Source organism: Octopus sinensis, linkage group LG12 (genome assembly GCF_006345805.1).
Source record: "Octopus sinensis linkage group LG12, ASM634580v1, whole genome shotgun sequence".
Lineage (NCBI taxonomy): Eukaryota > Metazoa > Mollusca > Cephalopoda > Octopoda > Octopodidae > Octopus > Octopus sinensis.
This window is the reverse complement of record NC_043008.1, coordinates 79,705,978-79,778,066: the sequence shown is the minus strand read 5'-3', so window position 1 is coordinate 79,778,066 and position 72,089 is coordinate 79,705,978. Positions and strand designations below refer to the sequence as shown.

The following is a 72,089-nucleotide window of genomic DNA, read 5'->3' as shown; positions in this document are numbered from 1 at the left end:
TTATGTTGTCTTATGTATACAATTAAAGTGTCACATACCGAATTTGAGTATGTCATTAAGACCTGAGGTGTGAGGTCATCTCGGATGTATACAGCAACTCCACCATGGCTCCTTTCCCTTCTGTCTGTTCGCAGTATGGCATAGTTTGGTATGTGTACTTCTGCGTCGTCTATATCAGGGCTGAGGTGAGTTTCCACGAGTGCTATGCATAGGGCTTGATTGCATCTTATTGATGAGAATTTTATAACTGAATTTTAAATGTAATAATGTAGGTCTTAGCATTCATAATTATATATTTGTTAAGATATTTCATATTTTACAAGATTATATACGTATATTTATTTATTTTATTGTTTTTATCTTTAACCTGAAGAGTGGCTATATTTAAATTGAATTGATTTTGGTGTTATCAGTTCTTAAATATAGCCACAAAACACGTGTTGTCATTTTACCAATTATATATGTTTTATTTATTATTTTATACGTTACTTAATAATTGGTATATGTTTATATCTTATATTTAATTTCTTTTCTATAGGATGTAATTTTTTTCTATATGGTATATTTAGTTTTTTCATTGTTGAATTGATAAGAGGTGGTTTTCTTCTAATTTTCACACTTATATATATATATATATATATATATATATATATATATATATATATATATATATATATATATATATATATATATATATATATATACATATATGTATATATATATATATACATATATATATATATATATATATATACATATATGTATATATATATATATACATATATGTATATTATATATATATATACATATTGTATATATATATATAATATATATATATATACTATATGTATATATATGTATATATATATATACATATATGTATATATATGTATATATATACATATATATATGTATATAAATGTATATATATATACATATATGTATATATATATACATATATGTATATATATGTATATATATATATAATAATAATAATAATATAAATAATATATAAGTATATGCATATGATGGCCGTCCACTCGTGACCAAGGAAGACCATTGCCGACCTTCAGGAACATTGTGCGCTCTAGGACTAACTTATATTTTGCATTTGCGGCTCCGTTGGTGGCTAATGAGCCCTGCTCTTGACAAGCATATACGACTGCAAACATTGCAGACCAAGCTTTCCCCATTCACTATACAAGCCATGCGCTTTCGCGCAGCTCGCTTAAGTTGTTCATGCTGGATACGTGCTCTCTCAAAAGTGTCGATCCCCTCCTTAACCTGCTTCCTCCATCTGTGGCGATGACAGGCATTGTCCTCCCAGTCAGTGTCCTGTATATCAAAAGCCTTTAATGAGGACTTGACACAGTCCTTAAATCGTAGCCTTGGTTTCTGCCGGAGTCTCCTTCCATTCACAAGTTCTCCATAGGGCATCTGCTTAGGAATCCTTCTATCCTCCATTCTAATAAGGTGTCCAGTCCAACGCAACCGGTGCTTGTGTACCATTGCCTCAATACTCAAGATATCAGCTGTCCTCAGGATCTGTGTGTCTGGAATTTTTGAGGTCCAGCCAACATTGAGAATGTGTCTGAGACATCTCTGATGAAAACGTTCAAGGACCCTTACCTGACGTTTGTACAGAGTCCATGTCTCACATGAGTAGAGAAGCGATGTCAGTACACAAGCACGGTACACAGCAACTTTTGTTCTCCTTGTGATGCCATGTTGGGACCAGACACGAGACTGAAGAGACCGGAAGGAATTAGTTGCTCTCTGTAACCTGAAAGATATTTTCTCATCCAGGGAGCAAGAACGGCTGAGTGTGCTGCCCAGGTAGACAAACTTGTCTTCTACCTTCAGAATTGTTCCTTCAACCAAGATAGCTGGTTCTATATATGGATTTCCTGGTGCAGGCTGGAACATTACAACAGTCTTGTCCAGGCTAATGCTGAGTCCAAATGCCCTGCAAGAAGCAGAAATGCAATTCATGAGTATTTGCATGTCATCCACTGTATGAGTGACTAAGTCACAGTCATCTGCATAAAGGAGGTCACGAATAATAGACTGGGAAACCTTTGAATTGGCAGCAAATCGGCGAAGATTAAAGAGGCGGCCAGAAGATCGATATCGACATATATTCCCAGAGAGCTAACCTTAGCAAAAGCATGAGTAAAAGCAGCAGCAAAGTACAAAGAAAAGAGAGTTGGGTCAAGGATGTCACCCTGCTTGACACCATTCTCTACAGGAATGGGTCCCGCCATGGCACCCCCAACATTGACCCAAGCCTCGATCCCATCATGAAATGATTTAATTATAGATACAAAATGATCCGGACATCCGAGTTTACCAAGTATTTTCCATAGAAAGGCCCTATTTACAGTATCAAAGGCCTTAGTTAAATCAGTATATATATCATCATCATCATCATCATCATCATCATCGTTTAACGTCCGTTTTCCGCGCTAGCACGGGTTGGACGGTTCGACCGGGGTCTGGGAAGCCAGGGGCCGCTCCAGTCTGATCTGGCAGAGTTTCTACGGCTGGATGCCCTTCCTAACGCCAACCACTCCGTGAGTGGAGTGGGTGCTTTTTACGTGCCACCTGCACAGGGGCCAGGGGGTCCGGCATCGGTCGCGATCGGTTCGAGCTTTTAACGTGCCAGCGGCACGGGGGGCAACGGGATCCGGGGTACTTTGGGGGGTGGGGAAGGTTGGGGGGTAAGGAGGAACGATGGCAGGAAGGGTTGGTGCAGGTTCATAAGAAATAAAAACGTAGGATATTACGAGGCGTGGAGAGGACTGGAAGGAGATAGTAGGATTGAGGCAGTGTCAGATTCAAAACAGGAGGAAGCGTAAGATCAGTGGGCGGTTGATGAGCTGTGATGCTAGCAGCTTGACTTTTCACAGTGAAAGCATATGAGGAGAAGGGGTAGGAAGGGGTGGTGGGGGAGGAGGAGGGAGTATCCGGTGTAGATGGTGAGAACAGTGTTCACCGGTATTGGTATTGGTATTGGTATTGGTGGTGGGGGTGGGAGGGCGGACGCACGGCGCACTGGGAGAAGATGAGATTTTGGCGGCAGAAAGAAAGACAGGATTTGAGATGGAATGCTTTGCGATCGTGTGCATAAGTTTCTATGAGTGGAAGTTGGGAAAAGATGGGTTAGAGAATTAAGCGACAGAAAGAAAGACCAGATTTGAGACGAGATGTTTTTGCGGCCGTGTGAATAAGTTTTTGTGAGTGAAAGTTTATATGCTTCAGCTAGCATTTGAGACGAAAGACAACGATAACGCTAATATATGGGGAAACAATAATAATAAGAAGGCTTGATGGTGATGATGATACTTGCAAAAACAATGAAAAGAGGAACAGGACTTAGCTGATATTTTTCATCCTGCGTATTGGCTAAGCCTGTGGAAGCGAGTGAAGGTGAGATATATACAGAGAGAGAGAGAGACAGTGATAACAGAGGGAGAAACCGACACCACATAGCGAGAGAGAGAGAGAGACATAGTGATAACAGAGGGACAAAACGACACGGCGCACTGGGAGAAGATGAGATTTTGGCGGCAGAAAGAAAGACAGGATTTGAGATGGAATGCTTTGCGATCGTGTGCATAAGTTTCTATGAGTGGAAGTTGGGAAAAGATGGGTTAGAGAATTAAGCGACAGAAAGAAAGACCAGATTTGAGACGAGATGTTTTTGCGGCCGTGTGAATAAGTTTTTGTGAGTGAAAGTTTATATGCTTCAGCTAGCATTTGAGACGAAAGACAACGATAACGCTAATATATGGGGAAACAATAATAATAAGAAGGCTTGATGGTGATGATGATACTTGCAAAAACAATGAAAAGAGGAACAGGACTTAGCTGATATTTTTCATCCTGCGTATTGGCTAAGCCTGTGGAACATATATATATATATATATATATATATATATATATATATATATAATAATAATAATAATAATGATAATATAAATAATATATAAGTATATGCATATATACATATATGTACATACCTACAATATATGTATATATACATGCATATATGGGTGCAGGACATCAAAAAAATATGCACAAAAAGAGAAATGAGAACATATATAAAAACAGAGAAGATGAAAAATTTTCGAACAATGAAAGAAACAAATAGAGAAATGAGACAGGCAACATAAAGAACATTCCCTTCATCAGTTGTCCCCTGTTTTTTCTACTCTGTGTTTTGAAGGTAGGGACAAGATGCAACTTTGTTAAAACAGTCCTTCCCGCAAAGCAAATTAAATAAAATTTGGGATTTTTTGTGGTACCCCAGCATGACTACAGTCTAGTGACTGAATCTAGTAAAATATATGTATGTATATATGTATGTATGTATGCTTGCATGTACACACAAGTATATATGTGTAGACAAATGTATGTGGGTGTGTGTGCACATATATGTGTGTGTGTGTTACAAAGCACTAAGAGCTGTAAGGAAGCACATGTCCATATACTGATGAGAGAGTTAACCACAGTGAGTGAGATCACTATACCAGTTTAATTTTGATTGAAATTAAAGCTCATCAATAGTGACTACATCCCTACTGTCAATATATAGTATTTACCGTATGAATCAACAGCTGATTCAGCAAAATGATAATGTGAAAATTATAAAATAACAAAGAAGACTATACGCAATATAAAACCAAAAAGGAAAAATTTAATTGTCACTGATTGTGACTGACAGTGCAGGATAGCACCTGCATTGCTTGAAATAAGAGTTAAAAATCCCTTAGAGCTGCAAACGAAACTTGATTTGTATAGTAATCTTGCTCATTGTGAAGCAGTTATCTCTCTGTCAGTGCATAGACATGTGTTTTCTTGCGACTCTAATGGGTTTTTTTAAAACTCCTATTTCTAGCAATGTAGATGCTACCCTGCACCATCAGTCAGAGTTAGTGTCAACTGAATTTTTCATTTTTTGCTTTATATTACATATAACCGCCTTCCTTATTTTATGATTTACGCATTACCATTTTCTTGAATCATCCATTGATTCATTCATTAAACACTATATATTGACAGTTAGGATTTATCCAACCCATTCAGCAATGGAGTCAGTCACAGTTAGTGACAATTGAATTTTATATTTTCAGTTTTATATTGTGTACAGCTGCCTTTATTATTATATAAAGATAAATGTATGTGTGTGTACATATATATATATATATATATAAAATATATAACATCATCATAAAATATATATCATCATTGTCCTAGGCTGATAAGCTGAGAGACTGCACCAGACTACAGTCTGATTTGATATGGTTATTACAGCTAGATGCCCTTCCTAACACCAATCACTCTAAGAGTGTAATGGGTGCTTTTACATGTCACTGGCACAGATGCCAGTTGTATGACGCCAGTATCTGCTATTGCTATGATTTAACTTGGCTTGATAGGTCTTCTTCTCAAGCACAGCATATTGCCAACAGTCTTGGTCATTTGTCATTGTCTCCATGAGGCCTGGCACTCGAAATGTGCTTTTGACGTGCTACCGGCATGAGTGCTAGTTACACAACACTGGCATTGGCCACATTGCCTCTGTGATGCCCAGTGTTTGAAAGCTTTTTATGTGCCACCAGCATGAGTGCCAGTCACATGACACCAAACAACAGCCACAACTATGATTTCACTTGGTTTAACAGATCTTCTCAAACACGGCATATCTCCAAAGGTTTCAGTCACTTATCATTGCCTCTGTAAGGCCGAATGTTCAAAGATCATGCTTCAGCACCTTGTCTCATGTCTTCCTAGGTCTCCCTCTTCAACAGCTGTCCGCATCCATATGCATCACATGATCATACCAATGCAGAGGTCTCTCTTACACTCCACATCTGATGTCTTTTATGCCCCAACTTCTCTCTCAAGATGTTTACACTTTGTTGTACATGCATACTGACATTGTACATCCAGCAAAGCACACTAGCTTCATTTCTTTCAAGCCTACGCATGTCCTCAGCTGTCACAGCCCATGTTTCACTGCCATGTAGCATAGCTGTTTGCACACAGGCATCATACAGTCTGCTTTTCACTCTGAGGGAGAGGCCCTTTGTTACCAACAGAGGTAGGAGCTCTCTGAATTTTGCCCTACCTATTCTTATTCTTGCAGCTATGCTTTCAGAGCAACTACTCCTACCACTAACTTGGTCACCTAGATAACAGAAGCTATCAACTAATTCTAGTTTTCCCACCAGCATTTGATGGAGTCTATTTTCTGTACATTTTTAGTGTTAATTGTACCTGTGCATCTTCCACATAGGAAAACTATTTTCCCTGTTAACCTTCCTCTGATATTGCTGCCCCTATCCGTAACTTACACCAGGTACATCTTATGGAATTTGTACCTATGCCTTTCCTACAGATTGAGCAGGGCCATCTGCCTGAAGGGATTTGTGATTTGTCTGCCTTCCAAATTACTAGGACTGATCCTTGGTGAACCCCTACTTGTACTCTAAATTCTTTGCTATACTTGTTGCCAACCTTCATCTTACTGCTATCATCTCTCTACATGGCTTGTACAGCTCTCACCAACCACTCATCTATCCTTAGTCTGCATTGACCACCAGATAAGGGATCAGAGAACCCTGACAAAGGCTTTCTCCATGTCAACAAAAGCCAAGTACACAGGTTTATCTTTGGCTAGATATTTCTCCTACAGCTGCCTTACCAGAAATATAGCATCAGTGGTGCTTCTCTCTGATGCAAAACCAAACTGTATCTCATCTAGACTCTGTCCTTAATTAGTTGGGCTACAAACCTCTCTGTGACTTTCATCACCTGATCCAACAATTTGATACCTCTGTAATTCTTTCTGCCTAAGGCATCACCAATTATAGCTGGCCCAGCATGCCCTACCCACTGTCTAAGCAATTTCATCGCCATTATTTTAAAACCACTATGTACCTACATACCCAGCTTCATTCGGGATGACATCAATTTTCTATCCCATCTTCCTAAAACCACTGAAACAAATTCAATCCTACTAAGCTTTGATGTAGTAAGCCTTTACACCAATATCCCACATGATTTAGGAATAAAGGCAATCAAATACTGGGCATAAATATAGAGAAGCAATTCCCAAAAGATTCACAGTGACATTTATATTAGACTCAGTCAGATTTATTCTGGAAAACAACACTTTCTTCTTCAATGGAAAGGGAAAACAACACTTTCTTCTTCAATGGAAAGAACTACATCCAAATAAAAGGTACAGCAATGGGAATGAGGTTTGCTCCCGTTTATGCAAACTTGGTGATGGGATACTTAGAGCAAAAGCTCTACCAGGAAACAGAGGAGAGATACAGCACTGAATTTAGGAAGTATATTGAAAAAGCATGGAGGAGATACCTCAACGATTGCTTCATAATCTGGACAAGATCTCAAAACACTGTGGAAGAATTCAACATCCTCCTGAACAACCTACACCCATCAATCCAATTTACAAAGAAGATGAGCAGTACCAAATTACCATTTCTAGATATAATGATGATTAAAAAGAACACCGCCATTACCACATATATTATAAACACACAGATACACACCAATACCTGAATTTTAAATCGTGCCATCCACCGCATACAAAACGTAACATCCCATACTGCTTAGCCAGAAGAATCTGTACTATTGTAGAGAATCAAAAGACCAGAAATCAGCACCTGATGGAACTGAAAGAATTTCTGCTGAAACAAAAATACCCATCCCTACTTATAGAAAATGGTATTCAGCGGGCTATGAAAATATCCAATCACTGAGGACACCACAAAGAAGAGAAAAACAAGAACAAATCATACCATTTATAGTGACACACAATCCATGACACCAGAACATCTTCAATATCGCTAAAGTAAGCCTACTAATCATTGCACAAAGTAGGGAATTGAGAAATATCATTACAGATCAAACTATAACTTTCAGTAAGAGACAGCCTAAAAGCTTGAAAAAGTTATTAACAAAGGCAAGATCAACCATTCACTGTGTCTAAATGAAATGATAGCCAATGCGGTACATGCCAATTAATTCATACCGGCCCATATATGAACACAAAAACTGGGAAAATATTCACAAACTCGAACATGAACTGCAAAAGCAGAAATTTAATCTACTGCATCAAATGCCCAAATTGTGAAGAACTGTATGTTGGCCAGACAGGTAATGCACTATCAGAACGCTCGACAACAAATTAAAAACCCAGAAGTCTGCCAAATACCACTGAGTAACCATCTGGCAACGTGGTCGGAAAACTTTTATGATATTCCCATTTCATAAACTTTACAACCTGAATGAAATTCAGAGAAAAGGACTTTATTAAGAAATTCAAACCCAAGCTTAACAAACAATGGTTAAATTAATCTTATTTTGGGGTTTAAAAATCTTATCCCTATAACTAAAACACAAAAACTCTCTAAAAAGTACTGCTGTCATCATTTCTAAAAATAGACATTGAAAAATGGTTTGGCATCATCTCTAAAAATAGCCAAACAACTACTACTGCTGTCCTCAGGAACGTATATAAAGGACAAAAGACAGCCAGTCAATTACAGTTGAAACATTCTTGTCACAACCTGGGACCTTGAAGACTGCTTAAATGCAAGAAAGTATACTAGTCCCTAAATATTTGATATTCAATATTTCATATATTCAATAAGACAATCAATACTTCATTTCATTTTACTAGATATACTATTTATACTATATTTTCTATATTCTACATTAATATTATAAAGAATATAAATAAAACAAAAAAACAGACAGAGTTGGAATTCCTTTGAATTATATATATATATATATATATTATCAGTATCACCTAGTGTTGCTTGGGTTTGTTTCGACCCTTTAGAATTGGAATTTTTGAAAAGTAAAAATTTTGCATTATGCAACTTGTTATTCTCTTCAAGTGAACATTTTTCCAGTTGAAATACACCAAAAAATGGTGACACAACAGTCAAAACTTGTAAAAATTAGGGATTTTCATAGAAAAAAAGCACCTTTTTGATGTAAATAATTTTTGGTGTTAACATGGTCCGATTTGAATTTTATCTTCTACAGAATTTTATCTTCTATCATACTCTCAATTTTGGTCAACTTGCGCTGCAGGGTCTTGAAGGAGATAGTGTTAATTGAAAGCTACCAAACCTGCCACACACAGACAACTTAGAGAGATTTGCTACACACTACTTTTCATCCTTAATAATGAAACTTGGTAGATCCAAAAGTTAAACACACAGACACACAAGTTGAGTTTTACATATATAGATTTCTCAACGGGGATTTCAGGGGAGTGTTTCAGGGAGTCGTTGGCTGTGTATTGTGATGATCAAAAATCCGGCCTGCTAAAATTTGGTTAAAGTGATTCAAACTGCAGACTCAACGCAAAATGGTCACATTTAATTCAAAGCGTTAAAAATGTTATGAAAACAATTGGTATGTGTTCACAAAGTCCACGAACTTGTCATTTGGAGAGAACAGTGGCTGCAGGTTCATTTTAGAGATGAATCAAAGTTTAATGTGATTGGTTCCAATGACAGTATGTACATCCAACGAAGTGGCAAAATATTATCTCATGCATGTGTGAAGAAGACAGTGAAATATAGAGGAAGCAGTGTAATGCTATGGAGAGTGATCTCTGGTCCTGGTCCACTTATTTGCCTACAAGGGACTGTCAATGATGAAATCTACAAGCAGATTCTAAGACAATATGCCCTTCCACATCTCCGACCTTATCAGTTCAACCTCTTATTTTTGTGCAGGACAATGCTCCCTGTCACACTGCGAAGAGAGTCAAAAAATTTTTGAGTGATGAAGGGATTGATCTCATGGACTGGCCACCTCAAAGTCCTGATCTCAACCTTATTGAAAATGTTTGGAAGATTATTGGAGATGGGGCATGAAGGAGAAATCCAAAGAACTAAGATGAACTCTGTGAATTATTGAAAAATGAATGGAACAATATTACTCCGTCATTTTGTAAGGAATTAATTCAGTCCTGTGATAATAGATGTCAGGAGATTATTGATAGTAAAGGGATGTTCACAAAATATTAATAGTAAGGGTTTCTTTTTTTGTCCTTGTTCCATTTTTCATTTTTTTCCTAAGTGACCCTTAACTTTTGACCATTGCAGTTTGGAAGATTATTTGTTTATTTCGTCATAACTTATGAAAGATTTATTCCATTCACTTGGAATTTTCACGAAAGATAGATATTAGATATATTTAAATTACATGGGAAAATGCGAGCAAGAGAAATAATATTCTTAAGATTATAGACTTGGAAAAGTTCAGGAAAAGTTATTACATCTACTTAAAATATTGCAGCTAGGGATAAAATTTCAAATAAAATATTTAAATTTAGAAAATATTAGCTTTCATTAAAACTAAAAATTTTATTACAAGTTATTACTTCTATTTGTTATTGTTACTTCTATTAAAAATAAAAGATAACTCAAAATATTTTTTGCACTTTAAATAATTCATTTTTTTAATTATTAATTATTAGAAATTTGAAAATAGGTTATAAAAAATAATAGTACTACATTAAATAGAATACAAAAATTAGCTATATATTACAGTAAAATCTACCTATGACAAATTCAGAGTAAAATTTGCTTGAGTTAATTGCCTCAGTCATTGCCAAGTTTTCACATTTTAGTCTTGACCCATTACCTGTTTTTTACATAATGAATTTGCCTACTGTATATACTGTTCTACTTTGCATAAAACTTCAGCTATATTGGTACTTCTGGCTCTCCTTTTTTAAGTATTCTAGTGTGTCCATATTTTAACAAAATGATGGTACCCTTTTTTAATCACAATGTTACTGTGTAAATTAGAATCAAATAATTTTTCATATTCAGATTTTATCCTTAGCTGCAATATTTTAAGTGAAAATTTTCTTGTTCTGTACTTTACCAGATGTAATAACTTGTCCTGTACTTTTCCAAGTTTGTAATCTTAAAAATATTATTTCTCTTGCTCACATTTTTCCATGTAATCCATATTTTTTCCAGGCTATGTTATTATGTCAATTAATAATCTGCCAAATGTGTCAATTAGCGGTGTCGTTGATAAATTTTTTTCCATACCTCAATGATGCCAGTGACATATATTAAAAGTCCCTTATAGAATTATATTCATAAAAAAGTATACCACCTTCAAATTTGAGAAACAAACACTAATAACTTTTTCTTTTAAAACTTCATTGCATGAGATTGATACCATGAAATTCCTCAAATTGAACTCTATCTTAAGCTTAATTAAAATATAATTTGTTTTTAAAATAGAAAAGTTAATTATACTTAAATCCAATTTTTTGCCTTTTTAAATTTTTTTTTTAATATTTTACCTTACAACTCTTTTGATAGAAATTTTTGTTGCATGGGATCAAAACTATGAAATTATTCATGCTTTCCTCTAACATTGAAGCTAAGATAAAAATATTTTTCTTTTAAAATAAAAGTTATTCAGATCTATAACATTGCTATAAATTTTGATGTAAACTTTTCTCTACTGGACCAAATCTCAATTTTTTAATGCCAAAATGTAGCTAGGGACCAGTCCTCTTCAAAAATGTTAAACGTTTTCAATTTTGTTAAAAACTGAATTAGCGACAAGCTCTGAAAGATGCAGCATGTAAGTAAATTGCTGCCTTAAAAATATTATTCAACTACTACCGTAGTTGAATGACTGAATATGTAAAAGTGCCTGTCCAACAGTGATTTCATCAGCCATACTCTCAACAATATGCTCTTAAATATGGTTTCTGATTACAAATATCTTGGGTCATACATATCATCATCTGAAAAAGATTTTCTAACTAGAAAGGGTATGGCCTGGTCAGCCTGTAATGATATGCATAAGATCTGGTCATCAAATCTAAGTAGAGATTTCAAACTTAAAATCTTCAAAGCCACAGTCGAACCAATTCTACTATATGGCTTTATAACAATGCTTGCCCACACGTTTCCCTTATGATGCTCCAGAAGTTGAGGGAACTTGGCTGTGAAATTCTTCCCCACCCAGCTTATTCCCCAGACCTTTCTACTACTGACTACCACTTTTTCAAGCACTTTGATGGTTTTCTGTGAGGAAGGAGTTCAAAAATCAAATTGATGCTGAAAGTGCATTCAAAGAATTCATCAGCTTCAGAACTCCAGATTTTTATGTTACTGGAATAAACAAACTTGTAACTCGTTGGCAGAAATGTGTTGATTGTAATAGTACTTACTTTGATGAATAAAATTGCTGCATTGTTGAAATATACTGTGATGAATTTCACATTTCAAAACATTGCTTACTTTTTACTCAACCTGATAGATATATACACACTCACTCACACATGTGAAATTTGATTTGGATTGTTGGTACTGCTTTCAGAGAAAGAGAGTTTGCTAAGAAAAAGAAGGGAGGGAGAAATTTCCCTTTAGGAGAGAGAACTGCTCAGGGCTTTTTTTTTTTGTCTTATTATGGGATGTCTTTTTCTTATGAAGGTATGAAAGAAGGGTGTGCTGAAAGTGTAACTGCTAGAGTAAGAATAGCTTGGGCAAAGTTCAGAGAGCTCTTACCTCTGCTGGTGACAAAAGGCCTCTTGCTCAGAGTAAAAGGCAGACTGTATGACACATGTGTATGAACAGCCATGCTACATGGCAGTGAAACATGGGCCGTGACCGCTTAGGATATGCGTAAGCTCGCAAGAAATGAAGCCAGTATGCTCCGATAGATGTGTAATGTCAGTGTTCATACTCGACAGAGTGTAAGTACCTTGAGAGAAAAGTTGCACCTAAGAAGCATCAGTTGTTGTGTGCAAGAGAGACGTTTGCACCGGTATGGTCATGTGGCGAGAATGGATGAAGATAGTTGTGTGAAAAAGTGCCACACCCTAGCAGTTAAGGGAACCTGTGGAAGAGGCAGACCCAGGAAAACCTGGGACAAGGTGGTGAAGCACGACCTTCGAACTTTAGGTCTCACCGAGGAAATGACTAGAGACCAAGACCTTTGGAAGTATGATGTGCATGAGAAGACCCGGCAGGACAAGTGAGACCATAACCCGTGGCCTTTTACATGGGATGTAGCCATTCCACTTATGCATACCTTTCCTTCTTGGGACACAAAACTCTACTTGTGAAGACCTGTTGAGGCAAGTGAAAATCCAAAATCAAAATCAAAATCGATCAACATCAATGGAAATTGCAACTGTGATACCAGTGCCCGTGGTACGTAAGAGAACCATCTGAACGTGGCCGTTGCCAGCACCGCCCTGACTGGCCTCGTGCCGGTGGCACATAAAAAGCACCATCCAATCGTGGCCATTTGCCAGCCTCGTCTGGCACGTAAAAAGCACCCACTACACTCACGGAGTGGTTGGCGTTAGGAAGGGCATCCAGCCATAGAAACATTGCCAGATCAGACTGGGCCTGGTGCAGCCTTCTAGCTTCCCAGACCCCAGTTGAACCGTCCAACCCATGCTAGCATGGAAAGCGGACGCTAAACAATGATGATGAAGAAGTGAAGAGATAGAGGAAGGGTAATGAAAGCCTCAGAGTCATTTAAAATCAAAATTAACACTATACACAATATTATAGATATTTTCTATTTTCTTTAATTCTAACAGTAGGGGAAAGACAAAGAAGGAAAAAGATTGAGTGATAAAAAGAGGGAAAGTCTCTTATTTTATTTCTCCCATTTTTTTTTTCCTCTAGTACCTATTCACCTTGTTTGATAGTTCTTCATGTAGACTTGATTACCATTTTCTCTACAAACTATATGCACATCCCTCTGTGAATATCATATTTCCATGCTGCTTATCATGTTACAGGTGTGAAATTTGACTGGCAGCTGTTGGTGCTGCCACCTATGTTTGCTTTCATAGAGGTAGAGAGAAAGAGAGTTTGCTAAGAAATAGAGGGGTGGGAGAAATTTCCTTTAAGGGGAGAGAACTGCCCAGAGTTTTTTTTTTCTTTTCCAATGTTTTTGACAATCTTTTCAAACTTATAATTTAGAAACTCTTATCATTATGAATTTTTAAAAAAGATGGCATATAATTTTACAATTGTTGGATTTTTATTTTAGCTCTTTACATAAATCAGAATTTCTTGGTTTTTACGGCATTTTCCCACATTTCAAATTATTCACGAGCAGAGCTTCTTTAAAATAAAACTTTTTAATCTATATTTTTTTCAAATGTCTACCCACAATCTCATCGTCACCACTATTTACTCTTTACTCTTTTACTTGTTTCAGTCATTTGACTGCGGCCATGCTGGAGCACCGCCTTTAGTCGATCAAATCGACCCCGGAACTTATTCTTTGTAAGCCCAGTACTTATGCTATCGGTCTCTTTTGCCGAACCACTAAGTGGCGGGGACGTAGACACACCAGCATTGGTTGTCAAGCAATGCTAGGGGGACAAACACAGACACACAAACACACACACATATATATATACATATATACGACAGGCTTCTTTCAGTTTCCGTCTACCAAATCCACTCACAAGGCATTGGTCGGCCCGGGACTATAGCAGAAGACACTTGCCCAAGATGCCACACAGCCACTCCTGCACCTTGTTTATTTGTTTTTTGTTACTTTTTGTCATGTAGTGCTCCACATTTTGAAACGCTTATAATTTGAATTTGTACTGAATAAAATTTGGAAAAGTTATGCATAAATCAGAATTTCTCATTTTTTTTCCTTCATTTCCTTGAATGAAGAGGTGAATGTACAATTTTTTTTTATAAAATTGTGTATTACATGTGTTTCAAAATGTAGAATGCTATAACATTTAAGATATATTGTGCAACATACACAGAACAATCAAATGTAGCAGTTAGATGAGTCCCTTTTGCTAGTCAATAAAAGTTTGTTTCTTGCTTATGTTTGCTTCATCAAAAATTAACGTTTGGTTCAAGAGTTGTTATTTGTAAGACAACTAGAAACAGATACAAAAAAGTTGTCAGTATTTCGTTTTTGAGCAGTAAATTGAACACCATTGATGGTAGGTTGTCATTGCATCTTCATCGGTTTATTGAAAATGTTATACCTAGTGTGCTTGCATGTGTTGCAAATAACTTAAGTGGTAGACTTAAATTGTTCAGCACACTGTTATCACAACAGTAAATAAAATCAAGGTACATGCTCTCAATTCCTCACTATTTCCACAGCTCTGCATTAAAAATGATAACAATTTTGAACTATTGTTATTACATACAAAAATTAAATGGATGCTAATGGGGAACTGCCTGAAAATTTCTAAGCCCTTTTTAAAACAGTTGTTGAAATGTCTAATTCTGTTCTTCGTGATGAACTAAATAACATCAAACAGGACTCACATAGTTCAATGAAATTAATTTGCAACTGCAAGGAAATAAAGTTAAACCTTATCAAGGTAAAATCAGCTCTCTCCACATTTCTGCCCAAGTTATTTAAATGTAACAAAAGCCGTTGTAATTTCTTCCAGTTTCAGAACCTCTCTGAATTTGAAAAGGAAAAGTGCATACCAGAAGATGACATTCAAGTTCACTCCTGGATGAGCTGCACAGAGATATCTGACAAACTTCAGGATATTTATTTTTGCTTAAAATACCAGTCTGAGCAATTCCTAGATATTGGTAATAAGGAAACAAGAATATTAGTAGAGGAAGAACTGATTTCACTTTAAAATGATACTGAGTTGAGGCCAAAGATCATATCAGGAATTTTCATTGCAAAAGGATATTTCTGACTGCTACAGAACAAAGTGAAGATGTACTTTACTGCCTTCCCAATGTCATATTCAATAGAGCAGGTCTTCAGTACAGCTGCCCAGCTTTTTTCTAAGCCAGGTAAAACCAGAATGAAAATTATTCAAAACAGAAATTTAAGACTACATTGGGAAGCTGATATCCCTGCACAATGTACATCCATTGCAATAAAAATATGAAGACATAGTTACAAGTGAAATGTAAATTTGCCGTTTTGTATTGTTAAAACAACAAAAGAATGGGTTAATTAGGTTATGATTTATTTGTGTAATACACTTATTTTAAATTTGAAAGAGGTCTATGCTTATGGTGATGTTGTGGGGAAGTGCTAGGAATGTGGTGTGGGAACCAAGGGGTCAGCAGTCTGAAAAAGTTTGGGAACCATTGAGTTAGAGTATGAATAAAGGGAGAGAAATAGGTATCTTGCATAAAGGAGTTACATGGTGACATCAGTTGTAGACAGAGAGATTGTGAAAATGTGATGAAGAGTACACTTAAGTGACAGGAAGGTGTATATAAGTGAAACCAAAGATTGGATAGTGTGAGTGGATGGGTAAGTTCACATGCTTGCTAAGGGGAGTGGGAGATGGAGGAAGGGAATAGAGTGGACATAAGTGGAGGGAAGGGGTGTTATGTTGTGGAGAGATTTAACAGGGACCCGTTATGTACAGGTACATTTATGAGGGTACAATAGGAGAGCAGGAGATAGAGAAGAGGGGAATAATGCAAACTGTGAACACTAGTGGAGGAAGGAAGAATTGTTAGAAATATGGGTTGTTGGGGAGAGGTTTGTCAAGAGCAGATTGTGTGCATAAAGGACACGCCTATATGGCCTTGATTTTCCTTAGCTGGACAGGTCTTCTGTAGCACAACAAAGCACCAATCATCTCAGTCCTCTGTCACCATCTCTGTGAGGATCGTTTTTCACCACTTTGTACACACCTTCTTATGTCTTCTTTTTCTACAGGTTAACACTTGATGCCTCTTATACCCAAATGCTTTCTCTCAACACATTTACAACTTGCCATACATGCACACTACATTGCACATCCAATGGAACATGCCAACGTAATTTCTCACCATTTTAGAGCAATGTGTACAAGACATTGGGCAGAATAGGTTATAGAAAATTAATCTAGAGAAGGATTTCTTTTTGTGTTGAGTTGAGATGAGGAATGATGACGAGTTAATGTAATTGATCAAAGAGTTTATTGGACATTTGATTTAAAGTTAAATGAGGTTTTTGATTAAGTAGAAAATTAGTTTGTGGAAAAAGAGATAAATCAGAAATTAACGTAAAAGGTTAATGAGACAGCTGCTCAGACTGACAAAAGATTCAAATTCTGTAACTGAATGGAGTGGAAAATCCAAGAGAGTTGTGGGTGTTGAAATTGACAAAAGCAATAAATCCAGACCAAGGAAAGTTGTAGTGAATTTTTCTTGAGAACATATTCAGTTATTGAGAGGTAATATTTATCCCTACTTAAACATGGATGTTCTATTAGAACTTTACTATGGTAAATACCATGAGAGAAACTCCCATATGGGCTTTTGGTACAAAATGCACATTTGTTTATATCACTAGCAGGGAGATACATCTTCACCATCTCCAGTGCCAAAACCACTAGTTCATGTGATTTCAACCTTCCTTGGTTTTGTTAATGACGAACGCTCAGCTGCTTGAGATAGCAGCAACCCATCTCTCCACTAGTGATATATAGAAAATCAGTGCCAGGAGAGGCGCTGGTGTTGCAATTAGCCAGTGAACTTGTTGAAAAATATATATATTAGTGGCTGAAGCAGTATTAATACTGAGAGGTAATATTTATCCCCCCCACATCACCAATACCTATCCTGGCACTGATTTTCTATATGTCGCTGGCCACAGTATAGTTTGTTCTAACAGAACATCCACATTTAAGTGGGGAATAAATATTACCTCTCAGTATTAATACTGCATCTGTCACTAATGTATACTTTTTAAGCTCACTGGCTAATTGCAACACCAGTGCCTGTGCTGGCACTGATTTTCTATATATTGCTGGCAAGGAGATGAGTTGCTGCTATCTCTGGCAGTCAAGCATCCATCATTGATGAGATCAAGGGAGGTTGAAATCATGTGATCTTGTGGTCTTGGTGCTGGTGATGGCAAAGATTTATCTCCCTGCTATCAATATAAACAAGTGTGCATTTTGCACCAAAAGCCTATATGTGAGTTTCTCTCATGGTACTTACTGCAGCAAAGTTTGTTCCAACAGAATATCCATGTTTAAGTGGAGATAGGTATTACCTCTCAGTATTAATACTAATATATATATTCAGTTATATGTATATTGTTTGATACTATTGACTTTTATTATTATTTCTTTTATCAGACAAGGGAAATCTATTAACACCCAACCAACGGAGAAAATATGCAGAAAAGGTCAGTAAGTATTTAAAATTATATTCATATAGTTTAAAATTAATGCACTCATGTACAGTGCCAAATGACAAAATGCCTTGTAATATTTTGCTACAGCCCTTGATGTTCTTAGTTCAAATTCCGTTGTGGTCAACTTTACTTTTCATTATTCTTGGTTCAATAAAGTAAACTACCAGTTAATACTGGATTCAATTTAATCTGCTCTACCTTCCCCCAAATTGTGTGATTTTGTATTAATGTTAAGAATTAGTATTTAGTTATATCCTTCTGTGTTTTAAGTTCAGATCCCACCAGATTCAACTTTACTCTTCATTATGAATCAATTTAGTACAAATATGAATCAGTTAAGTACTGGTATCAACTGTTATTCACTAATATTTATGTCTAAGTTAAAAATTATATGTTGCACACTAGAGTATTTTTTTAGATGGTACAGCCAGCATGCATACAGTTAAACGACTTCAAAGAAAAAGTTGTCTACCCAGTTAAATTCACCTTGCATTGGTCCACCATCAAGTTGTAACACTTCATTTTCTCCATCACAACTAGATGTGTTAACCCTTTAATGTTCAGATTAATCTGTCAAATGTAATGCTTATTTGTTTACATTATTTTGAATTATTCAAGCTCAAAAGGAGTGACCACAATATTTGCTTGTAACATTGTTAATTTTTTACATACAGATTTGAAATTTTACCAGTGGTTTGTAGTTATGTCATTTTAGCTGATCTTTCTGATTAAATTTGACTTTTATGGGCAGGTAAATTTAATTAACAGGTGTAAAAGCAATAATATTAGGGATATACACTAAAACTGAAATTCTTAATGCATCTTACCTGTTTGATTTGTTACCAAAAGTGTCCCAGATGTCAATTGCCAACAATTTTGCCACTTTTCAAGATGAGGTACATTTGAATTAATTAAAATAAAGGTATAATTAGTACAAGATTTTATTCTTTCTCTGTATTTCATCCAAACATTTTCATTGAAAATAAAGTAAAAAAACTCTTTTACTAGTCAATATACCATTGCCTATGTACTCTTATACAATTTAATGAATACATTTACATAACAGAATGCATCTAATAAAAAAAAGCTCATTAACAGGTGAGACAAAAGTGAATACATGTGTGTAACATACTGAAAATTTATATGTAATTCTCACTTTTACATATTATTTGTAATAAAATGAAAGGAATATATGATAGTATTACTATCAAGCAACAAAATATAGTTATGCCATATTTCTATCATGAAACTGTCCAGAGTATCCTTTACACAAGGGCACTTTGCAAAATGAACACATATATGAGGTCTTGACCTGATATCCTTTCACAGTTTTTTTTTGCAGTGAACACAAATTAGAAACTTTTTTCCCTTCCATTTATTTTTTTCCACTTTATGGAAGTCAATATTTTCTCTTTTGACACCCATCTCAATTAATTTTGCTTTTCTCCCAGTTCTGTGCTTTCTGGAAGACAAGCCCTCACATAACTGAGATGCTATGTCAACCCAAAATTTCAAATGGGCATAGTCACTTGGTGGTGGAGGTACCTTGTGGCTTTTTACATAAACAATATATGAATTAACTATAGTTAAACATAATGCTGGAGATACATGGATCACCATACCTTATATCAAAACTCCAGTAGTTCCATAGCTGAAGAAGCTGCTTGATACTGTAGGGATATATACGACCATACGTAAGGAGTTGGTGACAAATGTCTCCTTTTGTATGCCGCACGGTCGTCCCTAGCAAAATAAGAGAGCTATTTACATGACATAAAATACAGTGCCAAAAGGAATAAATGAGGACAACAAACTGTTCTACTGTTTGGGAGAGAAGACTTTATTTGCAATGGGTACAAAGAGAAAGTGTGTGAGTGCTAGCGAAGTGTTGTGTCTGAATGAGTGCGACAAGTATTTGTTTGTGTGTGTTCGTGTGTGCAGTAGAAAGTACAGACAAAAGTGAATGTGTATAACAGAAATACAGAATACAAAGCATAAGATACGTCTCAGCATATTGAGTAAGATAGAGTTAGTTTACCAGTTCTTGAGGTACACAATAGTAAGAGTTCTATAACAAGAGCCAGTTACTACCCGTGTAGAAGTTGTGGCTATCATGCCGTGCCGAGTCTCTTGATATAGATAGGTAGACTGCAACTGTTTTCCTCTCAGTGAAAGATTCACACAAACAGCGTAGAGTTAAACTGGTCAATGTTGATGTGTACATGTTGAAGTCGACGGAGATAGAGACGACAATGGTGATGACAGCAGCAGAGAGGGAGAACGTCCTGTCTGTTGCGGGTGTACAATAGCGTTTTCATAGCTGGAGCAGTAACATGGCTGGCAGGCTGGTCGTCTGTCGCTGGAACTGGAACATGGCTGAGTAGCTCTGTGGTCAGTGACTAGACCTTAAAAGGTCTAAAGCCGAAAGACGAAGAATAGTGAAAACAAGCTTATTTATTGCCCGTGGTAGGCTCAACTGAAGCAGGCCTTATTCGAAGGCCGTGATTGGTTAGCTTTACATATTGGCGCGAAATAAGTAGGGAGACAGACCGAGCTAGATGCTAACCAATCAGATCAGTGCACACAACAGGGTCAAACTAGCCAAAGATGGTTGTAATCTCAAACGAGATCATTCTTATTATATCTCTCAAAGAGTGAGGATATCAATATCGCTACAATACCAAACATGTTTATAGTAAAAGAAGCTCACATTTCTGCAATATCAGTTGGCTGTTATAGTGGATCGGGTCTTCCACAAATAGAAATTATGCATTGAACGTATTTATTTGTTTCTTCTGTGACAGTTTCAAAAGAACTTTTTGGTAAAAATAAAAATAAATAGTCCAATGGTTGAGCATCAGCAGGTAGACTCTGTTGTGGATTAGTCTTTTCTGTAAAATCAGGAATTGTGGTTGATGCTGTAATCTTCAACCATGTTGCCATAATGTTTCCAATATCATTTATCACTTTCATTATCAAAATCTTCCTCATCCGACAAAGATTCATGAATATCAATATCAGATTCATCCAAAGACAAAACACTATTGTTTTCATTTATATTTTGTACATCAAGAGTAAAACCTTCGAAGTCAGAATCACTACTTGCTGATGCCATATCGTTAAAAATTAAAATAAACACTTCTCTTCAAATGTTGAAAAAATCAAGAAGTCTCAAAAATTTCTTTGTATTTTTACTTGAATAAATGCAGGAAAGGCTTTATCTCACATTATCTCCACGCTATGAGAATTCAATAATGTGATTTGTTTATTTTTTTAGCAATTTCATAGAGTTAATCAGATATGACCGGATTTCGCCAATTCAAACAAATAAAGGGGAATAATTTTTGGATGGTTTTGGCCAGTCAGAATATTAAAGGGTTAAACAATATACTGCTTACAGAGTATAGTCCAGTAATATTTGGTTGGAGCTAGAGATTTTTATGTTTGTCTGTCAACAGCCATTCAATAGGGAAGTAAGAATGTAACTATTTATCTTTAAGAGAGACTGAGCTAGGCAAATTATACAGGCCAAAATAAATTTTAAGATGGTGGATCCATAGAATTTCATTGTTTGGGGTTTTTTTTTTCAATAAAACAGCTTGAATCCATAGAATTTCATTGTTTTGAGTTGTTTTTTTTTTTTTCAATAAAACAGTTTATGAGGAATATGTCATAGCATACATAGAAATTGGTTTTCCTCCAAAACCAGAATATTTTCTTAAAATTCTACTGTAAAACTAGTAAAAATCTTTAAATTTCTACGGACAAATTACATCGTTGTTTATGCCTAATTTCCCATGAATTTGTACTTGGATGATTTTCTTGAGTGCTGAAATTCAGGAAGATCATGAGCCTAATTCTCCTGTCGTGTGCAAGTCCCATTTGCCTTGATACCTTTGTTCCATTGATTTTATGTCCTGAAGTGTTCTGGATTACTAGACAGTGAGAATCAAGATATTGTAGGAGAGAAGTGTGTGCAGATGGATAATGGTATGCTTCCAAGAAAACAAACAGGACCCTGCCCCCTTCAGGTAGGTGGCCCTGTTCAGTTTGTAGGAAAGATGTAGGCAGGAACTCCATATGGTGTACCCACTGTAAGCTATAGATACACAAGAGGTGCAGTAGATTAATAGGACGATTATCAGAGAAGGTAGTGTTCATATATGGAAGATGCACAGGATCCATAAAAACTATAGAGGCTAGGGAAATTGATTCTCTCAAATGCCCTGGTGGTTCATTAGAGGTAGTAAATAATTTCTGCTATGTAGGGGACCAAATTAGTAGTGGGGGACAATGCACATAGAATATGATAACTAGAATAAGAATAGGCTGAACAAAATTCAGTGAGCTGTTATCTCTGTTGGTTACAAAATGTTCCTCTCTCTGAGTGAAAGGAAGACTGTATGATGCAATTCTACATGGTAGTGAGATGTGGGCCCTGAATGCAGAGAACATGCAAAGGTTGGAGAGGAATGAGGCTGGTATGGTCCACTGGATGTGTAATGTAAGTGTACATGTTTGACAAGAGTGCTAGTGTATTGAGAGAGAAGTTAGGCATAAGAGGAATTAGAGGCAGTGTATAAGAGAGAAGACTGCACTGGTTTGGTCATGTGATGCAGATAGATACTAACAATTCCATAAAGAAGTGCTGATCTCTCAAAATAAATGGAACATGTAGAAGTGGGTGAGCCAGGAAGACATGGGATGAAGTACTGAAGAATGACCTCAGGACACTGAACCTTTCAGGCAAGATGACGAAGGACTGAGATACCTTCTCAAGAAAACCCGTACTCCACAGCAGAAGACTGTCTGCTCCCCTAGTGAAGAGGATTGATCTGGAAGAATCCTGTGCCAGTGCTACTTAAAAAGTACTTTTTGTGGTGCCACATAAAATCACCATGGGTGCAGTGCCATGTAGAAGCACCTAGCACACTCTGTAAAGTGGTTGGTGTTAGGAAGGGCATCCAGCTGTAGAAACCATGCCAAATCAGACTGGAGCCTAGTGCAGCTCTCCAGCTTGCCAGCTCTGGGCAAACCATTATCTATGCCAGCATGAACAACAGATGTTAAATGATGATGATGATGATTATGATGGTGGTGGTGGTGGTGGTGGCGGTGGAAACATTCTGCCTATTCATCACTTGTGTCACCAAGATTTTAAAGAAATTTATCAATGTGACTGTGGAGATAGTGCATCTTTATGCTCACATTTGGTCCCGACATTTGAAAGCTCTCCAGCATGTTGTGGACTATTTTGACATAGTTGGCTGCTTTCTTGTTGCTCAGAAAGTCATTTACAAAGTTTCCATCTTTCATCAGTTTTCTGATTTGAAGCCCATCAAATACTTCAGCTTCTGTCATTTCACTGCTCATACCAGGAAACATGCTGTAAATAATATGAAAGCATGGGCTGTCTTTATCCAGAGCTTTAACAAATTGCTTCATAATGCCAAGTTTGATATGGAGTGGAGGTGTTTTTTCCTGTTTTAACTCTTCAACCATATTAAAAAAACTCTGGAACTCATTTTTGCTGCATCCAGTCTTTGCTCACTCAATGTTTTTTCATGAATATGCTGTCCAACATACATAAAAAGCATGTATATTTGGTGTATCTGCTTTGTTGCCCCAGGAGAAAATTGACCATCTTAGAATTCACACATATCACACATAGATAATTGGGGTTTGGTTATCTTGAAATCTAGACTCAATGGTAAAAAATGGATTCGGTTTTTGAATTCAGCATATCAAAAACCTTTCAAATAAGGTGAAAACATCCTAACAAAATACCCTTCTTAGGGACATAACACAATTATTTTTCTTGGCCTACAAAATATATTGTACCTTATGATGTTTTTTTTTATGACTTTGTCTAGAGGAAGGCATGACCATTGCAGGTCTTTGATAACTGGTAAGATAATACAGTTAATGCTCAATTTGAACATCTTTGTGTCAACATTTTCATGCTGAATAAATATGGGCAGGAAGAATTTAATGTGGGGCTTGCAGGGAAACAAGTGGGTCAGTGATATACTACTAACTAGTTCAGATGATGATATACCTTTCTGATAGTCATAGAATTATTTCTTGGCAATATGCAGTGCTTGAGAAGACCAGTCAAGCCAAATAAAATCGTAGTCATGGCAGATGTTTGTGTTACACAATTGGCACCTGTGCCAATGGCACATAAAAAGCACCATTTGAGTGTTAGTGGTCGGCCTCGCTTGTGTCACGTAACTAGCACCTGTGCCAGTGGGACATAAAAGACAATAACAAATGACCAAAACCCTTGGTGATATGCCATACTTCAGAAGACCCATCAAGCCAAGTGAAATCATAGTCATGGCAGATACTGGTGTCATGCAACTGGCACCCGTGCTGGTGGCATGTAAAAGCACCCATTACACTCTCAGAGTGGTTGGTGTTAGGAAGGACATCCAGCCATAGGAACCATGCCAAATCAGACTGGAGTCTGGCACAGCCCTTCAGCTTGCCAGCCCTGTTCAAACTGTCCAACCCATGCTAGCATGGACAACAGACATTAAATGATTTCAGGAGAATGAGAATTAGAGGCAGGGAGATGTAACAAGTGAGCACTATTAGAGGAAGGGGGTATTAGTAGGATGTGTTGTGGAGAAGGGATTTAAGAGACATTGTGTGAAGGTAGGTAGGTACCTGAGGGAAAATGGAGGGAGGAGGTAACAGCAGTGTTGAGTATAGGTGGGTTGTAGGGGAGGAGTGCATGGACAGGGATTTTACTTAGCTGGGCAAGCACTGCAAATTGCCAGTTGTCTTAGTCTTTTGTCACCTCCTCTGTGAGGCTCAACATCTGAAGATCATTTTTCATGACTCCATCCCACACCTTCCTGGGTGTTCCTCTTTTACAGGTCCTTTCTACATTTAGAGATCAGTACTTCTTTATGCAGCTGTCTTCATCTATATGCATCATATTGCACATCCACTGGAGTTTGCTAATTTCATTTCTTTTGCATGTCCTCAGCAGTCCCAGCCCATGTTTCACTGCCATGTAGTATGTCCATACACAGGCATCATAGTCTGCCTTTCATTCTCAGGGAGAGGCCTTTTGTTACCAAGAAAGATAATAGCTCTCTGAACTTTGCTCAACTGATTCTTATTCTAGCAACTACACTTTCAGAGCAACTTCTACTGCCTAAGAAGGGGCTGAGAACTGATCCTTGGTGAACTCCTACCTGCACACTAAATGTCACTGCTCATTGCCAGCTTTCACCTTACTGACAGCATCCCTGTACATGGTTTGGACAGCTCTCACCAACCACTCATCTAACCTTCTGTATTGACTACCATATGAAAAAATGAGGGACATTGTCAAATGAGGGACCATGTTGACAAATGCAATTTATTTTTTGCTAAGTGCTTCTCCTACAATTGCCTCACTACCTCATCAGTAGTGCTTCTTCCTGGCACAAAACCAAAATGCATCTCCTCTAGTTTCACTCTTTCCCTAATTAGTTGAGCTTTGACCTTTTCTGTAACTTTCATGACATAGTCCAACATTTTGATACCTCTGTAATTACTACAATGGACAGATAGGTGTCCTCATCTTTGTTGTAGTTTCAATTGATGTACTCTCCATCCTTCATCAGGTGTTCTGGTGGAATTTTGAACCCAACCCTTTATTTGACTAATGGGGTACACTGTTCTCATTTCCACCAGAACACCTGATGAAGGTTGGAGAGTACATCAGCCAAAATGTTGTGATAAAATCAAACAAGATGAGGACACCTATCTATCCATTGTAAATAATGTATATAATTCCTCATCTCAAAAATATAGAATAGCATCACCTTTCCCAGTCTTCATATCCTCTCACCTTACAAGTAAATTGAAATTACAGGTAAATTAAATAAAAGATCATGGAAACTTGTAAAGCATTCCAGTCTACATAATGCAACTTTACAGAATACACATTCGAAAGTCTGTTCACTAGGAACCTTATCTTTTTCTGATGTTGGTATTTGTGGCACATTTTTTTCTGTTTTATGAAGACTAGCTGAATTCAGAGGTATAACAGTTATTTTTTATGGATAGCCTGCCCTCAATTGTGTTGTTGCATCTGCTTGGAACTGCAGATGGTCACATTGTTTTTGAGCCCCTCCACATTTGGTATGTGGTATAATTGCATTCACATTTACTATAAATTCACCTCACTTATTACTCATTCCATTGACAATCCCCATGCAACAGCTGTAATTGAGATTCACAAACTGTGCCATTTTCATCCAGATGTAGTTGAGCATAAGTGAATAAAAATTTTATTTGCCTCTTATCTCTGTAGGCAGTCACTTGCAAATTTTCTTTCTGCTGTAGGATTATTTTAACTTTCTTTTTTACTTTTGCTTTTTTTATATTCAATGGCTGCCCTTTTCTATTTGAAGTCACTGTAAAACATGTTTATGATTCCTCAGCTTCTAAATTTAGTGCAAGCTTGACCAAAAATAATACATGGCCCTAGTTATGAAATGGAAGCAATAATTTCCAGACCACACTGTACCTTAGGTAATGCTAACTTACATTATTGTCTCTTTTACCCTGTATAAAAATTAAATTCACAGCAGTATCTTTTCTCTCTTTCTATTTATATTCTGCATAACAGTTTGTTTCTACAGTTATTATCTGAAGCAACTGGTGAAGAAAAAATGAGAAAAAAATGGTCAATTGCACTTGACTCATTGAAAAGACAATGCCTGTGTCCTGTCTCTTTTAAAAAACAATTCTTAAATCACTGTTCATTATGTTTTTGATAGAAACTCCTCACTTTCATATTCATTACCAGAGCTGTTATCATAGTCACTGCTTTTGCTATCAGATATCAAAATATCTAATTCTCTTTCATACACATGGTAGTACTGGTTGCATATTTTGCCTGAATTTTCTGTCTTCTTTTGAAAACCCTTCAAGTTCTAAATCACTATCTGTGAATATAAATTTTTTTTTTTCAGTTGTAAAATAATATGATAGTTAGGATGTAGAAAAGAAATATCCAAAAAGTCAAAAAGTACAAATATTGCACCAAAAGCATGTTGCTCACTTTTGAGCAATTGCTTGTTTAGTGTAACCATGTTTTCACAGAACATAGTGATGAGATTTGTATTGAAATTCTTATTTAAGTCTGTGTTATTACAAGAATCATGACACCCCTGTGAGAGTGGACTAGCTGAACTCATATAAGTCGTAATGTGTTTGACTGAGAGCGATAGATGAGAAATCGCAGGAAATTGAAAGGTATTGTTCCTGAGTTCATGATGTCACAGGAAATTGTTGAGAAGTTGTTATAGTCGTTGAGAGTTGTTTGGGATTGGTTACAGTTGTTGGTAGAGTATTTGGGAGACAGTTGGTGTCTACCCCATTTGTTCTGTGGTACTATTATCACACTGTATTAGTGCACGACACCAAGGTGACATATACAGAAATCATGTTATAAAAGTGACGACGAGTAATTCAAGGCTTATGTTGGTCAAAAACAATTTTTTATGATACAAAAAATTTGTTAATTATGGACATATTACAGTTGCACCAACTACAACACAACAACACAATCAGTTACTGGAATTGATGTTGAAGTCGGGAAACACTGCAAGTTCATTTTTGCCAGACAGTGTTGTGAATGCTATAACTGAATTTAGTTATAACCCAGAAGAGGGTATAACTTTTTCAGTGTACTTCAGAAGATACAGAACATGAAAAATACTGCAATTTTATCTTGCCTGAAAAAACAAGTGAAATTTGTTTTGAGGAAACAATTGAATTGCTATCCAAAATGTTCAGCAATTAGGGTTCCCTGTTTAACAGTCACTGTGAGTGTTTGAACTTAGCTAAAGAAGAGGACAAAGATTTTGTCAGCTATGCCGGAATCATAAGAAAATGTGCAAAAAATTTAAACTGAAGGAATTATCTCCAGACATGTTTAAATGCCTCATTTTTATGGAAAGATTCACAGCAAGCAAAGATGCGCAGATTCTTACGAAACTAGAACAGGAGGACCAGAATTTAACCCTGCAGGCAATTGCAGAGGAATGTTAAAGATTTATTATCAACTTGTGACAGGACATAAAGAAAATTGAAGAAACAAATTTCTCTCAAGTACAAACATTTCGACTGGGAATAAATAAAAAAAAAATGCTACAACCATATCCATGATATGGGTGTAGAGGTCTGCATTCTAATAAAGACTGTCCATTTAAAACTCAGAAATGTTTTAGTTGTCAAAAAATAGGACATAAAAGCTCACACTGCATAGTGAAGCAAAAAGGGTCGGAAAAAAATTCCTCTAAAAAGGTTTACTCCACAGAATGTCATGACAACACCCCAAAAAGAAAGTATGTGTATATAAAAATAAATGCTGCAAACATGAATCTACAACTAGACAGAGATAGCAACATTACAATTATTGATGTGGAAGAAAATTGGAAAACCTACATTAAAGAAAATATCTAAAGGTGCATGAGGCATCACAGGTGAAAGATTATACTTCTTAGGCAAAATGATAAGCAACATTACATTTCATGGCAAAATTTGTAAAGCAGAAGTGTTTGTGTTAAAAAGTGCAACAAACTTGTTCAGTACTGACTAGATGGAGTTGTTTGATTTATGGGACCTCCCCATAAATCTATTCTATAAAAACATAAATGATTGTTCCTCCAGTAAGAATAAGGCATCATATGAATTGAAGAAAAAATTTCAAAATGCTTTTCCTGAAGTTTTGTCGAATAAATTAGGTTTGTCTACTAAGACTGAGGCATGTTTCCAAATTAAGGAAAATGCAATACCAGTGTTCAAACCAAAACGAATTGTACCTTTGCTGTGATAAAACATGTCGATGAAGAATTAAACAGATTAGAGAAAACTGGAGTCATCAAAAAGTGGAATATGCAAAATGGGTAGCGCCAACAATTTATCAAAAAAAAAAAAGAATAACAAAATCAGGGTGTGTGTCAATTTTTCCACTGGTTTGAATGAATGTCTAAAAATGTGTTACTATCCACTACCTGCTCTGGAAGAAATTTTTGCAAAGTTAAACGGGGGCGTAATATTTTCAAAACTGGATCTCTCTAATGTGTACCTACAGATTAGAGTAGACAAGGAATGCTCAAAATACCTATCAGTGAATATGCATAAAGGACTATATAAATATAACAGATTACCATTTGGTCTAAAGATTGTACTTGCAATTTTTCAACAGGTTATGGATGCAATGTTAGTGGACTGTGAATTCACCTGGATGATATATTAATTAAAAGTGAATCTCATGATCAGCATATCAACCATGTAAAATGTGTTTTTAATAAAATAAGAGATTACAGTTTCACACTGAGAAAAACTGTGAATTTTTCTTACTTAAAATTTAGGACAAATTATCGACGGGAATGGATGACAATTGGACCCGCCAAGGGCAGACGCAATTAAAAATACGTCTCCTTTGACTAATATAATGACCTTACAAGCTTTTCTAGGTTTAGTGAATTATTATCAAAATTATATACCAAATATGCATGAATTAAGAGCTCCACTAAATCTATATTAATTTGCTAAAAATGGATGTGAAGTGGAATTATTCAAATAATTGTCTAAAGGCATTTGATGATATTAAAAAAACATTAATATTGGATTTGTCGCTGGCTCATTTCAGTCCTGCAGCAGAGATTGTTGTAGCTTCTGACGCTTCTGAATATGGCATAGGAGCAGTAATCCTACACAAATATAAAGACAGTAATATGAAGGCAGTAGTTTATGCCTCACTTTCTCTGATAGCAGCAAAGAAAAATTATAGTCAAATAGAGAAAGAAGTTCTAGTGATCATTTCTGCCATGAAGAAATTTCACAGACTTTTGCACAGTAGAAGTTTTCAGCTACAAACTGATCACCAACCATTATTATCAATTTTGGGGTCTAAGAAAGGAATTCCTACCCATACTGCAATTAGGTTACACTGCTGTGGTACGTTATTGTTGAATTATGTTTTTAAGATGGAGTATACACCATCCAAGAGGTTAGGCCATGCGGATTGATTATCAAGGCTAATTCCAAAAAATACAGAACTATTCGAAGACACTATGATTGCTGTGTTGCAAGTGAAAAATAAAATAAAAAACATTTTCTGTAGCTTCATTTGGGAGCTGCCAGCAACTGTTCAAGATATAAAAATTTAAATCTGAGAATGACAAATTCATTGCAAAGATGAAAGAAACATTGAAGGTAAAAAAAAAAAAGAAAAATATACGTAACAAAAATACAAACCATTTTTCTCTATGTAATAATGTGTTGATGTACACGCAAAGAGTTGTAGTACCAGCCACACTACAAGAGCGTGTATTAAGTGAATTTCATATGGGACACCTGGGGATTTCAAGAATGAAATCAGTAATAAGGTGTTACATGTATTAGACTCCTATGGACCGTGATATTGAATGATGATGCTCTCACAGCAAAGTCACCACTGGTGAAATTCCAATCATGGCCTGAGTCCGTGGTCCAGGCTGCTTGTAGATTTTGCTAAACCAGTAAAATTTGATCACATGTCCATATGTCTTTAACTTTATGGCTACTAAGCTTTACTCTAAAACACATAGCACATAGTAAATTATTACATATGTCCCTCTAAACCATTCAGGGTCCATATAAGATTTTGCTGTTAAAATTTATCTCCAATAAATTGGTTATACTTCTACAATACACAAAATATTTCAATAACTTTTTCATTAATTCCAAATGATATTTAATTATAAGTATGTACCATATTTTGCAGTTTATTAGATGCATTTTTTTTCTACAAAATATCTCCAAAAACCACCCTACATCCTATAAACTGAAGGTCAGTGACAGGAGCTATAAGCCATTGAAACTAAAACAAGTCCAGTGTTTCAAAATTACAGTTAATTGATAACATTTTGAGACTAGCTATTTATGAAATACAGATATAGTACTGGGATATTGACAGAAAACAAAATTCCTCCTTCTTTTTTCTTAACAATTGAAGCCACAAAGCAGCATCATTTATGGTAGGCACTTAAAAATAATGCTACTGTATACTACACTATTGTTAGAACATGCTGGATATTTTCACTTTATTAGGTACGAGTAATCATATTTACCATATGCCATAGTTACAGTGTCAAATATTGCCAAGCAAATATGATGGCCCAACAACAGCTGTAGCAACCATTTTTGTTTATACTGATAATCACTGACAAAGACATGTCAGTATTAACTCTGAGACCCTCACTATATAGAGCTGCGTACACAACAGCATCAGCAACTGTTTCATCAGTTCAAATTGGGAGATCATCATAACTTAGGATCAATGGGAAATGAATAGTAATAAGATTATCTCCACCATATTGAAGTACCATAAATTTTTACATTTCCAGATACGATACCCATTTTATGTATGATGGCTGGGAAAAAGAGACATGCATGCACCATACATTTTAAATTAATGGTAGTTGATTATGCCAAAATACATAGCAACAGACCTGCAGAGAGGGAGTTTGGGCTATTGATAAGATGATAAAAGTGTGGCATCAACAAGAAGACAGATTGAGGACAGCACAGAAGAAAAAGCATAATCTTCATCGCAAACCAGCAAGATGGCCAGGACTGGAAGATGAAATTAAGAACAAGATAATAAATGAAAGGAATTATGGTCGTGCAGTGTCTACATCAACTATAATAAATGAGGTCAGAGCTTGGGCAAAACAAAATGGGATCGAAGATTTTCGTGGCACTGCAAGCCTGTGTTACCAGTTTATGAAATGCAGTGGATTATCAATGAGGACCCACTCTAGGATTGCCCAGAGAATGCCTGATGAATACAAAGACAAAATCATAGAATTTCACAGGTTTGTAATTAATGCCAGAAAATAAACCATGTACAAGCTCAGCCAAATTGGAAACATGGACTGGGTCCCCTTCAATTTTGATGTTCCTTCTAACAGGACTGTTGATTTACTTACTAATAAAAATGTGACTATTAAAACTTCAGGTAATGCAAGAGAGAAAGTGAAAACAGACTATTGTGAAGTCTTTTTAAAAATATGATGGAACAGAAGATGACCTTGTTTATGAGGCTAGTGACACTTCAGAGTTTGATATTGATGACCCCGATGGTGTGAATGCAGAGAACAACTCTGAAAGTGATTGTTGGAATGATGAAAATAGTGATTTTTCTGGTTTTGTAGACAGCAGTGAATTTTCTGGGTATGAAGATGAATAAAATTATAGTTTTTCCTTTTTCTTTCCTCAATAATCTGATGACAGTGTTTTAAAAATAAAAGTGAAGAACTCCAATAGATTTAACATAACATTTAATGTTCTGAAGTCACAGCTGAAAGAACAAGTTGAGACAGGCTTTTGCTGATGTTCACTAACAGAGTAAATATTACTTGGTATTAAGCACTCTTGACTTTTTTTTCTGATTATTACCTTCTAAATTGGGATGCGTCTTATAAGCTGAGAAATATGGTAATAGGATATTTTAACATCGAATGGCTAGAAGGTTCCACCTGAGTAAAATTGGAATCAAAGGGGTTCATAAGCAACAAATGGTTGAGAAACAATGCAATTGTCAATGTCACCTCGTTTTTAACAACAAAATATATGTATTGATTTGAGGAAGTCATCCACCATCACTAACTTGCAAGATTACTGATTAAAAAGCAAAGGTTTTTGCGTATTATATGGCAGGCAAGCTCTCTTACCTTTCAAACTAGAGCTAGATCTTTTCTTATTTAAAGGTTTCCTTTCTTCTAACTTTGCAGATTAATTCATGGTGCACAGCACTGCTTTTGGTTAATTTTAAATATAATATAATGGAAATATACTGTTTTTTATAACTAAAATGGCTATGTAAGTAGAACTATAAATAAAGTCATTGCCACATCTTCTGACTATTTTGCTTCTGGCTCCAAACTGAATTTACAATAAAGGGAGGGGTTTTTTTCTTTCTTTTTCTGTACTGCTACAGTGCAACTGCTAGTGAACTAATTGAAAGACTTGGAATCATGAGGGGAATATAGACAGACATATCTAAACATATCTTCAAAGGTGGTGTGAGTCACCTACTTTGTTGTCTTGGATAGGTCAGAGATAAAGCACATTTACTATTAAGAGTAGTGAGAATAAAATTAGCAGATTTGAAGTACCAGAGGGTTCAGGAGATGGCTGCGTATAGGGTAAGGTGATATGAACCTAGTTACTTTGATTAGGTAGGAATCAAACAATCCAATGGACGAATCAAAACTTAAGCCATATAATCAGCTCTCAAATAGGGCACCTTATAATCAACTGTGCTCACCTGAATTAGCAGTTGAACAATATTCTAAATGCCTGCAAAGAACTGGTTAAGTTCTTTATATCTGTATTTTAAAATTGATTTATAATTTTTTATTTCTAAAGATTGCTTTGCATTTCATATACACACAATTCTTTCTCTTTTTCTTTTAGGCAACTCTGTCATTTTGGAGGGCTATTGGTGGAAATTCTGATGAAATAGATGACTCATCAGACACTGATGTTGAAACATGAAATATTACTACCTATCAACATAGATTTATATATGAAATTGCATTTTCATGCATTTTACTGTTGTATATAAACTAAAACGTATCTATATATATAGAAAAGTAACAAACATTTCCATGTCTAAGAAGTAAAATTTAAAGCTGTTTTTACCTAATATTTCAGAGAAATGCTTACCATTTAAATCAATTACTACTTTAACACATCTTACCCATAAATAACAAAACTTTTTATTCTTCTGTTAGTTATCCTCATATTCTTGTGTCATAGTATGTTTCTTATTCATAGGGTAGTGCTTATTTTTCAGGAAATACACAGCCATGAATATGTTCAAATGCCACTGAATTATCTTTTCCTTCTATTGCATATCTGCAAAAGTAAACAGAATACCATGTATATCTTGAATATAAAATACAATACAGGAAGGCTAACATTTTCCTCCAATCTTAAAATTCAGTCCAAGATTTTGTAAGGATTTGAATATATAGTAATCTATATTACCTGTAGTAGATTAGCTATATTTGAGTCAATTGATTATTTCCTCTAGACTTCACAGAAAAAAAAGAAAATAGAAAAATAAGGAGAAAAAAAAAAACAAGATAAAAGAAGCCATTATTCATTATATCAAGAAATATTTTCTTTTATAACTTTTATTATTTTTGCAACACCAAAAACTACCAAGAGTCTTAGATATCTCAGAAACTGGGGGGAAAAATCATTCTAGGTCATGGGCCAGAAAGGTTGCCGGATGGTTTAGCAAGAGCAATTGCTCACATATATTAAATGTTAAAAGATTATCTGATATACTGTTGATTCATTGAACTGTGTTTTTATTGACTTGAGCCAGATGATTGTTTTACTACTTTTACTTTTAACAGACTTTTTCTCTTTATAGCTGTTTATTTCATTTATCAATAAACAGATTAGCATCCATAAACTAAAGATAGTCTGAATGACTCTGTCAAAATAATATAGTAATTTTGACACTTGTGTAACATTATTAATATAAGAAGCAGAATGAGTGGTAGCATAATGACTAGGATTGGAGGAAGCTGTAAAGCTCAAGGAACTGTTATTTTTTAGATAAATCTTACAAAAAACTAAGAAGTGAGGTACAGTGTAAGAATGAATTATGATTATTGAAATCAAAGCATTGCAGTAAAAGACAAATACACTTAATATGAAGGGTGTTGAATATTAACTTACAAGAAAATTTTGGTGTAAAATATGGAGATTAAAAATATTGGCCAGTGTGAGCAAAAAAAATGAGAAAACAAGCATATGAATAGAAATGGTCAATACTAGTTGAAAAGACACTGTATATTGGTGGTGGAAGGTACTTTCGACAGAAATAATCCAAAATTTATTAAATTGTGTCAGACCTGCTGAGATTACACAACTACACTCACCAACTGCAACTACTTGAACCAAGTGAAATAGCATCAAAAATTCTAGAAAGACCAATCCTTCATATCACTAACCCAGATATCCCTAACACAAAAAAAATCCATGATGGATTTAAATCATTTAAAAACACTCCTACATGTACAATTCTATCATCAGCATTAGCAAAGTTTTCAAATCCATTCCTTGCTAGTAACTCATATGGAAAATACCACCACTTTAAGAAACAATGCAGACCACTGGTTAGCAATCTACCTCCTCTCTATCCCTACACATTTCCACACCTCCATACCACATATCCAAATAACATTACACTCACACCATTTTGAGGACTCAGCTCCACAATAACAAAAACCACTTAGCAGCTACCAAATTCACTATCTTCTTTCTTCACACCCAATAACACAAATGCAGAAAATGTGCTGTTTTGTCTCTTAGTAAACATTCTGTTGATTGCAATCTCTCAAAGTGAAATTTTCTCTTTGAGTTGTTTCTTCTAATTCTTTTTAGCCACCAACTTTATCAGTCACTTTTTAAAATATATATGACCATTTTTACTTAATATTCATAAATTATTGTTTCAAGATGAATTATGCATACAAATCTAGTCTATCTTCCTCTCTCACTGTGTTCCTCTCTTTCTCTTTCATTTTCTGCTTTGATTTGCCTACTTATCAAAACTGCCATAAGACATATTTCTCACTCTTAAGCAAAAACCAGTTTTATTAAGTAGGAATGCAGACAAATTACAAATCCCTCCAGCTAGATAGCCCTGCTCGATCTCTAGAAAGGTCATAGGCAGAAACTCCATAAGATGTACCCAGTGTAAGCTACAGACACATAAGAGGTGCAGCAATATCAGAGGAAGGGTAACAGGGAAAATAGTTTTTGTGTTTGGAAGGTGCACAGGTACAATAAACACTAAAAATGTACAGAAAATAGACTCCATTACATGCAAGAGGGGAAAACTAGAAGTAGTCAATAGCTTCCGTTACCTAGGTGACCAAATCAGTAGCTGGGGGTGGATGCTCTGAGAGCTTGGCTGCTAGAATAAGAATAGCCTGGGTTATTCAGAGAACTCCTACCTCTGCTGATAATAAAGGACCTCTATCTCAGAGTGAAAGGCAGACTGTATGATGCCTGTGTGCAAACAGCCATGTTACAGAGCAGTGAAACATGGGCTGTGACATTGGAGGACATGTGTAAGCTTGAAAGAAACGAAGCTAGTATGCTTCGCTGGATATATAATGTACAACAGAGTGTAAGCATCCTGAGAGAAAATGTTGAGCTTAAGAAGCATCAGTTATGGTGTGCAAGGGAGACAAGTGTGCTGGCATGGTCATGATTCATATGGACGAGGACTGCTCTGTGAAGATGTGCCACACTTTAAAAGTGGAGAGAACCTGTGGTAAACCCAGGAAGACATGGGATGAGGTGTTGAAGCATGATTTTTGAATGTTGGGCCTCATGGAGGCAATGACAAGTGACCAAGACCTTTGGAGATATGGCCGTGCTTGAGAAGACCCATCAAACCAAGTGAGATCATAGTCATGACCAATGCTAATGTTGCATGACTGGCATGTAAAAAGCAACCTTCAAACATTGGGAAATATTCTGTGCTAAGAAGACCTTTCAAGCTAAGTGAAATCATAGTTGTGGCCAAAGCCAGTACCAGATGGTACTGGCTTTGCCCAAATGATGCCAAAGCCACCCATGCTGGTGGCACATAAAAAACACCATTTGAGCATTGGGCTTCACAGAGGCAGTGACAAGTAACTGAGATCTTTGGCAATATACCATGCTATCAAGCCAAGTGATATGATAGTCATGGCTGATGCAAGTGTCACATCTATGACACCTGTGCCAGTGGAACATAAAAAGCACCCACTACTCTTGAATTGGTTGATGTTAGGAAGGGCATCCAGATGTAGAAATCTTTCCAAATCATATTGGAACTTGGTGCAGCTCCCTGGCTTACCAGTTTTCAGTCAAACCATCCATGCTGTGCCACCATGGAATGATGATGATAATCTCCCAGCCTTCATAGCTCTATATTTGTATGTGTGTGTGTGTATAAAGTAGAATTAGAGATAGAAAGTACAGTGTTATATATTTGAAGAAAATAGGAATGGCTTTTCTGATCATTTTTCCACTCTAATAATTAGATGTTTATAAATCATTAGTTATTTAATCATTTATAAACATGTAATTATCAGAAAAGCCATTCCTATTCATTTTTTCAAATATGTGTGCGTTTGTATATAATGTTTTTTATACATATTTTACTTTGTACATATGCATGAATGTGCATATATATATGTATATTTTCACAGGCCTTCTACACATGTACCTCCTTACAACCATACATTCAGATCAGTAAGCGAGATTCTATGTAGTTTATATACATGCCTTTCGGACAATGGCTGGCACCCATTGTGTTGATTATATGTGGTGGCTTATCAATGAATGGTGGAATAAACAGCAAATCAAACATTTAGAGAAATATCTTTGACTATGTACAGAAAGGGTGTGAATTCATGCAAAACTTTAATACAGGCACGCAAAAGATGGTAAGTTTACTGGAATCCTGTTGCCAACACTTCATTTTAGATCCAAAACTTTAGGGCAGCCACCCTCCGAGTCTGCATAATGAGAGGGAGATCAGGTAAGCTTGCAGAAATAGGTGCACAAATTCTGCTGAATTGATAAGAATGACATGGTGGGTTAATTTGGCATTCTGTTAGAAGAAACAGAGATAGATAATCGAGATGATCAGGTAGTATGATAGAATTATTTGACTAACCATTGACAAAATAATTGACATTACCTCCACAGGACTAGTACATAAACAGACAAGCTTTTTATGATGACTTTCTGCAGATTACTTTGATAACAGACTTCATTATCATAGCTGGCAATTTTAATGGCCATATTGAACAACACCATGGTGCCTTTTCTGGACTAAATGAGGAGGGGTTACGACTTCAAGAGTTCTGTGATGCAAATGATCTCACTCTCTATATATGAACTTCAGTAAATCAATCAGTCAGGTGAACAAACAAGCTAGATAGATTTTACTTTCACCAGAAAGCAGGGCTGGCAAATGACTAAATGGAAAGTCTTAAGTAAAGAATGTACCTCCCAGCAGATACTATTGATTACTGAATTCAAAGTAAAGACTTACTGACTCAGAGACAAAAGATGATTTGGAGAAGAAAAACCTGGAACTTGAAGGATCATAGATTTAGAGTTATTAAATGATGCTCTTAGCAGGAGGAAATAGAAACTTATAACAGAACAAAATTGGCAGTATTCAAGGAACAATCTGCCGGGAGCTATAGACTGGTGCTAGGTCCCAACCAAATATAGAGTGATTTGGTGGTAGAGCAATATTGTTGACAATGCCATAACAGCAAAGAGACAAGCTAGGGAAAATTGAAAGAGAAAGGGGGGGGGGCAACAGAAAACATCTCTTCAGTTTGGCTTTCACTTTCCAACACCTTTAATTTTGTTCGAATTAATTTCAAATTTGGTGTACTGATGTAGTTTTGTATGCTAATTATGAAAATGAAATTCATTTTTGCTTTAGCTTAATAAATAAAAACTTAATAGCTTTTAAAATTTAGGGTAATTTTAGCCAATTGTAAACCATTGGTGCTTGTTTTAATAGTAACAAGCCAAACTGTTACTTAAAGATTGAATTTACACTATGAATAATGCATTAATTGTTTTTCTCAAATTTGGTATACTGATGTAATTTTTCACACTGAATCTGATTTTGTTATTCATTTGCTGTAGAAAAATGTTACTAATTGATTAACCCCAGGTCGGACTGAATCCTAAACCCTAACTCAAACCATAAACCCCAACCCTAAGCCTTAGTTCTAACCCTAGTGTAGCTGAAACTTTCATTGTTGAATTTTCACTGAACTACAGTAGTAATATACCATTTTTTTTTATTTTTGCAAAAAAATTTTATTGATAATTTCATTAATGATTTTTCCTTTTTATATTGCCTATTCCAATGTTTCACTTCATTCATTTAAATTTACTAAAACATCAAAATGTATAAGAACTTTCGTCATAATATATTGCTTTCATTTTGTTAGCATGCAGAGAATGCCAGCTTCCAAATCATGTTTTCTGATTGGGTAAAAATCGTCAAACTTTAAGCCTCTGTAACATTTTCCTAAAATGTTTCTGGAACAAGTGAATAACATCAGCTTCAGTGTAAGAAATTACATCAATATACCAAAATTCCAAAAATGTGAAAGCCAAGCAGAAAAGATCAAAAAGAAACTATAAGGTACACTTAGCAAAGAGAGAGGCAAAGAAGTATGTTCTATGACATGAGAATCTGTGGTTTGGGGTGTTTTGCTTTGTTAGAGTACTAAAAAAATTGAGATGGGGAAAAGTGTGTATAGAGTGAAATGAGTAACACTAGCTCTCATTGACATAGATAAGAAAGAATGCATGGTGAAGAGAGAATCTATTTCATGTAAACCCAACAGGGAATCTAGCTATCTAAGTATGGTACTGTAGCAAGTCATAAAAGGCAGCAATATGACGTAATGGTCATTTAGCCAAACAAGGATAATTAAAATTACTGCCCATATATGAATTCTAAACTTTCTTCAAAGAAATCTTTCACAAAATGCAGGTCTTAGAATTCGGACATGAGCAGTTATAAAAACCCTGATTTTTGGGAAATTACTGTGATTGTAGGATGTTACTAAACTCCACGACACTCACTCCTTGAGATATTGGCTATTTTTTATGCCATGTCTATGACTTAAATCCAACAAGACTTATTTGAATTGTTATGAACTCTAGTAGTTAGTATGAAGGATTAGCTAGTGTGAATTTTAAGTCGTAACTCTCTACGACAAAATGACTTTACTGTAAATGCTAAATATACATAAATAAACTAATGTAGTAATTATTTTCTCTTTCTGCAATTATGAAACTGTATTTTTTTTATAGCGGTTAACACAAATTTATTTATCTTCAACATACATACATGTCCGTTAGCGTTTCAGAGTATATATTTCTCGCTAAGGATTTATATATAATGATAACACTTATAAGTAAGTTATAAGTGACGTGTTTATCAATATAGATTCCTACTTCAAAAGTTAAAAATATTTATTATCTATTTCCAAATGGGAAACCATTACAAAAGTAGTGGTAGACAAACGGTAACTAAACTGGCTATAGTACATAGATTAACAAAGGGCATGAATGCAGCTGGGCCATCAGGAATATTTACTGTGTCATACTCAATGACTAGTGCTGTAGTATCGTAAACTGCTACAAAGATAAAAATGTACTGTTGGAATCAGGTTATGAAGGTTAAAGAAATGGTTATTGCAAAATTGATTAGAGAAAGATTAGCTTGAATGAAATGCGGTTGGGCTCTGTCACAGGAAGAGGCACCATTAATACCATATTCTTTGTGAGACAACTGCAAGAGAAGTATATGGCTAGGAGTAAAGCCCTATATCAAGCATTTATCACTCTCGAAAAAGCCTTCAGTGCTCAATACTTAATCTTTTCCCATTTATCATAGTCCTTCAAACCATAACAGGAATTTAATACTGGTTATTCATAGGAACTGTATACTGATAACAGTAATCCTTATAGCAGAATCAGTAGAAGAATTGAAACAGTAGTTTCAGATATGGAAACACAGCCTAAAATTGAAGGACCTTAAAGTAAACTTAGTGAAAATAAAAGTTTTAGTAAATAGCAAGGAAGATAGCACCAGGGGCATAGCCCTGCTTTGTTTGCAGAAGGTAGATTTTACGTGCAGCAGGTGCACTAAGAGCTCTTGGGGAACATTATCTTTTAAATGTATGGATGTTGAAGAGCTGATTGTATCATGCTTATGTGTGAAGTGTGTTGCTGCACAGCCTTAAAATATGAAGGATCTGCTACAACTAGAAAGAACCCCTATCAGTTTGGAACCCCTATCTTGCACAGAACATTGACCTCCTGGAATCTGTCCAGAGACGTGCAACCAAACGCATACTCTCCATCAGACACCTACCATATTCTGAGCGCCTTGTTTCCCTAGGCATGGATTCACTGAAGCTCCGGCGTTTGGCGACGGACTTGGTAAACACCCACAAAGTTATCAACCACCTCACCAACAACAACACTGAACACCTTTTTGATCTCCATGTGTCTAACACACGTGGACATGCCTACAAAGTCAGAAAACAATACAGCTCCCATGACTTTCGGAAACATTTTTTCACGCTCAGAGTTGCTGAAGCATGGAATAAACTGCCTGCGTCAGTTGTTGACTGCCATGACACTGCATCTTTTAAGGCCCTCATGCTTTCCGAAATCCGCCGAAACTACACCTGATTATATATACACTTTAGATGAGTTGTAGTGCACCTGAGCACTGTACACAATTATTATTATTATTATTAAATGAGGTGAGCATGCACCATATCAGTACACTGAAATATAAATGAACTGAGACAAACAGGAGTGTAAAGGGAATCAGGTAGTATGGGCATATGAGGCGAATGAAAGATAACAGCTGCATGTGAGAGGAAGACTTAGGATGAAGTTAAAAATTATCTGAAGGTGTGATATCTGATGAAGGTGATGGTGGAGAACTATGTCAGCTATGGAAACATGATGTTAGTAGATATGACATCTTATGTAAGCTTAGGAAAACACATGATTATTGCCTATTCTGTATCCTCATGTCTCAGTATTTCTACTCACTATACTTAATCTATCTCATCTCCACATCACCTCTTCTGCTCACTTTACCATACCACCTATAATCGAGAGGGAAGTACTTGATGGAGGCATTTTATACATTCCTAACCTTTTAACTCTGTCATCCATATCTTGTTATACACTTGTCATCTTTCTAAATTAGGATCCTCGAGTGGAGAGGGATTGTACTCTGGCAGACATTTCTCACCTTCTCTGGGGATGCACTGGCTTCTCACCATCACTTTATCTCTCTCTTCCCACTCAACCCACCTCCATCATCCTTATCACTCTCTATTCCACTAACCCACTGTCACAACTTCTCTTTCCCTAGCACTGCTTCTGATCCCTAATATTAATTTTCTTTCCCTCCTCTTTGTTACTCTCTCTGCTACCATCCTGTTACAAATCTATTCCATTATGCTCCAACTTTGCTTTTACCTGGTGTCCTGAAAAAAGTACCCAGTACATTCTGGAAGTGGTTAGTAAAATCCTCTTGTAAGTGGAGTGATGTCTATATCATCTCAAAATAGTTGACAATTTCACCATCAACTATTTTAACTAAAGGTAGGCAGTCAACTGGTTTAAATATTTTGTTCACTGCAATGAAGTCAGAATAAAGTAATTAAATGTAGCAATTATGCCACTAGTACTTTAACTCACAAATGATGTATTCTGATTTTAAAAAAAGAAATTGGGTAGAGGGTAATGATTGGGCATAACAATGCACAGGAGACTCAATGCCTAGGTGGATCCGAGAACTCAGTGATGATACACCTGAGGATAGCTTCTTTGTAAAAAAATTTTTTTTTCTCGCTTACCAACTAATGTACAGACGGTATTGGCGAATATGGTTGACACCAACTCTATAGATTAAATCGCTTCATCTGCAGATAGAATAATGGAATTCTCTCGCAGACCCACTAGGGCTGATTCGGTTATTGCTTCATCATCTTGACATCAGCCTGATAATAAAAATGGAGACACCATGTTGAAGGCTATCGCCAAATAGCTCAATTCTGCCATGTTAGACAGCATTCGTGAAGCCGTTCTTTCTCTTCTCGACAATGTAACAGTTTTTCAATCAACAATTCTTCGGTGTGTTGGTACCATGCACGTCATTGTAACAAGCCTTGTACTTTTAAAGTGTCGGAAAACTGAACCTAGTGAACCTGGGCATGTCAGACCTCTCTCACAACTTTTCAGCTTATTGTGCTTTCTTCATTAGGGATCTAGTCTCAAACAGGTCGTTCATGCTCAATACAGGATCAAGTTGCAGTATTTTGCCATTACGGTTCAGCTCTAACAAGCCACAGTTATTCAATATTTCCTTGCGGTGAACCAGTTTCCAACATAACCTACGGTTAGGTATCTTTAACTCTAGACCTTGCCTTGCATCGAGATTTCAAATGGAATTTTGTCATTGCTGACCTGCCTCATACTATCCTCGGGGCAGACTTAGACCACTATTCACTTCTGGTAGATGTCAGAAAACAGAGACTTGTTGATACTACCACATCTTTATCCACGCCTGCATGTGAATCTACCGCTGTTATCCTCAGCCCATCGTTTTTTGTAGCTGCTACCAGTAACCAGTTCCATATTCTTGCCTCATTTCCCCGAGTTAATGGATCTCTCATTGAAGCCTACCCAGACAGGCTGAATTCGAGCACATGCTCCAGCTCAGTCTTATATGTCCTACTAGCCCTTGGGCATCTCCGCTACACTTAGCTCAGATGGGTGAAGCGGATTTTAGATCCATTGGTGATTACAGGAGACTTAATGCTATCACCACGCCCGATCATTGTCCCCTACCTAACTTAAAGGACTTCTCTCATTTACTCCATGGTTACACTATATTTTCCAAAGTGGATCTGGTACGTGCGTATCACCAAATCTCGATGGACCTGGAAGTATCTAAAACTGCCGTAACCACTCCGTTTGGTTCATTCGAATTCCTGTCTATGCCTTTTGGTCTGAGAAATACTGCCAGTACATTCCAGCGTTTCATCAACGAAGTCATATGTGGATTGAATTTTGTTTTTGCTTATGAACATCATCATCATCAACATCTATCTCAGTTGTTTCAACACCTGTGAGCATATCATTGTTTACGTACCAGATGGTGACCCCTCTTTCTCGCATGCAATTATAAAAATTATAGGATGTCACTTACTGACAATTACTATAAGATGTCCTCTTAGGGTTAAAAAACATCGCAGTAGAGACCGTTTGAACAAACAGCCATGTTAAAGTGGTAGATACAACTACTATGTTAATCTCTTAAGGAGATTTTAGAACTAGAATTTTTGCTTGTTGCAAAATCAGCAACTGTGTGTTCCTTTGAAATATATATATATATATATATATATATATATATATATATATATATTGCGAGTTGCTACCATCTCTAGCAGACGAGGTATCCAGTACTGAGGACTGGTAGAAATGGCCTGAAACGAGAACTAGTCTATTGGTCCAGTCGCTGGAATGTGGACGGAGTTCGCTCCCTTGCTCGCAATCCATGCATCGTTAACCAGCTAGAGGTGATGTTCAAAAAATCCGTTCAAACGGACAGCTATGTTAAAGTAGGGACGAATATTACTTATACATACATATACAAATACACACACATATATTTATATATATTTTTTTTTAATGCTTAAGGAATATTAGGAGTGTATCTAGAAGTATTTATTAGCACAACAATCATTCCAGTGTCATTCTGCACTGGTCCCTAGCGCGCGTGCATATACATGTATGCATTCATGCGAAAAGAGACAGAAACACACGCGCATACACACAGACACAGCCATACATAACACGCACGTACATAATCACACAAACTCATAAACATAGACACTCACGCACACGCAAGGAAGCAGACGTACACTCACACACATACACACACATGAATATGCAGAATACATACTTACGTACATACATGCATTCATACATACATACATTGTGACTGATGAACAAGCTGGTGAAAAGAAGTGAGTGTGGGGATGTGCCGTGTTACACGTTCATATCTATGTGTATACGTATGTATGAATACATCCCCACTATTGGCACTATATTGTTAGTAAACAGTATGAACTGGGTCTAAGGCGGATACGCACCATGTGTATTACTCCACAGTACATAGACGGTTCATAACAGGCTAAGCAAAATAAACACGTAAAACCATAACAATGCCTTCAGTGAGTTGTCTATCATCCCATCACGAACGAAAGAATGCACAACATGGTGGTAGCGATAAATAATTAATCGAAAACTGTGCCTTTACAACAAACCTGAATATCGCGTCGTCTTCGGGGACACACACGAGGATCCAAAATGGCGGCCCCTATCGCCGTACAGATGAATCTACATCCGACCATGAACTTGGACGCCGATGATATCGTGGAAGCGTTCAAGAAGTTCAAACAGAAAACTCAACTGGCTTTCAAAAGCTTCCTGAAAGGTACAACTGCCAATGAAAAGGTAAACTACATTCTTTTATGGACGGGAGAGAAGGGCCTAGACCTATTCAATAGCTAGGACATGTCAGAATCGGATTGCAATAACCCCAGATACACTTTTAGAGAAATTTGAAAGGCACCTGGAGCCCAGATCAAACCATAGAATTCATAGATAGGAATTCCAAGGCCTGAAACAAGACCCACAAGAAACGATTGACAACTTCCTGTCCAGACTAAAGAATGTTGCAAATTCAGAGACAACGACGAACGGATTGTTGATCAACTAATATGGGGATGTGCTCATAAAGAAGTCCAGAAATCCCTCATAGGTAAGGACGCTCTCCAGTTAATAGAAGCAGTAGACACTGCAAGAGCATTCGAAGCCAAACAAATGTCCTCACTTACTTCACAAACAAACACAATAGGCAGCAGTGTAGATATTGTATCTAGGCACAGGACGAAACATACCCGCAAAGAACATGCCAATACTGTGGTATGGAGCATGAGTTCAATAACCGGAAGAAATGTCCTGCAAAGCATGTGGAAAACCCACCCACTGGAAAAAAATGTGTAGACTAACAAAATCTCAGAAATACAAGCCCCAATTTTCAAAGAGGAACGGGAAGAGAAGACAAAGAGATATACATGCCCAACAACAGGAACAAAAACCCTCAGAGGAGGAATTCTTGGCAGTCGGCACAATAAATGTGCATGAGATGGGAAATGACAACCAGAAAAAAAATTAGGCGTACACAACAATACAAATACAAAAGAAGTCAGGCAAGAAACGAATAGACATTGACTTAAGGCTAAAAGATTGACACTGGAGCCCAGTGTGATATCTTGCCTGTCAACCTCTACAAAAAGATGTTCCCAGAACACATGACACAAGAGGTTAAAGTCAAAGAAGGAATCCTCACACCAAATGATGGGACCAGGATTCCACAACTGGGCAAAACAACAATCACAGGGACTCACAAAGGAAAAATAATCAAGTGTTCTTTTAATGTCAGAAGGACCAGCAATTCTTGTCAAAAGCTTAATATTGTGTCAATCAATGGTGAAGTGAAGGCAGTTCCGAGCGGGATTGACATATCAAAGACCGACCACCAATCACAAATAAAGAAGAACTGATAAGCATGTACCCAGATTGCTTTGACGATACAGTCGGGTGTTTTGTGAAATGTCGATACCATATAACAGTCGACCCCAATGCCAAACCAATTGTTCACCCACCTCACCGCGTTCCATTAGAATTAAAAGAGAAACTTAAGACAGAGTTGGACAGAATGGAAAAAAAAGAAATAATCACCAAAGTGACACGACCAACAGACTGGGTGAATTCAATTGTAATCAAAGAAAAACCCAATGGTACCCTACGGATATGCCTCGACCCAAGGGACCTGAACAAGGCATTAAAAAGAGAGTACCATCCAATTCCAACCCTTGAAGAAATCACACCATCATTAGCTGGATCCAAATTATTCAGCAAACTGGATGCCAGTATTGGGTACTGGAATGTAAAGATAGACAAAGAGTCATCCATGCTCACTACCTTCAACACACCATTTGGCAGATACCGATTCAACCGACTCCCATTTGAATTGAAGGTGAGCCAAGATGTTTTCCAGCACCAAATAGATGAGACCTACCAAGGCTGCAAGGGAGCAATTGGAATAGCAGACATCCAAGTGCATACATGACTTCAATTTACATGAAGCTATGGAGAAAACCCGACAAACAGGTGTGTGATAAAAGCAAAAGGAGTGCAAATTCTTTGGAATTATATACTCTGCAGAGGGAGTGAAACCAGACCCCGCTAAAGTGGAAACCATCAGAGACATCAAAGAACCCAAAGATAAGAAGGAACTCAGGAGCTTCCTGGGACTCATCCACTACATGGGAGCCTTCATACCCAAGCTGGCCGATCACACTACAAATCTCCGAGAACTAAACAAATATGACGTAGAGTTTGATTGGATTTTAAAGCAATTAAAAAGCTCATCAGTAAGGAGACAACTCTGTACTACTATGACAGACGCAAACCAGTAATACTCCAAGTCGATGCTTCTATGAGAGGAGTTGGTGCAGCATTGATACAGGAAGGTAAACCCATTGCATATGTCTCGAAAGCTCTCTCACCCACAGAGACAAGGTACGCAAATATTGAAAGGGAACTTCCATACATAGCTGTATGGCAGACATTTCAATATTGAAACAGACCATTGCCCGCTAGAACAAATACACAGAAAAAACCTCACAAAAGCACCAGCCAGACTGCAAAGATTACTGTTAAGGCTTCAAACATACGACTACGATATCAGGTACAAGCCAGGAAAAGACCAGATATTGGCGGATGTTCTTTCCAGACTATCCTCACATGATAAACAGGAGATGGAAGGACAAAGTATAAAGGTCCACCACATTGTAAATGTAACAAACACAAAGCTAGCAGAAATCAAAGAGACCAGCAAAGATGAACTCCAGCTCCTTACTCAGATGGTGATTCAGGGGTGGCCAGAAAAGAGACATCAGGTGCAGCCCCTCATTCGTGAATATTGGGCCATCCATGATGATATATCAGTGGAGAATGGAATCCTTATGGCTGGATCCCGAATAATTATACCCAAATGTCTTGCAAACAACTTGCACATGCAAGTGCTACCAGTTAAAAGCTCCGTATATCGGAAGCTAGCAAGTGTATGGGGTCATCAGGAGAGAATGCGCACCGTTTCGGGGCCTACCTCTCGACGGCATCAATGCGCACCGCCCCCCCTCACTGATATGAGGCCCCGCTTGCTAGATCAGCTGGTTATGAAGAACTCAATATACTTCTAGCCATCGCTTATCGTCTCTTTTTAACCAAATCCAGTGGCTAGCCTTCTCCACTGTAGATTGGATATCAGTCATGGTGGTATTGACTTTACGATGAGTTAGACATAGCGATAACAACAGTCGTCTCACGCTGTGTCCTACAAACCCTCTACATCCGACTTCGATAGGAAAATGTTCCGCTTTCCAGCCTGCGTCTTCACATTCCTCGAGGAGGTTTTCATAACGGTTCAATTTTCGAGCCCGAGCGGCATCCATATTATCTTTGTGAGGAACCGTTAGCTCAACTATATTTACAACTTTCTTTCTTTCACACCACATCAAAATATCTGGTTTTTTTGAAACTGGGATGGGAAAGAAAACCTGGCACCCAGGTAAATCTGCAGTTACCTCCCAATAGCCGTTCCACTTTTCATTTTTCTCAGGAAGTTTTTTGGTCTTCTTCTTGAAACGGATCCGCTGACCTGGTCGCACGAAGGTAATGAAATCTCTTGATGGTACTTTTAACGATTTTTCCACAGTGTTGTTGAGATGAATTTGGTTCTTTATAGCATTGAAGATAACCCTAAGGACCAAGTTGTGCCTTCATGTGTACCTCTTCAATGCTAATGAACAGTTGGAAAGAATATGTTTTAGTGTACCGACCTTTCCACATTTGCAGATGTCATTCTCTAAGACGTTCCATCTTACTAGATTCGTAGGTGATGGCAAAACATCATAAGATGAATGAATCAGGAAACTCAGCCGAGATGTCGTCCACTTCCACATCTCATCCCAACTTATCTTCCTCTCAGCAACATGTTCTTCCCATCTCGTCATCTGACCTTGATGAACACATCGGATCAAATGAAGCTCTCTTCTCTCTGCTTCTCTTGTTTTGACGCTGTTGCTAACAACAGATCTGCGTTCACACGGCATCATACTTGCAAACGGTCTGAACTAATCTGCGCCAAAACCAAATCCTTTCCGATGGTTCTGCGTTGCTCCCACCATATCTCTGTGTATAAGAGAAGACAAGATGTTGTCAGTTTCTGCTTCTGTTTTCCACTGCCTGGCTGTTTTCACCTCTGGTGGGTTACGCCTGATTTCCATATCCTTCGATTCTCTCAGCATCATGACCGTCCGTATCTTCCCCAACTTATATATTTCGACTATTGATGCTATTGGTAGCTGCAACGAACCTCTTTTACGATAAAGAGCTGAGCTGTTCAACATACGAGGTAGACCTACCCACTTTCTAATGAACACATTACATTTTTGTTCAATCCTTTCAACTCGTGACAATGCTACTTCGTATATTAAAGAGATTCTTGACAAGATCCACCAAGGGCATCTAGGAATGGAGAAATGCAAGCTCCGAGCCAAGTCATCTGTATATTGGGTAGGCATGTACAAAGACATAGAAAAGACAGTTTCTACATGCCACATCTGTCAAAAGTACAGAAACTCACAACAAAAGGAGGAAATGATATCTAGTGACATCCCAAGAAGACAAACTATTGGAGTAGATCTGTTCACAGAGAGTTAAGAATGGTATTTGATAATGGCCTGCTACTACACCAAATTTCCATTTGTGAGAAAAGTGGCTCGAAGACTTCTAGCAGAGCAAGGAATACCAGAGCAGATCATATGTGACAATGTAACCCAGTTCACATAGCAAGAATTCAAAAAGCTAGCCGATGAATATTGGTTCAATATTACAACCACATCTCCACACTACCCCCAAAGACAGGTGCAGACAGTGAAGAGAACACTAGTCAAATGCCGAGAGACTAAGGAAGACCCACACCTGGCACTTCTGTCCCTACGAGCGACACCAGTGAGAGCTGACATGAAATCCCCAGTAGAATTGCTGAATGGTAAGAAGTACAAAACTACCCTGCCAACTAAGATCCAACCTCCTATTGACCAGGTAGAGACAAGGGCAAAGCCACTCAAGAACAATCAGAGAAATATTACAACAAACATGCACAATACTTACCTGAGATACTTGGAGGACAACATGTGCACACTGAAGACGCTATAACAAAAACATGGATCCCAGCACGTTGTCAGTAGAGCTGAAACTCCAAGATCGTATATTATAGAAACAGAATCTGGTAGGCAGCTGAGACGTAACAGGGCCCATATCCGCCCAACACCAAAGCTATCGAGGATAACATGTACAACACCTGCTGCATCAGCTACAACATCAACAAGAACCACAACACCCACAGCAGATGACGGCACACAGAGAATCCGTACACCTAGGACACCAGTGCGGAGCAATAGATCCATCAGATAGAGATCAAACATTTCACCACCAATTCAATACGGTTAAAGAGAAGGAAAAAAGAAAAGGAAGAGATAAATAACTAATTCTGCTAGATTACAAAGCAGAAAACCACGTGAGTGGTTTAAAGGCACATCACACTTTAATGGCTGTGCATTTGCAAACCAGGAACAGGAGTTTGCCACTAAGTACCTGGTGAACAAGAGAGACAGTGACGTTCTTGTAATCACAAGGTGTAACCGCATGTGTAGGCTATGTAATATTTCTGTGGAAGGCATTACGCATGTGATTAGCAGCTGTCCTAAATGTCGTCACGGTACTACCTTCCCTATGCGACACGATGTTGTTGCTAAAACAATTTACAAAACCATCCACAAAAAAGACTGTCTTGAAATAAACTTAGAAAATCCATTTGTCATGGAATACATTCGTAAACACCAACTCAAGGAATTCTGGTGGACTATTCTCATCAAAATTTCTATCAGCATAACAGGCTGGATATTGTTGTTTGGGACAGAGGGGCAAAGGTATGTGTTGTGATCCTATATAACGGTGCGCGCTCGCGCACCGTCCATTTCTGTTTCGCGCGTGCGGAGTTGGTGCTTTCACCACCGGAAGAAGGACCATTTGCCTACGTGGCAGTTTAGCCGCGAGGCAAGGGGAGCGTAGGACGTTGACCACCAGCGTCCAGTAGGCAGTGACTTGAGACACAGCTATCGAAGGTACAAGACGTGTAGTTCTCTCTCTCTGTCCGGATTTGATAGCAGCAGTCAGGCTTTTCATAGAAGAAGACGCGTATTATCTTCGTTTCCCCCTGACATTTGTTGCCGACCACATCATCTTCTCTCTCCGGACGCCATTTTGACCAGTGTCGTTTGCATTTGAACACTGTAAATTCTACAGCGATAAAGTTCATCTCTGACACATCCATACCAAAGGGATACCAGATACACCACTTATTTGTTACTGTCATAAGAGAATAAAGTAGATATATATTTTTTACGTTTGCGTCCTGTTGTTTCTGACTGGTAGAATCTGGATATTAAAGCAACGGAAAGTGATTGCACCAACTGCACCCAAAAAAGTGCAGAGAAGCTATTCACTGCCGTTTCAGTATGTACTATCGTAGAGGTTAGCTGCCCTGCTGATATAAATATCTCTGAAAATCAAAGAAAAAGAGAATCACTAGGTCTTGTTGTTACATTTTTTCGGGTTTTTTTCTTTGGCACCCACATAAATGAATACAGCTGAAGTTCCTTTTCAGATTTAATTAGTAAAACATCTTTTTTGTTATCACCAGCAAAAAGCAGAAATTATATAACATTAATTAGGTTCTAATTAATGAGGTGGTGTCAGCTGTTACAATTTTCCCCGAGTGCAGGGTACGTTGTGACACTTACTGGGTGTTACGTGTAGTTTTGTTCTAGATGGCTGATAGACAACTCAATGAAGGCATTGTTATTGTTTTACGTGTTTATTTACTTTACTTGTTACACGAACTGTCAACATCTATACATTAGACACAGTTCGTACTGTTTACTAACAAAATTGTCCCAAAAGTATATACGATCATGTTTTAGTTATGGGATCTTGAGTACATATATAATACATTTGTGACATTTTTTTTTCTTGTGTGAAACACTTTTCAGACTAATAGCTTTTTGCTATATATATGTTAACCGATTATTAAAATGATTATATTTATTAAAGAGATAACTGAAATCACAAAAATTTCTTGTTTTTCAGTATACACATTTGTGACATTTCATTTTTGTGAGAAACATTTTTCTGACTAATAGGTTTTTGCTATACATATGGTAGCCGATTATTAATCAGATTATATTTATCAAAGAGATAACTGAAATCACTTTTCAGAAAACAAAATGTGTCAAAATATTGCAAATAAGCATAAAAACGCGAAACGAATGGCAAATGCGAATTTCATGTTATTTAGTGTTCTATTTTGTGATTTATCATTTTTCAACCAAATACTTTTCAGATTAATAACATTTTGTTAAATGTATGTTAGCTGATTGATAATACGATTGTATTTATCAAAGAGATCGCTAAGCTTGAAAATATGAAAAATATTGCAAATGCAAATTTCTTGTATTTCAGTATACACATTTGTGACATTTCATTTTTGTGAGAAACATTTTTCTGACTAATAACACTAATAAACGTGAACAAACTTGCAAATGTTTTAAAAGGTTCAGTTGCATATCGAAACGATTTCATGGTCAGTGCTGTAACACGCCCACCACTCAAGTTTGCAAGTTTGTTCACGTTTTTATGCAATATTTTGACACATTTTGTTTTCTGAGAAGTGATTTCAGTTATCTCTTTGATAAAAATAATCTTATTTATAATCGGCTAACATATATATAGCAAAATGTTATTAGTCAGAAAAATGTTTCTCACAAAAATGAAATGTCACAAATATGTATACTGAAAAACATATATATATATATATGTTAGCTGATTCATAGTACTGTAGCAATATCGTCTCTCATTGCTATCTTCACTGTTTGAGAAGAGTATTAAGAATAACCTCGATCGAGATTACAAACAGCTTTGGCTAGTTCAACATTGTTGTAAACACTAATTCGATTAGCTGACACGTTGGTCTCTACTACGCTCGCACCGCTGGTTATAACTTGGCGCAATTTGCCTCCGTTTATTTTCGCGCCATAGTTCCAAGCAGCCAATCACAGCTTTCCATTTCTGAAGTTCATTGGGAGCCATATAAAGCTTATAAAAGAAGGTTTCTCAGACAAATATTCGTCTTAGGTTTCCAGTCCTTCTCAGGGCGAACCTCTGACCACACAGAGCTCTTCTTAGGCTTTTAGTTCTTTTAAGAGCTAAGTCTCTGACCACACAGAGCATACTCGACCAAGTTCCAGTTCGAGGCAGGCGACCACCATTAATACAAGATGTTACAGATACCTCTCATACTGTTAGTGTGAAATATCACCATGAAGAAAACGGTTACAGGATATCTATAACCAGAGAAAAATAACCAAGCAGAAAATAATGAAGAAGCAGCAAGAACCCTAGAGAAAAAAAAAAAAGATATATATATATAATGTCAATTTTATCGCCGTTTTGTCGTAGACAAAACGTCTGGCAAGAGGCTATATGTAGCAATATCGTCTCTCATTGCTATCTTCACTGTTTGAGAAGAGTATTAAGAATGACCTCGGTCGAGATTACAAACAGCTTTGGCTAGTTCAACATTGTTGTAAACACTAATTCGATTGGCTGACACGTTGGTCTCTACTACGCTCGCACCGCTGGTTATAACTTGGCGCAAAATTCCTCCGTTTATTCCAAGCAGCCAATCACAGCTTTCCATTTCTGAAGTTCACTGGGAGCCTGGTGAAGCTTATAAAGCAAGGTTTCTCAGACAAATATTCGTCTTAGGTTTCCAGTCCTTCTCAGGGCGAACCTCTGACCACACAAGAGCTCTTCTTAGGCTTTTAGTTCTTTTAAGAGCTAAGTCTCTGACCACACAGAGCATACTCGACCAAGTTCCAGTTCGAAAAGCAGGCGACCACCATTAATACTGTTAGTGTGAAATATCACCATGAAGAAAACGGTTACAGGATATCTATAACTAGAGAAAAATAGCCAAACAGAATATATAATGAAGAAGCAGCGATTTGTACACAAGACGACTACAGATTCAGCTATAGCGGTTAGGTGAAATTCTCGCCACGGAAAAAACGGCTACAGTAACATGTCTGGAAGTATATTCATATCAAGAGAAAGATAAAAACAACGAGTGATTCAATTAATCTCAACTGCGACATGCAATACCTTGATATAGAACTCTTACGCTGTACCTCATAAACGGTAAATCAATTATCTGTTCTTGGGTTCTAGTTTCTTCTAAGAACTACCTTAAGCCATCTGTTATTACCTGTTGCCAGGCCGATACCAACAACATGAACTGTGAATCAAATCCCATCGTCATTTACGCCTAACGAACACACAGACACAAAAACATGCTAACGCTTACGAACTCTTAGAATCCACATGATTGTAAAATATGTAAAATAAATAATGTATATATCTTAAAAAGAAATCTTGTTGTCATTCCAAACTTATGTGTATTGCCGCTGCATGTATTATATAGTCAGTAAATAAATTATTAAGAATGGGATCGCGTGCGACTGTCTCTTATACGGTACGACCAAGCGTGATCCTATTTCTTATAGTACGATTATATTTACCAAAGAGATCTCTGAAATCAGAAAACTTCACGATACAAATTGTCAAAATATTGCTAAGCTTCAAAATAGGAACAGAATTGGAAATGCAAATTTCATGCTTGCAGAGTGCTATTTACACATTTGTGATTTATCATTTTTCTGATAAAAACACTTTTCAGACAAATAATGTTTTGTTAATTATAAGTTAGCTGATTGATAATACGATTATATTTATCAAGATATCCCTAAGCTTGAAAATATGAAAAATATTGCAAATGCAAATTTCTTGTTTTTCACTATACATATTTGAACCATTTTATTTTTGACAGAAAAACTTTTCTGACTAATAACCTTTTGCTACATATATGTTAGTCGATTATTAATCACATAGTTATTAAAGAGATAACTGAAATCAGAAACCTATTCAGAAAACAAAATGCGTCAAAATATTGCAAATAAACATAAAAACGTGAACAAAATAGCAAATGCGAATTATTTAGTCTTCTATTAATAAATTTGTGATTTATCATTTTTCAACCAAACACTTTTCAGATTAATAACGTTTTGTTAAATATATGTTAGCTGTTTGATAATTTATCAAAAGAGATCGCTAAGCTGGTAAATATAAAAAGGATTGCAAATGCAAATTTCTTGTTTTGAGTATACACATTTGTAACATTTCATTTTTGTGAGAAACACTTTTCTAATAACATTTCGCTATATATATGTTAGCCGATTATTAATCAGATTATATTTATCAAAGAGATAACTGAAATCACTTTTCAGAAAACCAAATGTGTCAAAATATTGCATATAAGCATAAAAATTTGAACAAACTTGCAAATGTTTTAAAAGGTTCAGTTGCGTATCGAAACGATTTCATGGACAGTGCTGTAACACACCCTCCACGCCCAGTCTGAGAATCGAAACCGCGATCCTGCGACCGCAAGTCCGCTGCCCTAACCACTAGGCCATTGCGCCTCTACAACGATGTGCTATGCTTACTGCACCTAGGTTTCCCATCTAAGTACTGACTAGGCTCGACGTTGCTTAACTTCGGTGCTTTCAACGTGATATGGCCATAAGCTATATATATATATATTTATTAAAGAGATAACTGAAATCACTTTTCAGAAAACAAAATGTGTCAAAATATTGCAAATAAGCATAAAAACGTGAACAAAATGGCAAATGCGAATTTCTTGTTATTTAGTGTTATTAATATATGTTTCTAATAACATTTCGCCATAATCAGATTATATTTATCAAAGAGATAACTGAAATCACTTTTCAGAAAACAAAATGTGTCAAAATATTGCAAATAAGCATAAAAACGTGAACAAAATGGCAAATGCGAATTTCTTGTTATTTAGTGTTATTAATATATGTTTCTAATAACATTTCGCCATAATCAGATTATATTTATCAAAGAGATAACTGAAATCACTTTTCAGAAAACAAAATGTGTCAAAATATTGCATAAAAACGTGAACAAACTTGCAAATGTTTTAAAAGATTCACTTGCGTATCAAAACGATTTCATGATCAGTGCTGTAACAGGCCCACCACTCATCAGTGCAAACATAACCGGCTACAAAAATATAAATACTAATAAATACCATGCGAATCCAACACATATATATGTTAGCTGATTCATAGTACGATTATATTTACCAAAGATCTGTGAAAACCTGACGATACAAATTGTCAAAATATTGCTAAGCTTCAAAATAGGAGCAAAATTGGAAATGCAACTTTCATGCTTTCACATGTGTGATTTATCATTTTTCTGATAAAAACACTTTTCAGACAAATAACGTTTTGCAATATATATGTTAGCTGATTGATAATACGATTATATTTATAAAAGCTTGAAAATATGAAAATTATTCAAAACGCAAATTTCTGTTTTTCACTGTACATATTGTGACATTTTATTTTTGACAAAAAAACTTTTTGCTACATATATGTTAGTCGATTATTAATCACATGATATTTATTAGAGATAACTGAAATCACTTTTCAAAAAACAAAATGTGTCAAAATATTGCAAATAAACAAAAATGTGAAAAAAATTGCAAATGCGAATTTCATGTCATTTAGTGTACTATCAAAAAATTTGTGATTTATCATTTTTCAGACAAACACTTTTAGGGCAAAAAACGTTTTGTTAGCTGATTGATATTTATCAAAGAGATCGCTAAGCTTGAATATATGAAAACTATTGCAAATGCAAATTTCTTGTTTTCAGTATATATTTAGCAAAGAAATCTCTGAAATCAGAAAACTTCTCACGACACAGAAATGTGCCAAGTATTGATAAGCTTGAAAATAGGAACAAAATTGCAAATGCAAATTTCAGGCTTAACACATTTGTGATTTATCATTTTTCTGACAAATAAAGTTTTAGCTGTTTGATAATAAGATTATATTTATCAAAGAGATCGCTAAGCTTGTAAATATAAAAAATATTGCAAATGCAAATTTTTTGTTTTCAGTATACACATTTGTGACAATTCCTTTTGTGTGAGAAACACTTTTATAATACCATTTTGCTATATTTAGGTTAGCCGATTATTAATCAGATTATATTTATCAAAGAGATAACTGAAATCACTTTTCAGAAAACAAAATGTGTCAAAATATTGCATATAAGCATAAAAATGTGAAGAAACTTTTCAAATGTTTAAAAGGTTCAGTTGCGTATCGAAACGATTTCATGGTACTGCGTAACACGCCCACCACTCATCAATGCACTCATCATATTTTTTTAAATGTATTATTAACGCACTTGTGATTTATCATTTTTCCGATAAAAACACTTTTCAGACAAATAACGTTAGGTGAAATTCTCGCCACGGAAAAAACGGAAAAAACGCCACGGAAAACAAAATGTGTCAAAATATTGCATAAAAACGTGAACAAACTTGCAAATGTTTTAAAAGATTCACTTGCGTATCAAAACGATTTCATGATCAGTGCTGTAACAGGCCCACCACTCATCAGTGCAACATAACCGGCTACAAAAATATAAATACTAATAAATACCATGCGAATCCAACACATATATATGTTAGCTGATTATATTTACCAAAGATCTGTGAAAACCTGACGATACAAATTGTCAAAATATTGCTAAGCTTCAAAATAGGAGCAAAATTGGAAATGCAACTTTCATGCTTCACATGTGTGATTATCATTTTTCTGATAAAAACACTTTTCAGACAAATAACGTTTTGCAATATATATGTTAGCTGATTGATAATACGATTATATTTATAAAAGCTTGAAAATATGAAAATTATTCAAAACGCAAATTTCTTGTTTTTCACTGTACATATTTGTGACATTTTATTTTTGACAAAAAAACTTTTTGCTACATATATGTTAGTCGATTATTAATCACATGATATTTATTAGAGATAACTGAAATCACTTTTCAAAAAACAAAATGTGTCAAAATATTGCAAATAAACAAAAATGTGAAAAAAATTGCAAATGCGAATTTCATGTCATTTAGTGTACTATCAATAAATTTGTGATTTATCATTTTTCAGACAAACACTTTTAGGGCAAATAAACGTTTTGTTAGCTGATTGATATTTATCAAAGAGATCGCTAAGCTTGAATATATGAAAACTATTGCAAATGCAAATTTCTTGTTTTTCAGTATATATTTAGCAAAGAAATCTCTGAAATCAGAAAACTTCTCACGACACAGAAATGTGCCAAAGTATTGATAAGCTTGAAAATAGGAACAAAATTGCAAATGCAAATTTCAGGCTTAACACATTGTGATTTATCATTTTTCTGACAAATAAAGTTTTAGCTGTTTGATAATAAGATTATATTTATCAAAAGAGATCGCTAAGCTTGTAAATATAAAAAATATTGCAAATGCAAATTTTTTGTTTTCAGTATACACATTTGTGACAATTCCTTTTTGTGAGAAACACTTTTATAATACCATTTTGCTATATTTAGGTTAGCCGATTATTAATCAGATTATATTTATCAAAGAGATAACTGAAATCACTTTTCAGAAAACAAAATGTGTCAAAATATTGCATATAAGCATAAAAATGTGAAGAAACTTTTCAAATGTTTAAAAGGTTCAGTTGCGTATCGAAACGATTTCATGGTACTGCTGTAACACGCCCACCACTCATCAATGCACTCATCATATTTTTTTAAATGTATTATTAACGCACTTGTGATTTATCATTTTTCCGATAAAAACACTTTTCAGACAAATAACGTTAGGTGAAATTCTCGCCACGGAAAAAACGGAAAAAACGCCACGGAAAACAAAATGTGTCAAAATATTGCATAAAAACGTGAACAAACTTGCAAATGTTTTAAAAGATTCACTTGCGTATCAAAACGATTTCATGATCAGTGCTGTAACAGGCCCACCACTCATCAGTGCAAACATAACCGGCTACAAAAATATAAATACTAATAAATACCATGCGAATCCAACACATATATATGTTAGCTGATTATATTTACCAAAGATCTGTGAAAACCTGACGATACAAATTGTCAAAATATTGCTAAGCTTCAAAATAGGAGCAAAATTGGAAATGCAACTTTCATGCTTTCACATGTGTGATTTATCATTTTTCTGATAAAAACACTTTTCAGACAAATAATGTTTTGCAATATATATGTTAGCTGATTGATAATACGATTATATTTATAAAAGCTTGAAAATATGAAAATTATTCAAAACGCAAATTTCTTGTTTTTCACTGTACATATTTGTGACATTTTATTTTTGACAAAAAAACTTTTTGCTACATATATGTTAGTCGATTATTAATCACATGATATTTATTAGAGATAACTGAAATCACTTTTCAAAAAACAAAATGTGTCAAAATATTGCAAATAAACAAAAATGTGAAAAAAATTGCAAATGCGAATTTCATGTCATTTAGTGTACTATCAATAAATTTGTGATTTATCATTTTTCAGACAAACACTTTTAGGGCAAATAAACGTTTTGTTAGCTGATTGATATTTATCAAAGAGATCGCTAAGCTTGAATATATGAAAACTATTGCAAATGCAAATTTCTTGTTTTTCAGTATATATTTAGCAAAGAAATCTCTGAAATCAGAAAACTTCTCACGACACAGAAATGTGCCAAAGTATTGATAAGCTTGAAAATAGGAACAAAATTGCAAATGCAAATTTCAGGCTTAACACATTTGTGATTTATCATTTTTCTGACAAATAAAGTTTTAGCTGTTTGATAATAAGATTATATTTATCAAAAGAGATCGCTAAGCTTGTAAATATAAAAAATATTGCAAATGCAAATTTTTTGTTTTCAGTATACACATTTGTGACAATTCCTTTTTGTGAGAAACACTTTTATAATACCATTTTGCTATATTTAGGTTAGCCGATTATTAATCAGATTATATTTATCAAAGAGATAACTGAAATCACTTTTCAGAAAACAAAATGTGTCAAAATATTGCATATAAGCATAAAAATGTGAAGAAACTTTTCAAATGTTTAAAAGGTTCAGTTGCGTATCGAAACGATTTCATGGTACTGCTGTAACACGCCCACCACTCATCAATGCACTCATCATATTTTTTTAAATGTATTATTAACGCACTTGTGATTTATCATTTTTCCGATAAAAACACTTTTCAGACAAATAACGTTTATATGTTAGCTGATTGTTGATACGATTGTTAGCTGATTGTTGATAAGCTTAAAAATGTGAAAAATATTGCAAATGCAAATTTCTTGTCTTTCAGTATACACATTTGTGACATTTCATTTTTGTGAGAAACATTTTTCTGACTAATAACATTTTGCTATGTATACGTTAGCCGATTATTAAACAGAAAACAAAATGTTTCAAAATATTGCAAATGTGTGATCATTTGGATAAATATAATCTTATCAGTCAGTTAATTATTTTTGCCCAAGCATCACTGAAATCATAAATGTTTTCAGAAAGCAAAACGTATCAAACTATTGCAAATAAGCATAAAAAAGTGAACAAAATTGCTAATAGATAAACATCAACCAGTAAACATTCAATTATAACTAATTAGTAAATGATTACAAACATATGTGTTGATACAAATTAACGAATGTCAATAACTACAGAAACATATATACATCTACATATACTATATATATATATATATATATATATATATATATATACACACACATATACTATATATATATATATATATATATATATATATATATATATATATATATATATATATATACTACAAAATTAGAGAATGGAGAAACATACTTAAATCAATAAAACATCAACTATCCGATGATACCCAATCAATACTTTAATACACCATTACATATGAGTAAAGGCATTATACAAAATGAGATATACAGTAATAGTAAAAATAAGAGATATAAGTAAAAAATTTTCACAGCTGTTTCGGCAGTGAGGGCAGTCATACCTCATTTAACCTCTATATATATATATATATATATACTATATATATATATTATATTTGACCCCTAATATATTCACTTGATTAATAAGATCCAAAGTATCAAAATATTCAAAACCTGCCAGCTAAATATAAAGTTGATGTATATAAATATAAAAAAATCTCTGTATTCGCATGGTATTTATTAGTATTTATATTTTTGTAGCCGGTTATGTTTGCACTGATGAGTGGTGGGCCTGTTACAGCACTGACATTGACCTAGTTTTCCTAATACATATTCTGTTTGCCAAATAGTAGTAAACGGCCTCTGTAGCATTACAACCCTTTCTCTCTACCTCAAATTCTTCACCTCTCTACCTCAAATTCTTCACATCTATTTCACCCCTATTTCTATAAATAGAAAATCTTTCTTATCTCCTTTTAATTGATCATTCTTCCCAAACCTTCTAGCAGTTCAAAACAACTGAATATTCTGAATATTCTTCAGTCAGTTCATAAACTCTACTACCTTAATGTTCTTAAAATTTAAATTATTGTCAATTGATATGAAAATTATGTATTAATGGAAATGATGTAGCGTGAAACGATCGTACCAAATTACCGAAGTTATTCTTGTTGCTTATTTGATATATATATATATATATATATATATATACATATATATATATACATATCATCAATAATAATAAAGGGTAAAATTAATTAATCAATTTATAATTAATAATCTTACCAAACTACTAGCTTGGTAATTTGGTACGATCGTTTAAAAGAACCTTTATCGGTACGGGCGTCGCCATATATATATGTATATGTAAAAAAACACAAACTGGGACAAGAACGCAAAACATTTAGAAGACGATACAAAAAACACGGACGGGACATTCGAAGCCTTCAATCTTCAGTCAAGAAACGGATCATCCTCACAATTTCGGCTGATTAATCTTGAGATCGCTCCGATCCGGCCAGCCCCAAGGAAAAACTAAGCTACGAGCATTAGATTTCTTGAAAAAAGGATCGAATGTATACGAAAGAAGAACAGAAAAATAGACGATGCCACACGAATATAAATACAAAAAACAATAATAGTAATAACAGGACAAAAGCAGCGGGTGTCTTACGACTATAGACAGTACAACTTAGCTGGCGTATTTGGAAAAAAATGCCTTTTTCGGCAGACGAAGAAAACGATGTTCTCGTGGCGGTGGTCAGAAGCCGAAAGGCTGGTTGACCAGCGGTCATGTGAGAAGAGAAGAGAGAGAAAAAAAGGGGAAAGGAATCAAAGAGAGAGAGAAAAGGGGGGAGAAGAGAGAGAGAAGAAGGAATTAAAGAGGGGAGAAGAAAGAGAGCGCGCCAAGCATTGGCTTGGCGACAGAATCAGTGAGGTGCAAAGTGAGAAAGACAGAGAAATGTAAGAGAGTGTGGGAAGAGGAGACCAAAGAACCAGAGGCAAGAAAGGAGAGAAGGAGGAGAAGAAGAGAGAGAGAGAGAAAGAGACAGATCAAAGAGGAGTGCAAAGTGTGAAAGGCAGAGAAATGTAGGAGAAGAGGGAGAGAGAGACAGTGTTATAGAGTTGTACCAAATTTAAAGAAATATGTACTTACATACAAGACCAAAAAGGGTACGGGCGCCGCTATATATATGTATATGTATATGTAAAAATATACAAACTGGGACAAGAACTCAAAACATTTAGAAGACGATACAAAAAACACGGACGGGACATTCGAAGCCTTCAATCTTCAGTCAAGAAACGGATCATCCTCACAATTTCGGCTGATTAATCTTGAGATCGCTCCGATCCGGCCAGCCCCAAGGAAAAACTAAGCTACGAGCATTAGATTTCTTGAAAAAAGGATCGAATGTATACGAAAGAAGAACAGAAAAATAGACGATGCCACACGAATATAAATACAAAAAACAATAATAGTAATAACAGGACAAAAGCAGCGGGTGTCTTACGACTATAGACAGTACAACTTAGCTGGCGTATTTGGAAAAAAATGCCTTTTTCGGCAGACGAAGAAAACGATGTTCTCGTGGCGGTGGTCAGAAGCCGAAAGGCTGGTTGACCAGCGGTCATGTGAGAAGAGAAGAGAGAGAAAAAAAGGGGAAAGGAATCAAAGAGAGAGAGAAAAGGGGGGAGAAGAGAGAGAAAGAAGGAATTAAAGAGGGGAGAAGAAAGAGAGCGCGCCAAGCATTGGCTTGGCGACAGAATCAGTGAGGTGCAAAGTGAGAAAGACAGAGAAATGTAAGAGAGTGTGGGAAGAGGAGACCAAAGAACCAGAGGCAAGAAAGGAGAGAAGGAGGAGAAGAAGAGAGAGAGAGAGAAAGAGACAGATCAAAGAGGAGTGCAAAGTGTGAAAGGCAGAGAAATGTAGGAGAAGAGGGAGAGAGAGACAGTGTTATAGAGTTGTACCAAATTTAAAGAAATATGTACTTACATACAAGACCAAAAAGGGTACGGGCGCCGCTATATATATGTATATGTATATGTAAAAATATACAAACTGGGACAAGAACTCAAAACATTTAGAAGACGATACAAAAAACACGGACGGGACATTCGAAGCCTTCAATCTTCAGTCAAGAACCGGATCATCCTCGCAATTTCAGCTGATATATATATATATATATATATATATTCAAAATCGAAATCGAACCAAATTCGACAACTAGCATCCATGCCAACCTCCCTTCATTGGACACTAAACTCTGCTTGCGAAGACCTGTTGGGGCAAGTGAAATCGAAATTGAACCAAATTCGATGACTTGCACCCGCTAACAGCTCCATCCGAGCAGGATCACTGCCAGAGCAGCTGTCTGGCTTTCATGCCAGTGGCACATAAAAAGCACCACTTGAGCATGATCGTTACCAACGTCACCTTACAGGCACGTGAACAAAACATTCGAGCGAGGTTGTTGCTAGTGCCACTGGACTGACTCTTGTGCAGATATAACGTAAAAAACACCAAAAAAAGAATGTTCTCCAGAGAAAATTCAGCAAACACCAGAACATAAGCGGGCAAAACAGATGAAAGTTATATAAAAATCAAGAATTAATCACATACCGGTTTCGTCTGTTACCGAATAAATTACTTACATAATCCGTCATCCGCAGACTCATCAGTATGATCGTTCCAATTCAATAAAATTTGAAAAACTAAACACCGGTTGTCCATATAAAACTAGACATGTGTTTAGTTCTACGGATTACATTGGGGTTACTTTCAAATGTCTAAGTTCTGGCGCGCTAAATTCTCTGGAGAACATTCTTTCTTTGTAGTTAGATCGTATGTGATCTTCTAGCATATGGTTATCCGCCTAGTGGTATAGCCCTAAATATACCCCTAGGTATTGAAATTTTTTCTGATTTTTCAGATTTTTTATATGCTAAGCTACTGGTTTTAAATTTATATTAATTAAATTAATATTCAATTTACCTCCCTCATTATTTAAATATTATTTGGATAATGGATGTGCTCCTAGGCTTTTTCAGAGGGTCCAAATGTTAGGGAACTAACATGTGTGAATGTCAGTTAAAAAGTAGAGCAGGGTGAAATACGATAAAATAAAATAAAACACTGTGATAGACATTGTAAGGATAGGTAAGGTAAGGATTTCAATTAAGGTGTTAATATAATCCATGGTATTCCATCCTGTGGTAAGTCGATGAATGAAGTCACGCTCAGGAAGAATTTCCAAAGGCTGCAGTTTACATTGTGTTTCCATTATGCTCATTTAATAAATAGGTATAATTGAATGTTTACTGGCAGATGTTTGTCGATTGGATATCCTCTTCATTTTCTTATTTGCTTTATATATATATTAATTGTTAAAGAGGACAACAAACGTTAAGGCAAGGCAAACATCTCAAGTCATATACATTATTGTTATTGGGGAAAAAATTTTTTGTAATAATAATAATGGCACTATAACAATAATACTGGATCACCTCTTCTAATGCCCCCTCTGTTGTAGCAAGACACCTGCTTCTGTCTCTATGTCTCTTTGCCACATTTTGATTTTTCATCCTCAGAGACAAGTTCTCCTCTTTAAATGCCCCTGGTCTCTTGTAAATTCCTTGTCTTGTTACTTAAAAGTATCCAGTCTACACTATAATGTTGTTGGCGTTCGGAAGGGCACCCAGATGTAAAATCACGCCAAAACCAACCTTACCTGTGCTTGTGCCACATAAAAAGCCCTGTCAACCATCTTACCCATGCATGCATGGTAGATGGACATTAAACTATGATGATGATGATGATGATGATGACATATATATATAATGTCATTGTTCATGCTCAACAAAGTGTAAGCATTCTGAGAGGAAAGGTGGACATTAGAAGCATCAAATGTGATGTGACTGTACTCATATAGGTCATGAGGACAGCCATGTGAAGAAGTGTTGCACTCTAACAGTGGAGAGAACTTGAGGAAGAGGTTGACCCAGGAAGACATGGGACAAGGTGGTGGGGCACAATCTCTGTATGTTGGGCCTTGCAGAGGCCATGACAAGTGACCATGACCTTATTAAGGGTATACACGTCTGTGGGGTGCTCAACCACTTGCATTTTAATTTCCTAAGCAGGCTGCTTCATTGGTCAGATCAATTGGAACCCTCATTATCATAACCAACAGAGAACAACTTTTTGGGAGCAATTGACAGCATAGATATTTGTGACCTCAGGATTATTTATACAAGGTACTTTAAATATGAAATTCTTGACAACAGTGCTTGATCTATAGAGGGACAATGCTCTACTCATTTCTAGAGGCACAAACAAGCACACCCTGGACAGATTTATCAAAGCCCTGACTTACAAACTTAATTCCCTTGGACTTAAGATTACCATCTCTAGATCATCCTTGCCATAGTCAATTTCTTAGAAATAACACTCACTTTGGGCACCGATTTATATAGTTCCTACTGCAAACCTAATGATAGGCTGCCACTCACCTGTAGTCTTGAAAAACCTCAGAAAGGGTATTACAAAGACGATTTTGAACATCCTCAAATAAATATGTTTTTGACAATGCATGTCGACAGTATTAACTACCTCTGTTGGCCCTGGGCTGTATCCAGAAGCAAGTGTCCTGGGTTAAGTACACTTACAACCTCTCCACTCATGGATATTTCACAAACAAAGGAAAACTCAAGACATTCATAGCATCCATGGAGTCATGGGAGATGTCAGATGTTAAGTATAACTGTGGAGGTGCATGGCTTAATGGTTAGGGTGTTGGACTCAGGATCATAAGATTGTGGTTTTGATTCCTGGACTGAACGACGTGTTCTTGAGCGAAATACTTCATTTCACATTGTTCCAGTCCTCTTGGCTGTTTAAGAATGACAGACCAGCAGCCAGTCCAAGGAATGGTATATCTATAGAATCCGTTCTGTGTGTGTGTGTGTGTGTTCTAGGATCTTGGGTATCCTCCGTCTGATTGCACTCAAATTTGATATGTAGATACCTATGGTGTTAGGGTGTGTATAAGTCTTGAAAAAATTATGAAACTCGATTCTAGGTGAGAATGCGATTGATAAAGCCATGGGAATGTGCATTTATACATGCAAGTACATCAGCTGTTGCAATCGATACTATGCATACACGAGAAAAATGCACGTGCAGTTTGCTGAAAAAAAGCCAGCTGGTTTGAAATAATGCCACAAAATGCAGTATATTTAAGAGACCCAAAAAGTAAGATGCAAAGGAGATATTTTCTTCAAACTTAGCATGAAGGAAGGAAAGTTTTTTTTTGCCTTAACTTCAAGAAAACCAAAAATTTTATTGAAATAAAGGCATGCTTAATTATTCTTTAATGAAAAGAAAACACTGATTGATTTTTATTCAGCAGATATGATTCAGCACCATCCATTGGACAGTATGGGGTGGGGGGTTGCTCTTATATATATATATATATATATATATATATATATATATACCAGAGAAACTGGAAACCAGTCCTATGCTCTTTACAGAGAAATGTAGACTAACCAGTTATTTAAGGCATTGATTGTAGAGTTGCATGATTCGTGGTTAGAGTGTTGGCCTCAGGATCATAAAATTGTGGTTTCGATTCCTGGACCAAGCTATTTATTGTGTTCTTGAGTAAGACTATTCATTTCATGTTGCTCCACTCTACTTAGCTGGCAAAATGAATCATCCTGTGACAGATTGGCATCCTGTCCAGAAAGGAATATATATTCAGGAGAAACCGAGGAAACCAACCCCATGCTCCTTAAGGAGTAATATGGACTAAACCCATAACCATACATATTTGCCTCAGGGTCCCTCCCTTTGCATTTACCCCACAAGCCAGCAGGAGTTTGTTATTATAGCATATATGGTTTGAGCAGAGCCAGTCTTACTCACTCTTCCTTCAAACTTGTACAACAAAGTGGTTATCAGGATGTAGGATTTGTATGGAGTTACCTTCTCTTGGAAGAGTAAGTAAAAAGCTGAAGGGCCTCATCTGCCCTGGGTCCGTTAGGATGTCTGTGGGTAACCTTCTTCCAGATACATTTCCATGAAATGCTAATTAACCTACAGCTGGGGCCCTGGTAAGTGTAGTAGTAGACCTGGGAACAACAGTGACTAAGACATGGGCTCACACTCCACAAAGTCTTGGAACTTCCAAAGTCAAATCCAGAATTAACAAACTATAAACCACAAATAATATACTGTTTCTTCTTTTATTCACTTTCCTAAAATGTTTACCTTGTTTCATCCCACTTCACCTTTGTTTTAGTTAACCCTTTAGGAGGTGCATAAGCGGCTTGTTTACCAGCCACATGGTTCCGGGTTCAGTCTCACTGCGGGGCACCTTGGGCAAGTGTCTTCTACTATAGCCTTGAGCCGGCCAAAACCTTGTGAGTGGATTTGGTAGGCGGAAACTGAAAGAAGCCTGTATGGATATATATGTGTGTGGGTATGTGTTTGTGTGTCTGTGTTTGTCCCCCCAACATTGCTTTACAACTGATGCTGGTGTGTTTACGTCACCGTAAATTAGCGGTTCGGAAAAAGAAACTGATAGAATAAGTACTAGGCTTACAAAGAATAAGTCCTGGGGTCAATTTGCTCGACTAAAGGCGGTGCTCCAGCATGACCACAGTCAAATGACTGAAACAAGTAAAAGAGTAAGAAGAGAGAGTCAAATGTAATCTCTCTCTATATAAACGGCAGTTTGTCTGTCTGTGTGGCTGTGTGTCTGTCAGGTTGTACCCTCACCCTAACCACGGCTCTCAACCGATTCTGATGAAACTTGACACACACATAGCCCAATGTCATAATTCAAAACTAACGCAGCGAAAATTTTGAAAAGTTCCCCCAGTTCTGAAAAAAATCGATAGATTCGACATGGGGTCGAGAATCAGAAACACAATCCACAGACTGTCTAGGGGACGCAACTCGACCTTTTTAACTCTCAACTCCATCAATATCCAGCTACTTGCAGCTATTCCTGGTGATGTCCACGTCTACAAATCTATTGATAGGACAGCAGACCCCACCGAGCTTGCCGATTATCCTGTTGAATTCCTGAATTCACTTGAACCGCCAGGCCTGCCGCCACACATCCTGAAGTTAAAAGTCGGTGCGCCCATTATGCTCATCAGGAATTTGGTTCCACCTAAACGGTACAACGGCACACGTCTGGTTGTGAAACATTTGCCACCACGTTTAATAACGGCCACAATACTTACCGATTGTGGGAAGGGAGAGGACGTCTTCATTCCACGCATGCACCTTCAACCGTCGGGCGCTGACCTACCAATCCACTTCAGGCGTTCTCAGTTTCCTGTTAAACTCTGCTTCGCAATGTTCATCAATAAATCCCAAAACCAAACGCTACAAGTCGCTGGGTTACAGTTGGGCGAACAGTGCTTCGCCCACGGTCAACTCTACGTGGGCTGTTCACGCGTTGGGAGGCGCAATGATGTTTTCATGTTTTCGCCCAAAGGGACAGCTAGGAACATCGTATACACAGAAGTATTCGAGTGAAGAGAAGACATTGCAACCTACACATGCGCCTTCCTTCCCTAGAGGGAAAGGACTAGATTGGGATTAGTCGTTGCCAACTAGGGGCTCTCACATACCCGGGCAACGCCGAACTATGCTGCTAGTGTTTATATAAATAAACATTACATTTGACTCTCTCTTCTTACTCTTTTACTTGTTTCAGTCAGTTGACTGCGGCCATGCTGGAGCACTGCATTTAGTCAAGCAGATCGACCCCAGTACATATTCTTTGTAAGCCTAGTACTTATTCTATCGGTCTCCTTTGTTGAAGCGCTAGGTTACGGGGACGTAAGCACACCAGCATCGGTTGTCAAGCGATGTTGGGGGGGACAAACACAGACATGCAAACATGTACACACAAATACATATATATATATATATATACATATATATGACTGGCTTCTTTCAGTTTCCATCTACCCAATCCACTCACAAGGCTTTGGTCAGCCCGATGCTATAGTTGAAGACACTATAGGTGTATTTTGTCTGCTGTTACGTTTTGAGTTCAAATTCCGCCGAGGTCGACATTGCCTTTCATCCTTTCTGGGTCGATAAATAAATTACCAGTTTCGCACTGGGGTCTATGTAATCGACTTAATCCGTTTGTCTGTCCTTGTTTGCCCCCTCTATGTTTGACCCCTTGTGGGTAGTAAAGAAATATATAGAAGACACTCGCCCAAGGTTCCACAGTGGGACTGAAGCCAGAACCATGTGGTTGGTAAGCAAGCTACTTACCACACAGCCACTCCTGCGCCTGGGGGGATATATCATCCAGGTGGATACTGTGGTGGCTCTCAGTCATGTTCCAGTTTACGGCTAACCACATCTATGACTACTTTTAGTTGTCAGTCACTCTGTAAGTTCCTCTGATGGTAATTCCATGTTTGCTTCATTGTCTGGAATATATTAGTAATAATTGTAATGATATTGAATATGGAGACATTCATCCTCAAAATTTATTTTCTCTTATTTTACAATTTTATACAGTGTATTATTATGGTCTGTCCGTATGTGTATGTGCGTGTGTGTATGTTTGTTTCTCCCGACCACTACTTGACAACCTGCGTTAATTTATTTATATCCCTATAACAGAGCAATTTGGCTAAAGAGAAAGTAGAATATGTAACTAGACAAAAACACTAAAAATGCAAGTACTGAGGTTGATTTATTCAACTAAAACTCTTCAAGGTGTGCTCCAGCATGACCACAGTCCAATTACTGAAACAAATAAAAGATAAAAATCTATAATCAGTGATTTATGATTTATGGTTTTCTAACATGGACACCTACACATGAGGAAAACTCTAAATGGTGTGTACACAAGAAAGCTTTACGCTGTTCTAAACAGCTCAAGATATTGACAAATAGCTTTGCCAAGCCTTCGCAGATATCACAGAACTATTAATCACAGAATTAGCAAAACATATGAAATATCAGAGACAATTAACAGAACTATGACTGAGCTGTAACAAGACATCTCATGCGGCTGTGTGGTAAGAAGTTTGTATCGTAATCACATAGTTCAGTCCTATTGCATGGCACCTTAGACAAGTACCTTCTACTATAGCCAACTGAAACATTGTTAGTGGATTTGGTAGATGGGATCTGAAAAAAAGCCCATTGGCGGGTTTCTTTCAGTTTCCATCTATAAATCCACTAATAAGGCTTTGGTCTTCCTGAGGCTGTGTGTGTGTGTGTTCATGTCTGTGTTTGTCCCTCACCACCACTTGACAAGCAGCATTAGTGTGTTTACATCCCTATAAGGTAGTATTTCGGCAAAAGAAATTAATAAAATAAGTACTAGGCTTTAAAAAATGAGTCTTGGGTTGATTTGTTTGACTCACCCCCTTCAGAGCGGTGTCCCAGAAGAGCCACAGTTAAATGACTGAAACATGTAATAGATAAAATCAACAACGATTTCAGTGATGAATTTAGTGTGAAGGCATATGTCCACCAGGGTCCAGTCCTCAGTCCTCTCCAATCCCTCTAGGTCCTATAAGCCATTACAGATGAGTTTAAGACTGTCTGTCCATGGGAACTCTGATATGCTGAAGATCTACTTCTCATTGCTGAATCTATAGGGGAATTAGAGGGGAATTCCAGGCATGGAAGCTGAACCCAGAATGAAGAAGATTTAAGATAAACCAAGCAAATATGAAAGTGTTTGTAAGTAGAAAAGAAAACAGGATGCTGGTACCCTCAGGGAAATAGCTTTGTTCAGCATGTAGAAAAGGGATAGGTATAAACTTCTCATGCTGCACTCAATGTAAGTTAAGAACACACAAGAGATATTGCAGAATCCCAGGCAGGCTATCAGAGAACATAAGCTTCATATGTGATATATTCACTGGAGTAGTATTTTCTCTCAACACACCAGAAATAGAATCCCTTGAATGTCTGAATGGCTCACTAAAAGTAGCTGATAGATTTTGTTACTGAGGTGATGTCCTCGACAGTTACTCTGAAAGTATAGTAGCCAGAGTAAATACTGGTTGGAAAAAGTTCAGGGAGCTACTGTCCCTGCTGGCAATGAAGGTTTTTTTTTCCTCTTGGAGAGAAGGACTGATTGTGTGATGTCTGTGTTAGAACTGGCATGTTCCAATAGATGTAATGTCAGTGTGAATGAAAGTCAAAGAACTACTAAGCTAAAAAAAAATGGGTTCAAGAGGAATCAGGTATCAGAGAAGATTGCACTGGAATGAGCATGTGATGTGTATGGAAAATAATGGTAGATTATGTGTGAAAGGGGGCAATTATACATTGGCTTACTACTTGCTATCCTCCAGGCCAACATCTTTTCCATTTTGTTTGTTGATGCCATGAGAAATCTATATATATTGTGAGAGGCAAGATTCTCCATTAATCTCATAGCTGTACAACAGATAAATCTTACTTACTAATGGCAATTGATCTTATTCTTCTATTAACAA

At 36.4% G+C, this 72,089-nt stretch overlaps 3 long non-coding RNA genes across 4 annotated transcripts; 2 read left to right on the top strand and 1 right to left on the bottom strand.

The window, feature by feature from the left end:
• Positions 1-14,294: 14,294 nt before the first annotated feature.
• LOC115218114 lies at positions 14,295-35,190 on the top strand. Of its 2 annotated transcripts, none has more exons than XR_003882215.2 (3): positions 14,295-14,342; positions 18,149-18,198; positions 33,685-35,190. It is a non-coding gene; the product is annotated as an uncharacterized LOC115218114 (long non-coding RNA). The 2 variants fall into 2 exon arrangements; XR_005001556.1 differs by lacking the exon at positions 14,295-14,342 and adding an exon at positions 14,699-14,746.
• A 3,707-nt stretch (positions 35,191-38,897) lies between these two features.
• Positions 38,898-39,215, bottom strand: LOC118765688. Its single transcript, XR_005001557.1, has 2 exons — positions 39,070-39,215; positions 38,898-39,034 (listed from the first exon to the last, which is right to left on the bottom strand). It is a non-coding gene; the product is annotated as an uncharacterized LOC118765688 (long non-coding RNA).
• Positions 39,216-39,562: 347 nt separating this feature from the next.
• On the top strand, positions 39,563-58,216 carry LOC118765689. The gene is made up of 4 exons (XR_005001558.1): positions 39,563-40,064; positions 53,367-53,371; positions 53,403-53,404; positions 58,204-58,216. It is a non-coding gene; the product is annotated as an uncharacterized LOC118765689 (long non-coding RNA).
• The last annotated feature ends 13,873 nt before the right edge of the window (positions 58,217-72,089 follow it).